Raw genomic sequence first — 60,210 nt, 5'->3', positions numbered from 1 at the left:
CAACTATAAGTCACGAGCAATTGAGATGTCGTCTCAACCACATCCCCACAAAGAGCACACAAGGTCCTCTCCAAATGATTAAGACATTCCACTTGAATATATTTTCTTTTGATGAAAATAAATCTCGTAGAAGTTGCAAAGAAAAAATCACCACCTTAGAAGGGGCCTAGCTCTTCCAAATTGAAGGAAGAGTTGGAAACACAATCTCTACATGCTCCTTAGAGATAGGACCAAAGTCTGATTGGACTTGATAAGCATACACCACAGCTTAAAATTGTTAGACTTATTTCATATTTTTCAATTTACATTTATAGTGTAATGTTTTGAGGAAATTTAAAGTGATTTGAAAAATATGCATCGTTTGGATAAAGAAAATACGAAAAATTGTTAAAATAATGAAAATCTATGAAGTATTTTGTCCAAGTTAAATTTAATATTTTTAAAATGACACTTACAATAAAATCAAAGAATGTAGATGTTAAATTAAATATTAAATTTTGCAAGTTGGTCCCATATTTTCTAAACTTTATGAATTGACCCTTAATAATTTTCAAATTCTACAAATTGTTCCTTTTAAATTTTTAAAAAATTGTAATTTAATCCCTTTTTTTAATTTAAAATTTGACTCCAATTTTTTTAATTTTTATAAAATGACCTTAAAAATTAAACAGTAAATAATTTTAATACTCTATCTAAACAAAAGAATTTTAAATTAAATAAATTTCAATTAAATTATTTAAAATATTTAAAGTTTTAACTTCTTTAAAAAAATTAATTACCTCATCCAAACAACAAACAACTCTTAATGTAAAGAAGCAAGATACTAAATTAAATTAACATCAAGTAGGAAAGACAATAAGTAGGATTTGGGCAAGGTACTATGGTACCCGTCCTCATACTTATAGTTTAAAATAAATTTTTGTATTCGAGCTCATATCCGCGTGAGCACCAATGTTCATACTCATATCCTATGGGTACCTCAATACTCGTATCCATATTCATTTATTCACGTTTGTAGTTAAATTAAATTGATTAATTATAAAATATCATACCATTTTATGTTTTTGAACAATATTAAAAAAAATTATAGATGTAATTGTTGCGTTAAGAAATAAATAAACACTTTTTATTAAAATGTGTAATAGTTTAATAGTGATAAAAAAATTTTAAAATTGATAAACGTGCAATTTAATATAATAATATTATGACATTATATAAATATGTAATGTGAGTATGACACGAGGTGGGTAGTAAGACACATGAATCAAGCGTTTGGGCTCGAGTAGCAAACGAGTCTCTATAAAGGATGACATTCGGGAAATACCGAGTTCGATTCCTGGTAGAAACAATGTTTGTTTGGCCAGTGCACGTGCCTCTATAGTATGAGCCGAATTAGTTGATCTACTATGTATGTCAGAATTAGTGCGAAAGCAAAAAAAAACAAAATGTGTCTGCACCCATACCCGCTTATTTTAACGGATAGTTATTCATGTAGATTTTTATCATACTCATTGTGAATATTTTTTTGCATAGGATATGAGACAAATTGCCAAGAGACTAATACAAATTTAAAATATGTTTTTACCAAGTTAAGTTACGTGCATGTTACTTATTTCATTTTGGAATGAATTGGTCCACACTTAACTATGTCTGTATCAATCCATTGCTTGTTAATGCAATCATGTAAATATTCCACTTCTTTTTAACCTTTAGTAATAAAAATTTATTCCTTCCTTCAGTGTTTTGATACAAGAATCTATCACACCATCTTTGTCAAAAGCAAAAGCTGCGGGAAATCATTTAAAGTGCCACTAATACCCTTATTTGCCTCATGATTAATGAACATTCGAGATTTATAAGTACCACACAAATAAAATTGGTCGATATATTGTCTTTGGGCTGAAATACACGCTACTAAAAGAAATTTAATTAAAGAAAAGTTAAAGAAGAAAAATGTTAAATCTTGATTTTCAACTGCGTTGCTAGATTGTGATTTGTGATGAAAAAATTCAATTATTTCATTGCTAATTTCTTTAGTGGTGACAATATAGTAGTAATTTTGAGAGAAAAATGTTAAGTCTTAACCTTTAATGACATCACTAAGAGCATTTTCAATGAGTTACATCATGTTCAAACAAAATTTTAATTCAAATAAGTGTTTTCTTGTAGACAAATAACAAAATAAAATTGTAAATATTTCAAATATTGTGTGATGAAGAAATTAAAGTAAATATTTCAAATTTTGTTGCTAAATTAAAAACTTATTTTATTTCATATAAGACTCTTACCATTATTTTACATGAATATTGGGCATTTAAATATTTAAATTTAATATCAATATTTAAAAATTAATAGGTTTTGGTAGAAGAATTCAGACCTGGAGTATTATGAATATATTTTCATTTTTTATATAAGACTTTGTAAATTGAATTACGCTCATTAAAAAAGTTGGTTAGAGTATTAAATTTATTGACTATTTATACAATTTAACAAGTTTATCATTAGGAGAAAAAAATAATTGTTGTTTATATGTATTTATTACTGATTGTGGAGAAAGATATAATATAATTAAGGATATGTTTAAAAAAATAATAATTAATGCATTTTAAAAGTTAAAAAGGGAAGGAACAAGAAGAAAATTCAACAGAATCTTATAATTAGAGTCGAAGATAGTATCATTCATCATCGGATTTTTTGTTCGTGTAAGATTTGTTGTTTATCGTCTTAAAATACACAAACTATAAAATGAAATTTTTATTGCTCTATTTTAATTTAACTTTATTTTGCTATATTCATTTTTATTTTGCTTCATTCATTTTAAAATATTCAAATATAATTTTAATGAGATTAGATAAAATGACACTTTGGTGTCAAATTTTTGACATCAAATATCAAGTGTTTAAAGAATTAATCTAACGGTCATATTAAATGAAATAAAATAATAACAAAAATATATTTAGATAACTGTTTGATTGAATATTATTAACTATTAAGATTTAATGTCAAATTAAACTGCGGTATTTTAGTGTAAATTCAATTTTAATAATAAACAATTTTGAAATAAAAATAATACAAAATAGCAATGTAATTTTTTAAAATTAATGAATAAACACTAATAAAAATAATTAACTTGAAATTTTTCAAAACGGACGATTTTTTAATTTAATAGTTTAATGGCTGAAAATATCACAAATTCCAATCTACATCTTCACAGTTAGATGTGTTTTGCACAATTATTAACTGGACCGACTTAACAGCAAAAGAAAGGGAAATATATTATCTAAAATGATATATAATTATTTTTCAAATAAGGATATGAACTTTGTCCTTTTACTAACAGTATCAAGCTAGACAAGAACAAAAACAATATTTCAGCTTTCTTATTATAGTAGCATCTCTTTTGAAAACTTGTTATTCAAAGTATAAACTACTGTCCATTCTTAACCTTATAAATACCCCCAACAACCAAACAAATAAACACATCATTCACAACATCACCATCCAAATACAATCACTTTCTTGGCCTAATCATGTCATCTTCAATGCAACCTGCTTCACTTGCAACTGCACTTGCAAGCAATGTCTCAAATTACAAACAACCCAAAACCTCACACCCCTTGACATGGACCGACGACAAGATCCTCGAAGCTGTTTACATTACTCACGTCCACACCGGTGAAAGGTTCGACGTGGAATCGCTTTTCATTCTCACTTCCAACATCCTCAAACGCTCCACCGCTGTTGCTGACAGTGTTGTCTCTAAGGTACAAATTCATAACAACTAATAACTATAATTTTTAAAATTCAGCTTCTAAAAATGTTGTTTTATCTTTGCCAGACTGGGGCTCCGGTCGGTCTTATTGAAGACAAAGTTCCGTTGCCTGGTTACGAGCCTCCTTTCCGTAAACTGAAGCACATTTCTTCTCAGGTTATTAACTAACTATTTTACGCACTTTATCTTTGTTATATAGGATTTTTGCATGGAAATGTGAAATTTATTAATAATCAATCTTGTTATTCGTAGATGATGACCACGCTTCCGGGCGAACACCATGCACACTTGACAACAATGTCGATCCTGGACCAGCTGAAAACACATACATGGGATGGAAAAGCGATCTTCGCTTTAGCTGCATTTTCGTTGGAATACGGAAATTTCTGGCACCTTGTTCAGACACCGAGCGGTGACACGCTTGGAAGATCATTGGCAATAATGAATAAAGTTCAAGGTGTTGAGAAAAATCGACAGGCCATTGCTGATTACAACAGTTTGGTGAAGAATCTGTTGTATGCTGTTGAGTGTATTACTGAGTTGGAGAAGCTTTCAACAAAAGGGTATGATAGTAAAGATGTTCCTGCATTGCCTGAAGCTATGCAAGAGATTCCTGTTGCTGTTTATTGGGCTATCATTACTGCTATTATCTGTGCTAACCACCTCGATCTTCTTGTCGGGGAATCGTAAGTTTTTTTTTTCTTTCATCTTGATCTCATTGACATGCTGATTGATTGAATGGTGAAATCTCTTACTAATAAAAAAATCAACATTGTTTCAGGGATGACAGGTATGAGTTATCGAGTTACGATGTGAAGCTTGCTTCCATTGTAAGCAAATTAAAGGCGCATCTCACAAGAAGCAGAAGGCACATAGGTGAGCTAGAAGATTACTGGAGACGTAAGAGGGTTCTTCAAACTCCAACTGAAATTGTTGAGGTTATAAAAGTTCTGATCTTCCACAATGAAATTCAGGATCCACTTGTCTATGATGGTTTGAACAGACAAATGGTAAGTTACGTTTTTCAGCAGGACCGTCTTTAAGAGTGTGCAACATAGACTATATTACATGGCCTCGAATTTTTCACACAATTTTCCACACAGTTAGGCCTCATAATAGATTTGTCACGGTTAAATCATGACTAAATAGGCTAATAGTTTTTTAGTATGTATCTTATCATTGGTTTCACTTTTGTACCTCAACAGGTTAGCATTGAAGTTTTCAGAAAGAAAAATGTGTTAGTATTCATTTCGGGCTTAGACAGCATTCGAGACGAAATCCGTCTTCTCCAATCAATCTACACTGGACTCCAAGAAGATCCAAGAGAATTAAAAGGATGCAAAAAAGAAGATTTCAAGATTCTGTGGATCCCGGTTGTGGATGAGTGGACACTACTTCACAAAGCCGAATTTGATAATCTGAAACTAGATATGCCATGGTATGTTGCTGAGTACTTTTATCCATTGGCTGGAATAAGGTTGATAAGAGAAGACTTGAACTACAAGAATAAGCCTATTCTACCTGTTCTGAACTCTCAAGGCAGAATTGTCAACTATAATGCTATGCATATGATTTTTGTTTGGGGGATCGATGCTTTCCCTTTTCGTCCCGATGATGATGAGGATCTAACCCAAAAATGGAATTGGTTTTGGGCTGAAATGAAGAAGGTTTATCCAAAGCTTCAAGAAATTGTCAGTACAAAATTTCAATATGATATCACTTTCTATATATAATGCTATGTAGCACTGACACCTCTAGAAAAAGACGCGTCTGTGTCTCTCAATATACACTGACACGACACAAACTATTCATATATATATAGGTATGTTATTCAATGTAAACTGATCAATTTTATATTTTTATGTGTGTCAATGTGGTGAATCAGATTAAAGGGGACACATTCATCTTCATCTATGGAGGAACAGACCCGAAATGGGCAAACGATTTCTCCCTAGCAATCGAGAAAATCAGAAGGCACGAAATCATCCGAAAGGCAGATGCTGTGATAGAACAATACCACTTTGGTAAAGAAGACAAAAGAATCGTTCCACGTTTCTGGATAGGAATCGAAAGCCTATTTGCAAACATGATTCAGAAGAAGCACAAAGACCCAACAATCGACGAAATCAAAAGCTTGCTATGTCTGAAACAAGACCAACCAGGTTGGGTTCTACTAAGCAAAGGACCAAATGTGAAACTGCTCGGTCGAGGTGATCAAATGCTTGCAACTGCTATTGATTTTGAGATATGGAAGGAGAAAGTGCTTGAGAAAGCTGGTTTTGATGTTGCTTTTAAGGAGTATTATGATAGGAAGAGAAGGGATTTTCCTGTGGCGTGTGCTCATATGCAGTTGGCTAATTATCCTGCTGATATTCTTGATCCAATCTACTGTCCTGACAGTGACTGTAGGAGATCAATGGAGATTGCTTCTGTGAGTTATAAGTGCTGCCATGGTCACACTCATCAGAGTGATGCTCCTGCTGAGAGTGGTTTTGTTCAGATTGAGAAAAGGACTTGATGACTTGAGTTTGTTGAATGATTTGTGATTTGATTTGTGTGTCATGTTTCTGTTTTTTGTTTTTGGTTTGTTTTGTTGTTGTTGTTGATGTTGTTTATCTGCCAACAGATGTGGTATAGCCTCTTATGTGCCCTTTCATGGGTTATTTAAAATAATGGCTACAAATGTCTGTTATGTCTTGATGAATTATTAATGAAATTACTTTATCAGTTATGTTATAGTTTTGTTGTATTTTTTATTTCATTCAACTTCAGTAGAAAAATGTTTAAGATGGGCATGAGATGCGAAATGGCAATCAATCTCAATATACTTCATACATTTAAGAAAAGTTAGATTGTGAGAAATTTGAATGACGCTGTTGTTAAACTGAAAATGGAACATCTATATCCATAGTGGTGGATGTTATACACATACTTGGTTGATCTTATGAAGATCTTATGATTTGATGGTAGCTTTCTCTCATTCTATGCTAATAAGATTTGGATGATGCTTATTTTCTTGTCTCATAGATTACAACCTTTTTCTCGTTTTTCATTTGCTGGATAATGAAAATAATGGTTCACTAATTTCATCTTAACTTTGAATTAGTTACATCTCACTTTATATAGTGAGTGATACAAAGACAGTTTGTTCCACGTGAAAACTAACTTGTAACAAATTATTTGTACATTTGTTTATAATGTATTCGATCAATTCAACTTAAATCAATCTGTTATTTTTTCGTTTGATTCGGTTTGGACTATATTGCAAAAATGTGTAAATTCAATCCGCCCTCCCCAATTAAAAATTTTAGTGAATATATTATTTTTAAAACGTTTTTAACTATGGACGGTGGAACGCGCCCATATCAATTCGTGTAATCCAAACCGTTATCAGAAAACTCGGATATGCGTTAAACATCACTAAGACGTGCAATGATAATAAAAAGCAATTGAATCAATATATTTCACAATCAACACAATACGTTTGAATTTAAACACGCTAGTAATCAATTTTCAATGAAATGATTAGACGAAAACTAAATGATGCAATTTATCGAACACTTATTGTGCAGTCAATTTTGATCAGAATTTTCTTATGGTTTTATTCATATGAAATTCAATTACAATAACAAGGATTGTAATCAACACAACAAAATGTTTTGAAATGATAACGAATCTATTTAACCGTATCGATTGCACAATTTTTGAATTCAATAATTTGCTATTGAAAGTAAATGAGAAAGAAATAGAGAGGACGCAGAGATTTGTTTAGGAAGATCATCAATCGTTCTCGCTATGTCTACGTCTTCCCTCAATTCCAAAGAAATTGAGAAAATCAATCTTACTTTGCAAAATTTGTTTACAAGAGAAATGTAGCAATTCAAACCTACAAACTCTTTGTTTCTTGTTGATCCTAACTCTTTCTATTCCCTTGATCCTGAACTCGATCAAGAATCCGATAATACCAATCGATCTTCCGGTTACCACTACTTCTTCGACAGAACCACTTTCTTCGAAGTTTTCAGTCGGCTGAATTCGACTGCGAATTATTGTAATCTAAGACTCCCAAATGATCCTCCGGTTACCACTACTTCTTCGACAGGACCACCTTCTTCGAAGCTTTCACTCGGCTGAATTAGAATTGCAAAGTCTTGTGTAAAACCCCCAAACCAACACTTTGATCTTGGAGGATAAACTCTCGTAGTTTTTCCCAATGAAACCCCAAAGATTCTCAACCCAATTTACAATTCAAAAACCTAAATTGGATGTTATCAACCTAATCTAGATGGCACCCAAACAAAGAATGGTTTTGCATAATTTGTTTGTATGTATGCATAGATGTGAGGTTGAAGATGAAGATAACTCTTTATATGTTTATGGTTTCATTGACTTTGAAATGATGCATGTATGAGGTATTTATATGTGTGAAAGTTGGAGGCAAAATGAAAACAAGGGGTTTAGAGAAAAATTGCAATTTTTACAAAATTTCACAGCATGTGTTGACACATAGGAGTCATATGTCGACTCATATTAATGCATTGGTCGACCTATATCCGGTCATGTGTCGACTCATGATAAATAAAAGCTACAGGTTTTAAAATTGAGCAGCACGTGTCAGCACATAAGTCGTATGTGTCAACTCATAGAAGAAAATTTTCTTCTATGTGTCGACACATGTAAGCAAAAGTTACAGTTGTGTCGACTCATGCAAACAGAGGCTACAGGCTTTAATTTTGACCCACATGTGTCGACTCATTCTTCGTATGTGTCGACACATAGAAGAAAATTTTCTGCTATGTGTCGACCAAAAGGCTGCATGTGTCGACACTTCTGCTATGTGTCGACCAAAAGGCTGCATGTGTCAACACATACATTACAGAAGCCACATGCTTTAAAAATTACTTACATGTGTCGACTCATTGAACGTATGTGTCGACACATGGAACTTTTTTTATTTAAAAACTGATTTTTACTGCATGAAATCTTTTCTTGATGTCCAAAACCTTTTATAAACGCATTCTAAGATGTTTTCATGTTTCCTAATACTAATATGCACATCACAACTCAGATGATATCCTCCAATGTACAAAAACACTAAAGATCCTAGTTTTTAGATCATACAAAACATCTAATTGGAAAAATGTACTCACAAGTGTTTTTTTTTAAACAGCAAAAAAAAACTTTATATAAATAAAGTAAAATAGCATGAGACATGCCATAAGAATAAATAAACACCCTGCTTCAAATACATCGGGCTCTCATATATATTTATGTGACTCAAAGTCATCCCTAAATATGATTCACATACACTTGCCAAGGTCAATCTTAATCTTTTAGTGACTCAAGCGTCATAATTCTAAATTATTTTTCTCTCGTTCACCATCGAATCGTCTCAACTACACTAAAAGTGGTCCACGATGATCTTCATTATTGAATCGATCATCTTGTATTCCATTTCAATACATGACAAAACATGTCTATATATGCTTATATAAAAAATATATATTATCCTACATTTCACTATGGCTACTCCATCCGGCCTTATTGATAAGAAAAATTTTGTAAATTTTTTTCCTTAAATATAAGTAAATGTTTTTATCTCAAAACTGCATTAATTATTTAATAGTATTAAAAAATAATAATTTAATTAGATTTAATTAAAAATAAATTAATAATTATGTTAATTCATTTATATAAAATTAAAAAAATTAAAATCAATTAATTATCATTCTTAATAAGCGTGAACTTTTTTTTCCTATAATTAACGCTGGAGTAGTAGAAAATATAGACCTTTTAAATTCAATAGATCTTCCTAATGTTAATTATTTAAAAATTAATAAATATAATATTTATTAAAATATATTAGAAATAATAATTGTGTCTTTAGACGGGATTCATAATAGTTTGTTTCTTCTTTTATTAAAATTTTCCTATTCATATTTACACGGAGTGTAAGGGTCCGTATGTATTTTATTTTTAAAATGATTTTTATAATATTATATACATTTATTTAAAATAATTAAAATAATTTTTAACAAATTGTTATTTTAGATATTTATAGTTTTGCTATAATTTTTTTGTATGCTAATTACTTAAATTAAAAACTAATTTAAATAAATTGTCATAAAATTTATTTTGAAAATACATCTTTTCAATATGTGATTTTGATTATATGTTAATTTTTAATAATCAATATTTATGTTAATATATGTTAAAATTATTTTTTTTATTTATAAAAATAAATTTGAAACAAATTTAAATTATTTTTAAGAGAATTATAAAAATTAGTTTTAAAAATACAAAACAAAATCACTTTTCTTAAATCTACAATTAAAAGACCTAAATTCGATTTGGAAATATGAAAATCCTAATATGAAAACTATATATTAATTAACTTTTTTTTCAAGATTGAAACTTGTTGAAATATTTTGGAGGCTATGCATGTGATGGTGTTGGATTGTTCAGATTGAGAAGAGGTCTTGAGTTTGGTTGGTTTTTTGGAATAAGTTAATGAAGTTTGGTGCTATGATTTGTGATTTTGTGTAAACTTTATGTTTTTTATGGGTTTGTTATTGATTTTAATGTGTCGGCTGATGTGATATAGCTTCTTTTGTGCCCTTGAATAGGTTGTTGAAAATAATGATTTCAAGAGTCTGTTTTTTTTTGTAATGACTTAATTAAGGAAATAATTTCATTCTATTAATTTTTTTTATCATACTTTATAATCTCCATATATTGTTTTCTAATTGTTGTTTTTGCAGAAAGAATATATTTTTTTTTTTTTTGGAAATCTTGGAATCCGACCTTGCAGAAAGAATATTTAGTTCCTATTTAGTTTTAGTTTCTAAAATTCAATATAACATCACTTATTATTTAATTATTAATACCTTATATATTTGTTATAAAAAGAGGAATATATAGAATAAAATAAATAATTAAAAGTGTTATTTTAAAATACAAATAATTGATAGTAATTCTCCTTTTTTTTATATATTTAGGGTTACTTGATGTTCGCTTCGATTAAACCTTCCCTACAAAATTATGTAAAAAAATAAGACTTGATGCGGTAGATATAATTGGGGTTGCGAAATTAAAATTTTGTTTCGCTGTGAAAAATGAAAGTGGAAGGAAGGGATAAGTGAACTTTACATCTCTAAAAACTCTTAGAGCACCCACATCCATCATCTCCATTTGAGTTCCTTAAATGGAACCCATTCATTTTTTTATATTATTTTATAGTTTTTCATTTTTTAAACAACTCTACTACGTTTTTCAAATATCCATATAATCCATCAAAAACTCTAAATGGGTCCCATCAAATTCTATATATACTCCACATTTATATTATATAAAAACTTGTAATTAATACCAGCGCTTTTAATTAGTCCAGCTGGCAATGAGAAAAGATAAAGAACCTCTCACATATGAGAACGTGGTCATATGTAACCACGACTTGTTTGATCAAATATCCATATGCTCTTACATAATGTCTTTATTATTTGTGTAGGAACGCTGAGCTGTCGTGCGATAATTATGCTCTAAAAATTCTTCTTAATGTCACAATCAATAGAAATAAGATAATTCATTATGAAGGAGAGAGAAAATTTAAAATTTATTTGAATTTTAATTTAATTTTTAATTGAATTCATAAGTGGTTGTGATTATAAAGGAGAAAGAAGATTAAATTTTTATTTTTTAATTCATTAAAATTTTATGATTGATTGTGTGTAAAACTATTTCTTGGGGTCGTGTCCACCTAAGAATTTCTCTTAAAACCTGCAGGTTTAAAATTTTTATCTATTTCAAAATAAAAATATTGAACCACCCTTATATTTTTTTATCTATTTAAAAAATACTCAACTAGGGGAAAATTGACTAGTTTCTCATATATGAATGTTGGGCCCACCTTGCACGAATTCTTGATTGGGGGCATGCATAAAACAAGACACTTTCGTTTAAACTAAGACCTTACTTGCATGTACAAACTTTGACCCACGAATGGTCGAAACAGTATAATTGACCACGTTTTTCAATCTAGCACACCATTTCCTCAACATATAAATTCAACACCAACAACACATTTTTCTCTTACTCTTAAACAAAACAAAAAAACATCATGGATCCTTTTTTTCCTGAGAATCTTCTTCTAGGTGATGTTTTTTGGGATGAACAACCTCTTCTTTCAACAAGTAATTTTGTTCAAACACAACCTTGTCCTATACAAAATCCAAGTGCTTTTGTTCAATATAGAGACCAACAACCCAAGATTAGTTTAGGAAAACAAAGTTCTTTAAAAGGCTCCAATTCACATTCCATGAACAAGAGAATGTTTGCATTTTTGAGAAAAAGTTTGCCGGTAGAGAGAAGTAAAGTAGCTGATTGCGAAAGAGAACGTGGCTTCAAACACATGATTAGTGAAAGAATGAGAAGACAAAGACAGAGACAGTGTTGCCTCAACTTACATTCAGTTTTACCTCATGGAACCAAAGTATATATATATACAAACTTTCTCTGAGACTTTCACATCATAGTTTTAAATTGCAGTTGCAGTTATAGATACACTGCGAACCTGATCAGATTCGCAGTGTAATTTTTCCAAAGTATTTCTAATATGGAATTTTTTTTGTTTCCTATGCGGTAGACAGATAATAATTCAGTAGTTCAAACAGCAGCTAAGGAAATTAGAAGGCTGCAAGGATACAAAGAGGAATTAGAGAGGAAAAACTTTGTGCTCGAAGGAAATATCGAGGAAAGAAAATTGCAGCATTTGAGAGTGACATATTCATCTACATCTGGAATTGATTCTATAGTTGAGACACTAAAATTGTTGAAAGGACATGGTGTGGATACTAGAAGGATCAAGACAGATTTTTCTCATCAGGAATTTTTTGCAGTCTTGGAGATAGAAACTGAGGTATGTTTTTGTTTAAAAAATTCTGATTTTTCTAAGGGAAAATTGTTTAATATTTTTTAGTGCTGGGTTTTGTAGTTGTAAGATTTGGAAAGTTGAAGATATATAAGATTTGTTTATGCTAATAATGTGTTGGTTTGTTGAAAGATTGGAGAAGATGATGTGGCAGATGCTGTTAAGAGAACACTTGATGAACTTGAGTGGAAGTTTCATTCTCATGTCCAAGAAGGTTCTCAAAAGCAAATATTACATCCATTTTAAATTGAATGTTAGTTAATATTTTTGTAAATAGATTAATAAATATAATAAAGTTGTATATAGTAAATTTACTTCTTTAGCTATTGGTGTAATTACATCATCATAAATAATATTTTGACAGTGATGTATATAATTAATATTCTATGCATTTTATATCAAGTGTCTTTTTTATAATATTTTTCTAAAATCTTTTATACTTTTAAAATACAAATGTAGTGTTTATTAATATTTTCTTACTAGTATTTTTACTTGTTATATTTCAATTTCGACTGATCTTAACACCGTTGGTCACAACATTTGTCGAAGTATTTTTGTTGGATAAAGATTCGAACCTCGAACATGTGTCTCCGACCTTATTTTGTAGAATCAACGTTTTGGTCTGGACGACTTGTAGTTTTTACTCTCATATTGAGAGGCAGTTTTCCACGTTAAAAATATCGGTGTTCTTTTATACGTTTATTTGTTTGATTTTCCGTCTAATATTTGTTGTTAATACTCAAGGTTTTTACTAGTGTAGGGAATTTTATATTCGTTACGTATTGGTTTGTTGTTATATCTTAATTTTCCATCAGATTAGTATCAGAGTCGATGGTTCAACTAAGAGACCGGCTCCTTGTATCGAAAGTCTTCATGACAATGTGGTGATTGGACGGCGTGTCCCATTGTAGTGTTCGCAACAGCGGTACAAATGTATGAAATGATGAAAAAACTTATGCTTGAAGGGGAGCTTAGTGGATAGACTCACATTTAAGGGGGAGATTGTTATGTACAAGTGTGAGTTGTTAGTCTCATATTGCTTGAAAAAGTGGAGATTGAGCATTTTATAGGTGAGATGACTCGTACACATATTACCGTAAAATTTTGAGTGAATATGTGACGTCTCTTTACTTGTGTATTGCTCTCTGTCCAATGTAGATGCTCCAGCTCCATGATGCCCAACAAAACTTGAGAGAACCAATTTTAACTTAATTATTTCAAATTAATTGTTTTAATAAACAAAATATAATTTATCTTAATAATCAACATAATTAAATTATCTTTAAAGTGTGCAAAATTCAAACGAACTACGTAAAATAAAACATTAGGATATTTATAATATATAAATAGAAAGGAAAAATAATTTCAGGTTACAAAAGTAGAGCTGTCAAATGGGCCGGCCCGGCCCAGCCCGCTTCGGCCCGGTGGGCCAACGTGTTTTAATGGGCTGGCCCGGCCCAGCCCAATTGTTTAATGGGCCACATAAAATGAGCCCGACCCATATTTCAAAGGCCCGTGCGGCCCGATGGGCCAGCCCGGCCCGTACTTCAATATTATAATTTTAATTTATAAAAAGGATGTAATGGATAAATGCAATACAATTTAAGTAGAGAGTCATCATAAACGTATATAAGTGGTGTTTAAAATATTTATCCATAAATATATATGAATACCACAAAATCATCCATGTAAAACTATAAAGTAACTTAATATTATCACCAATAGTTATCAAATTTTCTCTCCATCTCACAATCATTTCTTTGATCACATCATCTTGAAAATATATCTTGATCCTCTTTAACTTTTCTTTATGACTTGAAAACACATTTATGAAATCATATCTCATATCAATCTTTTTTCTCCAAATTTTACCGAAATCTTTTTCTAATGGGCCAGCCCGAAGCCCTCTTGGCCCGGCCCGGCCCAGCCCATAAAAAACATAGGCCCGGTGGGCTGGCCCAAAAAGACAGGGTCGTGTTTTTTTAAGGTATTTTGCGGCCCGGCCCGGGCTAAATTGGAGGGCTTATGGGCCGGCCCGATGGGCCGAGCCCATTTTGACAGCTCTATACAAAAGTAACAATCACATTAAATTTAAAATAATTTTTATTTATTGTAGTGACATTCTTTACGAAGTAAATGACAATAAAATGTGGAGAGTTTTAATAAATTTAGAGCTAAATATATTTTTGGTCTTTTTAAATGTTTTAAAATTTGTTTTTAGTTCTTTAAAATATTTCTTTTAAAGAATGATCTCTCTAAAAAATTAATTTTAACTTTTGGTCCTCCCGCAAAAACCGTCGCTAAGTAAAAAACCGTCGCTAATTTTATCATTAAATTATAATAATCGTTGTAAAGATGCAGGAAATACTAAAAGTTAAAATTAAAATTAAAATTTTATGAGAAGTATTCTTAAAAAAAATATTTTGAAGAACTAAAAACAAAATTTGAGATATTTAGGTGGACCAAAAACATATTTAACCCATAAATTTATAGTTTAATTAATTTATAGATTAAAAATTGCTTGTTCAATTTATTTTTTTCTTTGTTCTTTTTGTAGATGTCATGGTGTCATGCTACATTACATGTAGTATTTACATAGGTGGTTTGAATTACAAGTCTCTCTAATTCAATTATCAAACTAATTTATTGTTTTTATATGTTTATAAAGAATGATAATTGGGTGAAATGTGTGTTGATCCAAAATTCAGCTATTGACCAATCACATCTTTGTATTTCTCTATAGAATTGTTTAATACACTAAATATTTCACTCAAACATTATGAATTTTAAAATTATTTTTATTGTCTCATTCAAACAGTAAAGTTCGGACGCACACTGTACATGTTAGGGATATTTAAAATTAAATCGGTTCAATATAAAAGATAAAACTGTAAAATCGAACTGAATCAAATCGAAATCGCAAAAAACTACTTTTGATTGGGATGTGTTTGGGCCATTTTTTAACAAAATTGTGCGGTTCGGTTCAATGTGCGGTTTGTGATTTACAAACCAAACCGCATTACATTACAACCAACATTCACTTAACCCATATTCAACCTAAACTCAAATCTATTATGTCTTAGTCTTACGATTACGAATGATTTTCTCTTCCTCACACTTAAGATTTCAGTTTAAGTCTTCTCAAATTTCGCGTAATCGCGTCTTCTTCTCATCTTTTTTTCCAAGTACATATTACTTCTTCTTCTCTAGTCTCTCATCTCTTAAGTTATTTCTTTTTCATCTTATTATTTTTATTCTATTATTCTCTCTTCCAATTACATTTTTAATCCTCCTCTTATTCTCCAATCTCTCATCTCTTTTACTTTTTCTTTTTCATCTTTTCTAATCTTTCACTTCTCTTTTTTTTCTATTTCATTATAATATTTTTATATTGTTTTATACTACTATTTTATATTTTTTATTCCGCTTTTATCTAATCTTATTTATGTATATTAAATGAAAAGTTGTTGTCTAAATATAATGAGTTTTGTTGTTATCTATATACAAAGTTATGTTGTTATGTATAACCGAACTAATCAAATCAACCCAAACCGCATTGATTTAGTTTGGTTTGGTTCGATTTTATTTTTAAAAGCCAACCGAACGGCACACTATTTTTCTTATCGTTCGGATAATTTTTTACGTCAAAATCGCTTAAACCGCATTGTAAACACCCCTAATACATGTATTCGTATAGTATGATAAACCTAGACTATCTTTTGAAAAATTGTAGAAGCTGAAATTGAAATAATATTCACATTTAGATAAATTTATTTGATAAGAGATATTTTCTTTGTTATATTTTGATTAAAATAGAACTTAGTATATTTTTATTAGTACTTAATGGTTTTTCATTATAGTTGTTGTTGACACATCCTTTTTCAAAGAGCCCTTTAGGCTTGAAGCGCATAAGTGCACTGATTTATTTTTAGCATAATCTGAAAATTCAAATATTATTCATAAAAATAATATTGTCAAGCATCAATTTGTTAGTTTAATTAACTAAATATAGATTGACATGATAAATTATTAATTAATTATATTATAGTTAATTATAAATAAACTAATTATTGATAAAATATTTAATTGGATTTTATGTATCATCGTGGGTTGGACCAGTCAAATAAATTTAGTGAAAAGTCACTATCATCCGCCGTTATTAAGCGTTATCCTATTAAACAATTGAGATACTCTCAAATCCTAAACAATAGTTTCTCAAATCTTACAAGGTACGCCGTTCTTATTATTCTCGATTAAGTTATAATTCTTATTCTTGATTAGGTTATAATTCTTATTATTCTTGATTATGTTATAATTTGTGCTATGTGCAAATATTCAAAAACAAATTTATCAATCGGTAGAACTTGATTGGATACATATTTAAAAACTATTGTACTATTTGCGAATAGGAATATGCTTAAGCTTGCAAAATAAATTGGCAAGAAAGTGAAGAATGTTTGGTGTAAGCAAAATAAGTGAACATTCTCTCCCTTATCTTTTTCTTTTCTTCATATATTTTCTCTAAACAAATTATTATTATTAAAGAGTTATAATACCGCTACCCCATGATCCTACCCACCAATCAATGTTAAGATAAATAAACATTCTTGCATTTCTTTAAATTGAACCTTCGTACTATTTAACATTACTCTTGCAAATATTCAAAAATAAATTTATCGAGCTTGATTAGATACATTTTAAAACTACTGTACTATGTGTGAATATTCAAAAACAAATTTATCCTATATTATAGTTTTATTTTGTTACCTCAAATTTTAAATTGAATAATTTGTTCTCAAATTTGGTATTAATTGATATAAACCTTTATAAATTATTAATGATATAATAATCTATCCTAATTTATCCTATAATTATTAGCAGTCATTAGTCTGGTTCTGGCTTGACAATATCAACCGATAAATCAAATTCTTTTATAAAATAAATTTTTTATTTTATTTTTGTTTGTAGAATGAGATTGTTATTTAATTTATGTTTCTATGTTTCAAAATATATTTTGCAAATATTATAACTCGTGACATTTTAATGGAATTAGTTGATGGGATATCCATACGTGCCTCTGTTTTATTCTACATTAATTATGAAGATTCATTTTATTTGTGGCTTGTTAGTCCATTGAATTACTTATTGATCTCATTTGTATTGATTGATAATTCAGGGAATTAGAAAATAACATTTTTATTTTAAAATTATATTTTCAATATTTTGACTAAATTTAGTTGATTCTTAATACATTTTTGAATTTATAATATCACGGTATGCTCACTTGTATAAGATTATAAATTATATTGAACTATTCTAAGACAATTAAAATTATTTTATCCTTAAATTATGTTAATTAATAGGCTTAAATAGTGTTATGGTCTCTATAAGTTGGCGATTTTTATTTTTGAGGATAAAGCCCTCAAATGTTAAATTTCATTTGATTTTAGTTCCTAAAGTAAAAATCTGCAGGTTTCTTGCGAATTTTCTTTTAGGACTAAAACTAAAAGAATTTTAACATTTATGGACCATTTCCAAAAAAAAAAAAAAGATACAGAGACCAAAAAATAAAAATACACCAACTTACAGGGACCAAAAGACTACTTAAGCGTAATTAATAAATTGAGTCTTATATTTTTGATATAATCATTTATCGTTAATTAATAAATTGAGTCTTATATTTTGATGCCATCATATAATTAACTTTTCCAAAATCTTAATCTTTTATTTGAAGGATGTGATAATGAATAATTTTATATATCCAACATATTTCCTCAATGACTTTGCCTTGTCTAGCAGTTTAACCAAACTATGATACCATAATGTTTAATTTATTTTAAGAAAATTAAAACATCTATGTTTCTTGTTAATGTATTTAGGCTGAATATCTTTAAATTTATAGAATTTTCCATATTCTTATCATATTCTAATTTAGCATTTTGATTAATTTTTATGTTATTCAAAATGCTCATTCAATCTTTTCAAAGTGCTTGGTTAATAATAATGTTGGCTCTCTGCAATGATCAATTATTGCTAGACAAAACTATAGATTTTGTGATGAAATATTTCTCCATAAATTTTTTTTTTTTTTATGAAGACAATCTATAGATTCTATACTAAAGAAGAAAAAGAAGTTCAAGTATCTAAGAATTTGATCAATGCACGTGGTATGAAGATGATCAAGAGAAGTTATAAGAGATAAGCAAATCAAGGTACTCATTTTAAAAAACATTTTATGGTATCTCTAAAATGCTAAAACAAAACCTCTTCTACTACATCTCATTGTTTTTCTTGCTAAGACTACGTGATAATCGATTATCAGCTTTCAACACGCACATGTATATTGTTTGTCTACCCTTTTACTAGGAGTTCTAGCTTTTATTATTTAGTTAAATGAGCTATTATGTAAAGTTCTTAACATTGAACATTTTCAAAAAGATTATTGTCAACTACCTTTATCCTATCAAGACCAAAATATGAGCAGCATGAGGATCCAAACTCAACCACTGGGAAAGCAATCACACATAATAGAATAAACAGGAATGAATGAATAAACAAGTTATCTCATTTTCCAAATTTAACAATGGTCATCACATTAACTTATAAATATGAATGGTTGACAGTCCATGAACAAAGGGGACAGGGACAACTCACCCCGAATTAGATTAGATCAAGAATTCGCAACATAAATTTCCGTTGAACTTAATAAAACAGAAACAAAAAATTATTTCATTTCATGTAGAAGAAATAAGTAAAAAAAAAATGTTTTTCCCCTGCATAATTGTATTTGTATTCCTCCTCCATCTTATAGGTCTCAGAATCTGAAGTCAGGATCCACATCCATTGCCCAAGCAAATTTTTCCAGCAGAGTTTTACTGAAAATCTGCGCATTTCAGGGTATGTTAGTCATAAGCCAATCAAAATCAAACATCAGAGTTATATCAGTTCACCATTAAATATCGTACGTTTCAAAATTTGATTAAGTGTAATCATGATAAGTGAAGAAGTCCAGACCTTTTCAATGGGAACCTCGTGCCGCTTGCACCAAGCAACTGTTATCCTGGGATCTAAGTAGTTTATCTTGGACGTGCCAAGTGCCACAGTTTTTAGATCTTCTTTAGTCATCATATCACGTTGCATTTTATCAATTTTTGCACTGGTTTGATCCATCTTTTTCTCTATCCTGTATGTTATTTAACGTAAATCACAATAACAAATTATACTTAATGATTATAACTTGTAAAGATGCTGAGAAAGATGTATATTACGCTTCAGGAGTCAAGTTCCTTTTGTTCTTTCCATCTGAACTTTTTAGAGGCGGCTTTCCTTTTCTTGCCCTGTCCAAATCGGTTTTCAGCTCCTTCATAAGAGCCTACAATCAAAAAATATGTCAGCCCCAAGAATGTGTACTCGCTTTGCCCTCTATTTTCAAGCAACGAGAAATTCATCCACACCCAAGTTTTGAAATTCTAAATAGTATTGTCACCTGAAGTTCATCAATCTTTTCATTTAACTTTGAAATTTGTGCACTGTGAGATTTTGAAACACTACGTTGATGATTACAAATGATCGCAACCTGTTATGGAAAAGACACATCAATGCGACTTAGAAAACCAGTAAAATACACAACAATCTGTGCGCATTGACAAAGGAAACAAAAAAGGAATTTTCTGAAGTCACCTGTTTATTTGCATGCTGATAGACAACAATTTTTTCGGCAAGATCTCCATCTTTAGTTTCCTTATTCAACTGCCGTCACATAATTCAAGAAAAATTTAACATACAAGTTCTAAAATTACCTGGCAGAATAAACTCAACAAAACCTCTAATTTGATCTTTTAAAGATTGATATTATTTCAATATAGCTATTTAAAAAGGTATCAACACCGCACAAACACAATGATAGAGTAATTAATTGACAGTACACAAAGTATAGAAGAGATCATAATAATCTCTTTTTGAAGGCAATGTGAATTTCTGGGTATTAATTTCAAAGCATGTTTACCATATCATCCAAAGTGAATGATGCATTGAATGTACGGAAGACTTTTGCTGTCAGGTTGGGCATGAGTTCCTTCAGATGAGCATTTAAGATACTTGTATCCAATTTGTCGAAAAGATCACGACCGGGAAGTTTATCTGATAATTGAAAAAAGTAGATACTTAATGACCTCATCTTATAGGAAGTATATCAAAAAGTGTAACCATTTTCTCACTTTTTTGGAACTCCAAAATGGCATCGTAAACAGGAGGCTCCACCTCAACTGTATTTTCATACTTGATTGAATCTTTACCAAGGAAGTCAAACTGCATTAGTCCAGCAAGGAAACATGATTATACCCCAAACTTAAGAAAAAATCACATGTACTGTAGTGCTGTTCATGCTCCTCAACGTAAAAAAAACAGACAAAGGTAGTTAGATATTGAAGCTCAAATACCTTCAACTTGTTGTGGCCTTCTGCAGTCACATTTTCTACTTTTAATGTACAACAACCAACTGTATCAGCTTCTTGTTCATCATCCTGAGGAAATGTAAATGATAAGCAACTATATTTGATTTGCAAATGCCGAGGTAATTTTCAGATGATAAAGGAAGTGAAAAGAAATAGGAAAGAGGTATTTCTTTTACCTTCTCATTGCCAGCCCTCAAAGCTAGTTTGTCAATAAAATAAGTAGCAACAGCTATTTGCTTCTTCGTAATATCTGTACTTGTGAAATTTTTCGTATATGCAGCCCTGATGTTCCCTATATAACTCTGCATCCAGATGTCAAGGTATTGCATGATTAAATAGGTTCTTTTAAATATTATACAAAATATCTTGTGAAAGGTATATTTAGTAAAAGCTAATAAACAAAGCATGAAAGCACCTTCAACATCTTTGCTTTCTCATACTTTTCCTTGTCGCTTTGACCCTTCCAAGAACTACTAGCTGCCAGAAACACATATTTGAATAACTTTGGATTGATTGGGTCATTCCAGTAGGCTAACCAAGTAACTGTATTATCATGCCTTATCTCCCCCCAGCTGCCAAGGGAACACAAATCAATGATTTTAGAACATAACATGACTATCAATTTGCAGTATTCATTAGCTCTTAAGACTTGTTCGCCAAGAAGTTTTGAACAATAATACCTTTCACCAGGAATAGGACATTCAGGAATTGGTGCATCCTTTCCTATATTGATTACGACATCATTTGGAGTGATGCGTCTTTTCACTTTGCCCATCTAATAACATAAAGTATAAGTAGTTAAGTGCCAAAATTTGTCGGATACTTCTAAAAAATCTCAAGATGCACCTAAAATTCATGAAAACCATTACATCTGAAGTTTGTTTACATGTTTTTATTTCCAATAACAATAGCAATTATCATAACAACCTTGGGATGCTCTCCACGTCCACGGAACAATCCTGGAGGTTCAACTCTAAAATTGCCAACCTAAAAGAATTAACAAAAATTAGTCATAACAAGCCTTCCTAAGAAAAAAAATTGAAACTAAGTTTCATTAGAACATTTCAAAAGTAAAAGTTTAGATAGAGAAAGGTCAACAGGAGAAAAGTTAAAAAGTTAAACATTATGAACGGATAACCCCTTCAAGTTAAATAATATACTTTTGCTATTCCCAAAGCTGTACAAATTCTAAGGCAAAAACCAGACAACATTTTTTCAAGAGATACAGGGAAGGAGATTTTTTCAAGAGAAAGAAAGAGAGAAGATTAAACCTTCTCTTTAACACCATCAACAATAGCCCACATGTATTTCTCCTCTTGTTTCATTTTCTCTTCTCTTATGGCCTTTTTCTCCTGATAAAAAGAAGACAAAAGAAGGTCAACACTCAGCATAATAAATAAATACAAAAATAAATAAATGACACTAATGATCACATCTCAAGCTAACTAAGAAAAAGCTTCACAAAAGACACATACATGCATAAAGATGTATCTGACTGTATTATCCAGATAAAACCACATCAATTCAAATCAAAAAGCTTCAAAGGGAGTATGAGATTTACCAAATAAATTTTATAAAGTAGCCGAGATTCATCTCAAACTTTTTTCCAAAAGATTGTTAAAATATCAATAAATTGAAGCAATGTATGCTATACTTTATTATTTGGACAATAGTTGCCAGAACTCAAAAGTGTAAGTCAGATTGTTGAAACACATAACTCAGAAAACGTTTTGTTGGGACAGTGGAAAAGTTGCAAGCTTGGACATTAAACTCACTGATACTGTGTGAGATACAAACACCTGCTGATACACCAAATTCAATAATATTCCAGCCCACTCCCAGCGGAAAAAACCACCAAAATTTAACCCTTTGTCTATTCTGCAGGGTTATGGAAAGAAAAGAAAACAATTTCAAGGTTCTTTCTGTGATTCATACTGTTTCTGGGTTATCATTCCATGTCCTTCCAAGAAAGGTTGTTTTCCAGAAGAGGGAAATGATTAAGTGTAAGGGTATACAAGACAGGTTCTTTCTGTGATTTATATTTTGCCTATCAAATGTTTTACATGCCTAAATATCCTGTTCAATCTAACATAGGATCTACAAACTTGACGACCATGATTTGGAGAATACAGAGCCAAACCAGCTAAACGCGAAATTAAATCTCAAAACAACTAATCTCTGTATGTGATATTGGAAAGCACAAATAATATCTACTTAAAAAACAAATGACGCTTGGTTCGAGATATTCACTTTTATCATTTTCCAACGAGAATAAACGAAACAACTTACCTCTGTACTCAGTTGTTTCTTCTTCTCCTTTTCAATTTGGTACCAATCATAAATCGGTGTAAAGTCACAATCTTGCAAATTCTGAATCACGTGATTCTTTCCCAGCAACGTTCGCCAGTCAGTCCAAAAATTTTCCTTGAATTTTTCTTTTTGCATGTAATCTGTATCCCGCATGACCGCAAACAATGTGGCAACCTGCATACATATAACATTCCAAGTTCATATTAACTCTGAGAAAAAGACTTACTAATGTGAGAATTCTCGCATTGAAATACTTGACTCGCCTAAATTTAACAAAGACTAAAATACAGGAACAAAACTATTGGAGTTTAGACAAGGTCCAACTCAACCCCACAAACTGACATGTAAGATAAGAAATGTTGATCCCTTGTAAAAACTTTTTTTCGAGCTAAAACACGTCTAATGTGAGACACTCAGCACACATGGCTGGATATCTTTAGTGTGACCAGGTAGCCCGATAACAGGTTACCAATGGGATCTACAATAGAATCTGATATCATCTTAAGATTTGGCAGAGCCTAATTCAAGTTGTAAACTGAGAAATGTCCCACAATTATATACACTTTTTGCAAGTCATATCACATCCAATGTGAAATTCTCAACAAAAACAAAACAAAAAAAGCAAGATCAAACAGTCGTCAAAACCGTGAAAGCATTATTCACATACAAACTCATACCTCCTCTTGTTCAGGGGTCAGAGTCACTGGCTTCCCCTTATAGAGAATCTTTATCCCATGGGGCTTGTAAAGAGGTGGGAAGATGATACCATTGTGAACCAAAGTAGTCCATTTTTTCTGCCCATCACCAGAGCTCGGAGTAAGTTTAGTAGATTTGAATTGTTCTGATTTGTTGCCTGATTTTTTGAAAATGGGCTTTTTCTTAAAAGATGGAGCAGCACCTTTATTGACTTTATTGACACTTGTCACCTTCTTCAAGGAAGTTGGTTTATCCACTGATGGGGCCAACTTATTCAATCTTTGGGAAAGAGGAATATCATCATCATCATCATCATCATCCTCAACCTTTGGCTCAGATTTCAACGATGTTTGTTTAGTATTAATTGATGGAGTTGGATCTGAGAGTTTTGACTTCTTACCAGAAAAGTGCAAGGAATCATTCTTATCAAGTGGTCTCTTAACTGACAGTGGAATATCATCGTCATCATCATCTTCAACCTTCGGCTCAGATTTCACCGATGTTTGTTTAGCATTAATTGATGGAGTAGGATCTGAGAGTTTAGACTTCTTTACAGAAGAGTGCAAGGAATCAGTCTTATCTAGTGGTCTCTTAACAGACAGTGTAGATGGTCTTTCCGGTTTAATACTAGCACTGGAACCATATTGATGTCCTTTCAGAACTTTTGGAAATGGTTTCTTCTGATCAGCGCCATTATAATTAGAACTAGATTTTCCCAAACTAGTATCATGTGACATCCTTGCTGACAAGGGAATATCATCATCATCAGAGTCTTCATTAGATTTCTTTACTTCATTAGATTTCTTTACAACAACAGGAGTTGCTTTCTTAGCATTGTCATTGTTCACCTTCATCCTAGCACTCAATGGCATATTATCCTCCTCGTCCTCAGAATCTTCACATTTATCTTCTTTAAGATGTTTGGTAGAATTCTTTTCCTCTTTAGCTTGAACGGGAATTTTCTTTTCTAAAAGAGACTCTTTTTTATTTCCAAAGGATGGAATTTTATTTGCTGAAGGGGACCTCACATAGGTTTTGAGAATTGATGGCGATGCTTTTGTTACACTCACAGAAGATTCAGCGGCGATTGCCTTAGAGGATGGGACAACCTTACCATTTTGTGAGCTAGAACTTTGGCCATTCGAAGAAGGCACATCAGAGGTCTTTTTATACGGCCGTCCATCATGACTATGAGAAGTTGATTTCCTCACTTCTGAATGCAATTGACTACTCTTCGACACTGAACTCCTCTTAAAAACTACCGGCCCATCATCATCATCATCAAATTCATGCGACATCTTTAACTTACCAGAAGCCTCCACAGTCATTTGTCAACTACGGAATGTCATAGCACGTACATCACAACTTGTTCTGCGAAAAAAAGCAAGAAATTATAAGTTCCAGGCCAATTACTAGTTACTAGGCTAAAATCACATAGCAAACATTAACAACAACAATGAGAAGTTATCAATTCTATATATCAAAGACAACAAATGCATGTGTATATTGAATTCTAAAGTCATCTGAACTTCTGAAACATTCAGAGTTGTCAACTTAAAACTTCAATGTATAATATGAGTTTAAGAATTCATTATAATCTTTATACTGACGATGCAGCCCTGCGAACCAAAACGAACACCCAAATACCAATTATTGCCTCAAACTTAAGAGTATATGAACCATAACATATCAAATTCTAGGGTTTCTAAATAGCGGCGAAAGAGCTATAGCATATCAAAATTCGAACAAACCACTATTTTTCGTTATCCCCAATTGATAATACTGCCGAACGCTTAAATGCTAGGGTTAAACAAATAGCGTACTACCTACTACCGGTCGCAATAAATTAAATAACATAAATGTGCAACATAAAATAATAATCAGCCAGGAACACAAAGCTTTACCATGCTATTTAATCTAAAATCAAAATTAATCTATATAAGTAAACTAAAGAAAAACCGAAAACACAAACCCGGACACAAAAGGAAGAAAGAAAATTCAAATCACCGAAATCAATACACAATAACTTCATTGAAACAAAACCAAGTCAATAAGAAGCTTAAGATTAAATTTCCACAAACAACTAAACATAAAATAAAAATACGAACTTTTCAACCATAATACCAATTAAAACCTAATGTGAATCATTGGAATAAGATAAATTGCATGTAAAAAAGCAAAGAAAATGCAGAAACAGATAAGATCGAAAACATATATATTCTCACAAACAAGATAACAAGTGCAATGAATAGAAATTCGATAACAGCTACAATATGAACAAGTAACGGAGAAAAAAGGGGATAAATTGTAAAATTAGATGGAAAAAAAAAAAGAGGGAAAAGAGGGGTAACTGAAAATTGATGAAAATGGAGGGCGAATCCTTGGGTTTTTGGGTTAGCTATGGTTGATAAAGGAGATGAAGTTTAGTGAGGTTGAGATTTTATGGTCGGAGGAAGAAGGGGAAAGGGGTTGGAAAGTAGCTGAAGAAGAGTTGTGGCAGGAAAGGTTGATTCGGAGCTCGGGTTTCCGGTGACCTGATTATCTAACATCTATTGTGTATATTTTTCATTTCTTACGAGTTACAACGTTTTTTGTTCTTGTTCGAAACATTAACTTTTTTTTTGTCTTTTTTTAACTTTACCCAATGGGCCTATTGTTGATTATTTGAGCCCATGTATACTAATGGGCCTATTATTGATTGTTCAAGCATGTATATACCAAATATTTTTAGGCGGCCAAAAATTTATAATCTGACATGGCGGAAAGTCATTGATTGATAGTGTAAAATATTTTTATACACCAATCATTTTCTCTTTTATAACTATATTAGAATTAATAAAAAATTATTTAAAATTTTCAATATATTAAAGTAGATTAAGAGAATAAATAATAAAATAAAAATTATATATTTTCAATGTAAGGAGAAAGGAAAGGATAATAAATAACTTAGAGAGTAAATGAATATAGATAGTATTAGTAAGGAGAGGTGAGCATTTATAAAAATCTCAGTTTATATTAGCATGGATTGTTTATTACCGCAAAGGAAAAAATATGTATTTTAATACCGTATATATTTGCGGTAGTTTTTTTACGGTCACTGTCATTTTTTAATGTTTTGCTTTCATTAGTGACATTAAATGTTTTAATGTTGCTTTCATTAGTGACATTAAATGTAAAAACGATATAATAAAAGTTGTCATTAGTGACATTAGAGACATTTTATAACGAAGTGCGATTAATTTTATTAACACGCTTAATTATTGATCCACTTGTCTATTTAGGTACATAAGTGTTGTTTTGGTCATTTAAGTAAGATATAATTTAATAGTTATTTTAGAAGAGATGTTCTTGATGAGTTTTGCCAGATAGATGAAGCAAGGAAGTGCTTGAGGTGAGATTGTCCATTGATTGCAAATAACAATTATACATCATTTGAACTTGCATCGGGTGATTTTGCCTGCATTAATTCAGATTGCAAATGACAATTATACATCATTTGGACTTGCATTGGGTGATTTTGCCTGCATTAATTCAAATCAAAGATCAACAAGTAATCATGTTATTACCAAGTTTTAGTTCCTAATTAAAACAATGATTGTGGTCAAGGAATTCGTATTAATGAACCTTATAAGTGTCAAGATATGGTGCTCTAGTCCTCATTCATGACCACTTATCAAATTCTCTCCAACTTGAACTCTTGTTTGCCCTCAATCAAGAGCATGAAGCTTTCAAAACAAATGACTCTTATCAAGTATAAGATTGATGTTCTTGCATCAGACTTGGTGAAACATGAATGGTTCAAATGACTAATTATCATGCTAAAGCCGTGTTCAACTACCTTCTAGAATCAAAGCATGATTGAGAAAAAGTTTTTTCCTACAAAGATCACATCATGTCCTCAAAAAGCAATAACACTAATTCACTTGAATCAATCTATCACTCTTTTTCATAAAAAGGGATGAAGATTCTGAATTTTTCAATTGTGTGGTAAATGGACTCTCATCCAATAACATTGTCAACATCCTAATCAATTCATGCATTCATCTGAGAAATTCATGTTTTGAAAAATTCTTGACCAAGGTTGTATCTTGGTCAAGGTTCAAATGGTAGGTGATTTTCCTAAGGCTATTGAGTTCAAATTTGTCTAAGCTATTGAAGAGCATCACTCATTTATTCATACCTTGATCTTTTCCATTTTTCTTTTTCACCCCTTAATTCTTACGTGATGCAATAGTTTGATTTTGCACTTCTTTTTCTCTTTTTTTATCTTCTTATCTTTCTTTCTCTTTCGTTGCTTTGGATCTTTTTCTATTTTGTGCAATGAGCAATTTCTCCCCAACTTACTTCTTTTCATTAGTGCAGCTCTTTTAATCATGATTTTATCTCATAAATTTTGTGCTTGTTGTGTTTTCAAATAAGATGGAATGGATCAGTGATGCATTCTTCTTTTTATTTTGAGTAGACATCACAAGTTCACTAAGTGGTTTTCTTAGTGATTTGTGTAATATTCAAAACTGATTCATTTCCTGATTTTACAAGTTTAAAGGGTTCACAAATGCTCACTCACTCACAAGGTAAGATGGGGCTATTTGGCTGAGTAGTTTTGCTTAATACAAAAAATTGCATTGATCCTCTTTATGCTCCACAAGAATTTTAAGGAAAATTGCCAGATTAAACATTAATCGAACGAGTTTCATTCAAGGATTATTGATAAGTGCCAAAATGTCGATGTTTTTAGTATGTAAATAGTGGCACTTATCGATACTTTTGTTAATACCGTTTGAATAATTCCCCGTTTTATGTATAAATACGTATACTTTGTGAATAGTTGTATTTTCATATACTTTTATACCATTTGATAGTTTTTACTTTGTTTTTATAGGTATTCATGCTTATTGGAGCCTTGAGGAATAAAGTGTCAAAGGCACGGCTTCGATTTCGCAGTTTTGGTGCAAGCCCGCTTAGCCATCGTCAAGCGGACTTCCAAAGACTCAAAACAAGGATGACCAAAATCATCATTTTGGTTTCCATTCATTCATTATTGGATAGAGCATTGAATAAGCTTTCCAACGCTTCGAACCGGGCGCAATTCGGAGTTACGGTTCTCGAGTTATGGCGAAAACAAAATCTGATTTTTAGCAGACTCCGCTAAGCGGAGGGGGTCCGCTGAGCGGAGAAAATCAGCGTCTGGATGCAATTTTGAGTCCGCTGAGCGGAGGGGGTCCGCTAAGCGGACCTGCTAAGACTGCAGCTCGTTAAAAGGGGCCAAAATCACAATTTTAGGTCATGGGTTGGGTATTTTTGAGTCCCAACACCATCAACTTCATTCTTAGATCAAAATTAGCTTAGAAAACAACTTCGGAGGTTGCATAAGGATGATCGGGGGTGGATTGAGCGTCGAACGGAGCTGACAAACCGGGAGATTTTCGGTTCATTTCTCTTCTTCTTTGTGTATTTCTCTTTGGTTGGGTTTTGTTTGTATATTTACTTGAATCTTATGTATATTTACCGATTATAATGTTATATTTAACTTGCTTTACAAATCTGTGTTGATGTTATCTTGGATTTTTGCTCTATGCTGGGGATTTGGGGTGCTTTAGAGATAAACTTCTTGAATCCTTATCTAGGATGATTATCTGTTAGTTTCTGAACTCTAGAGATAGATTTAGAGCTAACATTCACTGTGAGTATCTGTTCTTTGTAACACCCCATTTCTACCCGGCAATTATAATGTGGAAAATATCAGAGTATCTAAAATTTCTCGACAAGCAATTGAGGCGTCACATATTCATTTAACAAGAAATCACATCATCGCATTTAGCAGATACATAGCACATTCTTTAATCAATCAAACAAATACTCAACATAATATACTTTTCAAAACAGAATAACTTCTTTCATTAGAACACGGCGGGATCAAAATTCTCAATCTTTAATCAATAACATCTTATTCAGCTAAGATAAAACAATAAACAACAACATCATAACATCATAAATCGTTCCCCGAGTGCTACGTATCAGAGCGACAACCGACTCGATTAACGGAAGCTAAATCTTCACACTCGAACACCTGCACGTTACCAATATAAAGGCAACGGCGAACAAGAGAAAAGGGGTGAGATATCAAATCATATAAGTGAGCGCATGATAAATTGTATATTAGGATCCAGGCATATATAGTTATCACATCGCAAGTATTAACATTGTTATACACCTCATGCATTCACTAACTCATAAATCTCACATACTATACATCTCACAACAAGTCATAACAAATCATATTCTCATCAATTATATATAAATCTCATTCATTTAATTTGCAAGCTAATTCACGATACATCACAAGTATAAGTCACAGTTATAGTCCCAAAACATCACCGCATATAAGTCATACATTTAGTCACGAAACATCACATATAAGTCACACAGACATACTTAGTTAATCGCATTCACAAATATTGACATCATCATACTATTCATAAAATCATCAATTCACATTCTCACATTTATTCATCATTTAACAAGTCACGAAAATACAGTCACGATATAGTCACAAAACGTCACAAATATGAATCACATAAGACACATGGGACATGACTCATGTATATGCATGTGGTACCAATCGGAGCTTCAGCCCCCGTCACCAATTGCCCGAATCTGAGGCATAAGGCATAAGCCTTCGTCACTAATTTGCCAATCCAGGCCGTCACAGAGTATGCATATGCAATGTGACTCAACAAACAAGACATACACAACATACTCATCACAATCACACGTCACTGCGAGGCATACGCCTACATCACTGGTAATTACCAATTATTAGAGGTAATTCAACGTCACAAATAATCTTTCATCTTCACATAGAAATAAAATCGTCACGATATCATCATGCTTCGGTACAAACACATAACTTCACATATCGATAAACTCATCACAACATCATCATGTTTCGGTATATCACAACAAATCAACACATTGAGTCAATTCACATTAGTCTCATAATTCTCTATAAATTAGTCGTTTAATTAACTCACTAACCCACTATCAACTAACCAAAATCATTCACCTAATATTCTCTAATTAATCAGATATATCCCACGTCACTACCAGTTATCTAATTTCCGGTTAAATTCTTAATACTCACGACAAATCACAATTACGGTCAAATTCTCAAGATATCATAATTTACCGATAAACCAAATAGTTAATCTAAGTTCAAGTTTATTCTAATTAAATAGACTAATTGAAATTAATTCACTATTAATTTAATCGACCGACTAATATCACAATTTCGACAAAATGACACCACCATGTTAATATACTAATTAAACTTAGCTACCGCGTAAATTTTCATCAAATTCCGGATAACTAATTATACCGTTTAATTCGTCTATTTCGATCAAACGGGACTGTTTTTGCATTCGGTAAACAATTCTATTAATTATTTCTCATTCTGCTAAGTTAACAAACCTATCATTATATAACTAAACAATATTATATTTTATATTTTATGTTATACTTTATGTTATTCAAATAATATTATTATTATACTAGTAATTAACCATATACTAGTAATTAACCAAAGCCATGAAACAAGTTGAAACGTAAACGAAATAAAAAAAGAACTTGTGTCGCTTGTCATCATTGGCTTGCGCTTCCGTCATATAATATATACATAAATCAATGCTCACGAATAACACAAACAGCAGCAATATTAATGCAACAACAAGCAGAAATAGCAGTTAAACATAGAATTCCAAGTTTTCAATTTCCAGAAGTAACTTAACACGACAACATCAAACAACAGCATCAACAATTAATAGAAACAATATCTCATAGGTTCTTAACTTCCAGCAACAATTTAACATAGCAATTGCAATAATATAAATCCCTAATCCCCAATATACAAAGTTTCATAAGCCCAATTATAGGAAGAGAACCCCACCCTTACCTTATCAATTGAAGCAACTCAATGGATCTCCAATTTGACACCATGGATAGAAGTTTCTAAGCTCATTCCTCTTCCCCAAGGTTTGCCTCTTTCTCTCCAAAATGACAAACTACATTTCTCATTCTCTAAAACCCTAACTTTATTCTTTTGCAATTGGGCTTAGCCTCCACACTATTTTTCACAAACCAACTTAGGCCCAATAAGATAATTAATCTGAAATAACCAATATATCACTTTTAATAATATTCTATCAATTTAATAATTCCGACTTATAAATAATATTATTCTTAATATTATTTTCCGACTTCAATTTAATAATTCCAAATATGCCCTTATATAACACCGACAATCCAAATTCGACCAATATACCATATTTCCGGTCTAATCTTAATTACTCAGAAAATTTCCAAAACTTCAAATATAATTCCAATAATATTTCTAATACTGAAAATATCAAAACTCTTGATTAAATATCGATCTGCTATCCCGAACTAATACAGACTAAATCGTCTCATAATACGAAAACTTCACTAAACACTCCGAACGTCTAGATTAAGCGAATAATCGAATTTCCGGGTGTTACAACTCTCCCCCACTTAGAATATTTTCGTCCTCGAAAATCTACTTGACAACACCATCGTAACCAAATCTCGTATCCAATTCTCAAATATCCAAATCGCGTTTGGTAACACTTCAATCACTACTTCTTCGACACAACAACGATTCCACAAGAACACAAACACATTACTATTCTTACGAGATTCACAATAATCCATGACCCAATGCAGCATCCTGGCTCATCACACTTATTCCAACTGTCTATCAATCCAAACATCAAGATAACTCCACTTCACAGTCTTCTGACATACCGTCCTTCACTTCTTACAAGTCGTATAACAAGAGTGCAACATAATGCTTCCGCTGCGCAACTCTGATAATTCTTCTTTAAGTCACTGCCTTGTTAAAACTCCGTCAACTGTATGGTTCACAAATTTTCAATCCAACGCAGACTTTCCTTAATACTCATTTTCACATCGTTGTTTCACTTGTTATCTCTAAATCTTTCCCTTGCGACATTTGCTTGTACAATATTCACTACTCCGAATTATTCATTTCATCAAACTCTTACTCAACCACTCCTCTTATCAAGTTACACAAACTGGTGAGCGACTAACTTCACGATGTAACATCAATATTCTTTCTCTACTATTAAGATAGCAAGACAGATCTATAACATTCAGTACGATTGTCATCTACCATTGACAATGGATTGAGGGTGATCAGTTCCTCAATTTGTCAATTAGTATTCGACAACCATAGCGGAGTATAAACCGTCGTTACTTCGTAATAGCGTCATTTCCGAATTTTCACCCAAATCCATTAACACGTCATAATACAATGATTCACCTTGGATTTTTTTACAATACCCACAACTTCCTACTCGTTATATCTTGTCGATGATACACCAACTTCCAAGCATATTACAAAATATGCTTCGTGGTCACTTAGCATCACACAATCGTCAAACGTCTTTCCATCTCCAAAATTACCTATATACTCGTACTTCACAATTCATCTCATCTCAACCAAATCCCTCCTCACGTCAAATTTGTGATAAAAAATTCTCTACAATCCTTCTTATGATACAATTCATCTTGTTATCTTTCCGACACTTCAAACGGAGCTCAAATCGGATATCCGGAACTCAAGTTACGAATTCTTAAAGTTTCACAGTGATTCTGAATTTTCTGTGACTTGCTTATGGAGATCCTACTCCGAAACTCACTTTTCTTTGACTCAAACACATCCCAAACAGCCTCCAGAATAACTCCTGATAACTCGAGAGATGCATGCTTTCATCGAAATTCCAGTCTTGATATCACGGAGACAACAATTCTTTTTACAAGCTATGCGCGCCCTCGAGTTTCCAACTCGAACTCGCGATTCACAACTCCAAGCATCGACCACATCTGACAGTTACTTATGCAAGTCCAACATAAATCCCACTGCAACTTCATTACTCTATCACTTTTCAAACATTCGCATTTCACACAAAGGTTACTCGCATCGACAACTTCACATTCCTCCATCATGCTGAACATCGCAGCTCTCTAAATTTTGTCTCTTAAAATCATTCTTAACTTCATGTCGTCTTCAAATCTACGTAACAAAAAAAAACTCTTAACAACACTTGAATCGTCGCTTATCGACAGCATACCAGACTATCTTTTACAACAAAACTTTTTCAAGAAGAAAGGCTTCTCCCCCACTAATCATCAAAATACTTCCTGCAACAAAACGAACAAATACCAACAGTGCTTCACACACATGTCGCGTACTACAGGATAAAACACTGACAACATTCAATTGTCGTGCAAACTCAACAGACTCAACAACTTGGCCGGACAGACCGACTTGCTCTGATACCACTAATGTAACACCCCATTTCTACCCGGCAATTATAATGTGGAAAATATCAGAGTATCTAAAATTTCTCGACAAGCAATTGAGGCGTCACATATTCATTTAACAAGAAATCACATCATCGCATTTAGCAGATACATAGCACATTCTTTAATCAATCAAACAAATACTCAACATAATATACTTTTCAAAACAGAATAACTTCTTTCATTAGAACGCGGCGGGATCAAAATTCTCAATCTTTAATCAATAACATCTTATTCAGCTAAGATAAAACAATAAACAACAACATCATAACATCATAAATCGTTCCCCGAGTGCTACGTATCAGAGCGACAACCGACTCAATTAACGGAAGCTAAATCTTCACACTCGAACACCTGCACGTTACCAATATAAAGGCAACGGCGAACAAGAGAAAAGGGGTGAGATATCAAATCATATAAGTGAGCGCATGATAAATTGTATATTAGGATCCAGGCATATATAGTTATCACATCGCAAGTATTAACATTGTTATACACCTCATGCATTCACTAACTCATAAATCTCACATACTATACATCTCACAACAAGTCATAACAAATCATATTCTCATCAATTATATATAAATCTCATTCATTTAATTTGCAAGCTAATTCACGATACATCACAAGTATAAGTCACAGTTATAGTCCCAAAACATCACCGCATATAAGTCATACATTTAGTCACGAAACATCACATATAAGTCACACAGACATACTTAGTTAATCGCATTCACAAATATTGACATCATCATACTATTCATAAAATCATCAATTCACATTCTCACATTTATTCATCATTTAACAAGTCACGAAAATACAGTCACGATATAGTCACAAAACGTCACAAATATGAATCACATAAGACACATGGGACATGACTCATGTATATGCATGTGGTACCAATCGGAGCTTCAGCCCCCGTCACCAATTGCCCGAATCTGAGGCATAAGGCATAAGCCTTCGTCACTAATTTACCAATCCAGGCCGTCACAGAGTATGCATATGCAATGTGACTCAACAAACAAGACATACACAACATACTCATCACAATCACACGTCACTGCGAGGCATACGCCTACATCACTGGTAATTACCAATTATTAGAGGTAATTCAACGTCACAAATAATCTTTCATCTTCACATAGAAATAAAATCGTCACGATATCATCATGCTTCGGTACAAACACATAACTTCACATATCGATAAACTCATCACAACATCATCATGTTTCGGTATATCACAACAAATCAACACATTGAGTCAATTCACATTAGTCTCATAATTCTCTATAAATTAGTCGTTTAATTAACTCACTAACCCACTATCAACTTGTTAGAACAAGATTTGTTCTGATCAATTATCTTAGTTTTGATGATAACAATAATATGAATTTTGCTTAAGATAATATGGTACTCTAATCCAATGCAATTTCCCTTTCAGGAAATATATAAAGAGTACGCATAATTCAGCGCTCAGAAGCTTTGTCTCAAATGGTTCAGCATGCAACATCAGAACATGGTCTGGCAAGACATCAGAAGATGGTCGAAGCAGAATCAGAACATGGGTTTATGGAAGCATCAGAAGAACAAGAGAACAGAAGCACTGAAGTTCTGATGGTATCACGCTCAGAAGCACTTCAAGGTCAGAAGATCAGAAGATGCTTTGCACCAAGCTGTTTGACTCTGATGATATTCAAACGTTATATTCACAAACATCAGATCAGAAGAAAGTACAAGTGGCAAGCTACGCTGACTGACAAAAGGAACGTTAAAAGCTATTAAAGGCTACGTCAGTAGACACAGCGTGAACAAGGCTCGAGGTAGTTGACAAAAGCGTATAACATTAAATGCGATGCTGTACGGAACACGCAAAGCATTAAATGCACTCAACGGTCATCTTCTCCAACGCCTATAAATATGAAGTTCTGATGAGAAGCAAGGTTAACGATTCTGCACCAAAACAACTCATATTAAACTTGCTGAAACGCTGTTCAAATTCAAAGCTCAGAATCTTCATCTTCATCAAAGCTCACTACATTGCTGTTGTAATACATTAGTGAGATTAAGCTTAAACGTTAAGAGAAATATCACAGTTGTGATTAACGCTTTTAAGAAGCAATTGTAATACTCTTAGAATTGATTACATTAAGTTGTAAGGAACTAGAGTGATCGTGTGGATCAGAATACTCTAGGAAGTCTTAGAGGTTATCTAAGCAGGTTGTAACTAGAGTGATCGTGTGGATCAGTAGACTCTAGAAAAGTCTTAGAGGGTGTCTAAGCAGTTGTTCCTGGAGTGATCAGTGTGTGATCAGAAGACTCTGGAAGACTTAGTTGCTGACTAAGTGGAAAACCATTGTAATCCGTGCGATTAGTGGATTAAATCCTCAGTTGAGGTAAATCATCTCTGCGGGGGTGGACTGGAGTAGTTTAGTTAACAACGAACCAGGATAAAAATAACTGTGCAATTTATTTTTATCTGTCAAGTTTTTTAAAGCTACACTTATTCAAACCCCCCCCTTTCTAAGTGTTTTTCTATCCTTCACAACTAACCAAAATCATTCACCTAATATTCTCTAATTAATCAGATATATCCCACGTCACTACCAGTTATCTAATTTCCGGTTAAATTCTTAATACTCACGACAAATCACAATTACGATCAAATTCTCAAGATATCATAATTTACCGATAAACCAAATAGTTAATCTAAGTTCAAGTTTATTCTAATTAAATAGACTAATTGAAATTAATTCACTATTAATTTAATCGACCGACTAATATCACAATTTCGACAAAATGACACCACCATGTTAATATACTAATTAAACTTAGCTACCGCGTAAATTTTCATCAAATTCCGGATAACTAATTATACCGTTTAATTCGTCTATTTCGATCAAACGAGACTGTTTTTGCATTCGGTAAACAATTCTATTAATTATTTCTCATTCTGCTAAGTTAACAAACCTATCATTATATAACTAAACAATATTATATTTTATATTTTATGTTATACTTTATGTTATTCAAATAATATTATTATTATACTAGTAATTAACCATATACTAGTAATTAACCAAAGCCATGAAACAAGTTGAAACGTAAACGAAATAAAAAAAGAACTTGTGTCGCTTGTCATCATTGGCTTGCGCTTCCGTCATATAATATATACATAAATCAATGCTCACGAATAACACAAACAGCAGCAATATTAATGCAACAACAAGCAGAAATAGCAGTTAAACATAGAATTCCAAGTTTTCAATTTCCAGAAGTAACTTAACACGACAACATCAAACAACAGCATCAACAATTAATAGAAACAATATCTCATAGGTTCTTAACTTCCAGCAACAATTTAACATAGCAATTGCAATAATATAAATCCCTAATCCCCAATATACAAAGTTTCATAAGCCCAATTATAGGAAGAGAACCCCACCCTTACCTTATCAATTGAAGCAACTCAATGGATCTCCAATTTGACACCATGGATAGAAGTTTCTAAGCTCATTCCTCTTCCCCAAGGTTTGCCTCTTTCTCTCCAAAATGACAAACTACATTTCTCATTCTCTAAAACCCTAACTTTATTCTTTTGCAATTGGGCTTAGCCTCCACACTATTTTTCACAAACCAACTTAGGCCCAATAAGATAATTAATCTGAAATAACCAATATATCACTTTTAATAATATTCTATCAATTTAATAATTCCGACTTATAAATAATATTATTCTTAATATTATTTTCCGACTTCAATTTAATAATTCCAAATATGCCCTTATATAACACCGACAATCCAAATTCGACCAATATACCATATTTCTGGTCTAATCTTAATTACTCAGAAAATTTCCAAAACTTCAAATATAATTCCAATAATATTTCTAATACTGAAAATATCAAAACTCTTGATTAAATATCGATCTGCTATCCCGAACTAATACAGACTAAATCGTCTCATAATACGAAAACTTCACTAAACACTCCGAACGTCTAGATTAAGCGAATAATCGAATTTCCGGGTGTTACATTCTTAATGCTTTTGTGTTAAAGCGGCGCGCGAGAGATCGCCGACGCGAGAATACGGATGTTCTCGTGACTTCGCGTTAGAGATAACCTTTGTTGTGAGATGATCTCGTTTGTGCTCCAGAGATGGACGCTTATGTGAGAGATACGTGATGACATAGATGAGTATCGTAGGTTGAGTATAACGGGTTGGTAAGTGTATGTTTGTGAAGAGTGAATATATTTACATTCCTGATAAGTTATTTCTCTTCTAAGAATGTGTTTATTCTTTTCATGTCTATATCTTTGTTTACTTTTTGCTCATTTAATCCAAAGCTCAAAACTGTAGAAACTGTTGAATGGCATCTCTCCATCTCTGAGGATGATAATTCCCGGATCAATATTTCCAAATCTTTTTTTGTTGCTTGCCCTATACTGCATTCAACAAAATGGCGCCGTTGCCGGGGATGGTTGTGATTGCATCGCAATAGTTTATATGGTCTTTAGCTTTGTATATATCGTATATATTGTATAGTTTCACTTGTATATTTTCACTTGTATATGTTTACTTGTTTACATTTACAAATTATTCCTTTTTGTATGATAATAGTTGTTTGTGTTCCATACTTGTGCATATGTGTTGGTTTGTGTACATAATTGTATACTTGCGTTTTCTTTTATGTTTGTATAATTGTTGTATATATTTGTACCCATAACATTTGTTTAGTGCTTTGGTTAGGACACTTTCTTTAGGCTTGTGCGGTGAGACATCACCATGGCATGACGAGAGGAAGCTACTTTCCGAACACCGAAACAATAAAGGCGTCGAGCTAACGACGTAAAACAAGCGCTTGTTGGGAGGCACCCCAACGGTTGTAAAATTTTGTTTATTTTTATGTTTAAGAGGAATTTAGGTGAAGTGGTGAGTGATTGGAACAACAGATCCTATTCTGATTTTTCTAGTTTCTGCTATGTCCGCTAAGCGGAGCAGAGCTCGCTAAGGGAGCATAGCAGAATTTTGTTTTTCTGCTCTGTACCAGTGGGGTTCCCATCCCACTTGTTTCACTCTTTTTTTCCCACTTTCACCAAGGCTATTTAGTAGTAGATACTAGTTTTATTTTTCTAATTCTTTTATTAGTTGTTTGTACTCAAATTTTGTTCGGTGATTCGAAGATTTTTGAGGTGATTTTCCAAAGCTTGAGTGTTTCAACTTGCGGATGTATGGTAGAATATTGTTTTTGAAGTTGTATCATTCAAGGTACTCATTTATCGCTTTCTATAGCATAACATGTTTAGGGAACTTTTCATTTGTACAATTACCATACGATTCATTCTTTTGCCTTACTTGCTTGTTGATTGAATCACTTTAGTTCCCAAACCATAAATGTGAGGAAGCTTTCCATTGTTTACATATGCTGGAGGCCACAATCTTTGTTTTAACTGGATTTTATTATGCTTAATCTTTTGTTTATGTTGATTTTATGAAAGCATGAAAAGGATCAAGGCATTTTGATTCATTTTGAGCACAACCACCATAACCAAATAGTCAATTCACCTTGTGAGTGTGTGATCATTTGTTAACCCTTTTGAGCCTTTTTGTCAATGTCCATGTTGTATTTGCTAAATGCTTATCTTTGAGTGTTTAGTTCTCATTTTTGCATGGATGATTGATTCTTTTTTTCTTGAACCCTCAACCATGATTTTTTGTATGAATTTTTACCTTGCTTAGAAAGTAGGGAGTATTCATATGATGGTGTGGTTGAATTCAAGTTGGGGAGAAAAATGATTGTGCACTTATTTGGTTGTTGCTATGAGGTTGAAAAAGAAAAGAAAAAGAAAGAAAAAAAAATGTGAAAAGAAAAGAAAAGAAAAAAAAAGGAGAAAAAGTTTTGAAAAAGAAAAAGAAAAGAGAAGTGAATAATTGTGCTAATAAGTATTGTGATTGGTTTGAGAAACTTGTGGTTAAGGAAGAAGTTTAATCGAGATTTTGTTGTTTGAATCTTTGGTGGATTGATCACTCCCTTAGGTTTAGGCAAGTTTTTGTTTCGATTAGCCTTAGGATATATCCCTTGTTTGTTAACCAAGCCACATTACAACCTTGAAAAGCCCTTGTGATTCTTGCTTTTATATCTTCAATGTGATTTTTGGATGAATGCATAATTTAATCTTTTGTTTGCAAGATTGTTGGATGAGTGTTAAAAGTCCTTCACCTTTGTGTGTTCTTCATCCATTGATGAATTTTTGCTAGGTGTGATTCATGATGTTAGCTTGTATTGTTTTAGAATGTTTTGTATGCTTTTTGTACTTAGGATTTGTTTCGTTTACATGTTGTCGTTGTAGGATAGTGGTAAGTACTTACTTTGTTTATACGTTTTTGTGTTGAACCATACATTTGTTTTTGTTTTTCAAAACTTGTTGATTCACAATTCTTTGGTTTATTACTTTTGATTATTTGATTTATTTGACATTGTTTGAGGACAAACAAAGTTTCAAGTTGGGGAGAGTTTGATAAGTGCCAAAATGTCGATGTTTTGAGTATGTAAATAGTGGCACTTATCGATACTTTTGTTAATACCGTTTGAATAATTCCCCGTTTTATGTATAAATACGTATACTTTGTGAATAGTTGTATTTTCATATACTTTTATACCATTTGATAGTTTTTACTTTGTTTTTATAGGTATTCATGCTTATTGGAGCCTTGAGGAATAAAGTGTCAAAGGCACGGCTTCGATTTCGCAGTTTTGGTGCAAGCCCGCTTAGCCATCGTCAAGCGGACTTCCAAAGACTCAAAATAAGGATGACCAAAATCATCATTTTGGTTTCCATTCATTCATTATTGGATAGAGCATTGAATAAGCTTTCCAACGCTTCGAATCGGGCGCAATTCGGAGTTACGGTTCTTGAGTTATGGCGAAAACAAAATCTGATTTTTAGCAGACTCCGCTAAGCGGAGGGGGTCCGCTGAGCGGATCTCCAGCGGAGCAAATCAGCGTCTGGATGCAATTTTGAGTCCGCTGAGCGGAGGGGGTCCGCTAAGCGGACCTGCTAAGACTGCAGCTCGTTAAAAGGGGCCAAAATCACAATTTTAGGTCATGGGTTGGGTATTTTTGAGTCCCAACACCATCAACTTCATTCTTAGATCAAAATTAGCTTAGAAAACAACTTCGGAGGTTGCATAAGGATGATCGGGGATGGATTGAGCGTCGAACGGAGCTGACAAACCGGAAGATTTTCGGTTCATTTCTCTTCTTCTTTGTGTATTTCTCTTTGGTTGGGTTTTGTTTGTATATTTACTTGAATCTTATGTATATTTACCGATTATAATGTTATATTTAACTTGCTTTACAAATCTGTGTTGATGTTATCTTGGATTTTTGCTCTATGCTGGGGATTTGGGGTGCTTTAGAGATAAACTTCTTGAATCCTTATCTAGGATGATTATCTGTTAGTTTCTGAACTCTAGAGATAGATTTAGAGCTAACATTCACTGTGAGTATCTGTTCTTAATGCTTTTGTGTTAAAGCGGCGCGCGAGAGATCGCCGACGCAAGAATACGGATGTTCTCGTGACTTCGCGTTAGAGATAACCTTAGTTGTGAGATGATCTCGTTTGTGCTCCAGAGATGGACGCTTATGTGAGAGATACGTGATGACATAGATGAGTATCGTAGGTTGAGTATAACGGGTTGGTAAGTGTATGTTTGTGAAGAGTGAATATATTTACATTCCTGATAAGTTATTTCTCTTCTAAGAATGTGTTTATTCTTTTCATGTCTATATCTTTGTTTACTTTTTGCTCATTTAATCCAAAGCTCAAAACTGTAGAAACTGTTGAATGGCATCTCTCCATCTCTGAGGACGATAATTCCCGGATCAATATTTCCAAATCTTTTTTTGTTGCTTGCCCTATACTGCATTCAACAATTATCAACCATTTAAATCATTTAACTGCACAATGGAAGTTCTCTTCACATTTCTAGTTTTGGCTACATGATTTAAGCAAGAAATTATGTTTTTGCAAAATGAGGCATTACATGATTTTGTAAGAAACACAAGATTCAAAATCATGCTAACATTCTATAAAGCATGTAAACATGTAACTTGCTTGAATTTTGTCTGATTTTTATCATCACCATCTAATTTCAATTATTAAGTTTCACCATGACTTGACTCAGGCCTTTCTTGCTTCTTCAAGCAACTCTTGCAAATGATGAAGAAAAACACAAAAGAATTTGTTGACAGAAACAAAAATCGTTGAAACAACATAATAATTAAACAAAGTCATTACTAAACAAACTAACTTTGAGGTTGAAAATTGACAAAGTGGTTTAATGTACATGGGGAGTGCTTCAAGTCATTAGCTAAGGCATTGAATGTTGGTTGGTGACTTTCTGGTTTTTGCGCATGGCCCAGGAATCTTGTGCATGGCACACTTGTGCCATGGTGTAACACCCTTCTAACCCACAATGAATATTCGCAATATAATACAAATTAACATCAAATATTAATAATCATCGACAAGAGTGTCACATCGTCATAACAGCTTAAAAAATAATAGTCCTGCTTCGTAACACGGGTTCTCATAATTTATTTAAAACAATATCTCATTCATCATCATAAAGAAAAACATATTATCTCGCAGCGGAATCCACAACTTTAAACATCTTTAAAATAATCTTCACAAGACATCAATTAAACCTCATGGTTCATGAATTATAACTCAAAGTATCAACGTCATAATGCAATTCAAACTCAAATAATCAAAATGAACATAATAGTTCTAAAACATAACGACCTCATCCCCGATGTTCCATATCAGAGCAAGACTCCCTCCAATCTAAACAACGGTAAAAGGACGTCATGAAGTTATCCTCAACTTATACGGACTACTCCTCATTACCTGCGTGTTACCCACATGGAGGCAACATTCAAATAGAAAGGGTGAATATTTCATAATCATTATGTAAGACATAAGGAATAGATATAGTAGTGTCATACGAATAATCAATCACACACACACATATATATATATATATATATATATATATATATATATATATATATATATATATATATATATATATATACCGATACAACATATCCATGATGTATTCATACTTACTCACACCTGCACATTATCACCTATTCACAACATCATCACTTGAAATCATCAATCATGTCAGAAATAATCAATCATCATTAGTTCACACAATATCGCAACAATGCAATGCAACAAAAATGGACTCATGCATGTGGTGCCAGTACTTCACTGATGACTCAGTCATGGTTCTCCAAAGAAACCACACCATATGATCGATTCTCGCTTGGAACCAGAGCATATCAACAAATTAAACTCAATCTGCACAATGGGATTAAGGGCCATCACTAGACCAATGGTCCTACAACATCACTGGACTTTTGTCCTACAATTATGCTATGAATGCATGATGCTCAACTTCACAAAATCAACGACCACAACTAGTTAAAATGGCATCATCATTCATGTGTTCATCAAAGTCATGTCATTACCCAAACATACAACATCACAAGCATCTTGGTCAACTTAACACACAATCATCAACTAATCTTGTTATCAATCAACACACAACATTCATCAAAATCAAGTATAGGAGCACAATAATTCACAAAACTAAGTTACATACGAAACGCCTTCCAAACCTACCCAAACGTGCACAGTAAATTCTAGAAAATTCTCATAAATTATATTAAAATATAAGCTACCATGTTCAGAGATTATTTTTCAAAAATAATAATTTTCGTTCCAGACTACCGCACTAAAATTCTATGGAAGGATCAACTTTATTATGTGGTGAATGTCTATTCGTCTTGCATTTTGAGAAAGAAGAAAGAATTATCAGCTAATTTGTTGGAGTTAAAGGAGAGGTATAGGGATGAGGAGTGGATTATTAGGAGGAGACTTCAATGCTATTAAACATCGTAGTGAAAGGAAAGAGAGAAGTTTGTATGATAATGATAACAAATTGAATCTCTTTGCGAACTTTAAAGGGGATAGTGGTTTGGTGGATATCCCTTGCAAAGGAAAGAAATTCTCTTGGTATAGTGGTGACGGGAAGCCTATGAGTCGCATTGATCGGTTCATCGTGTCGGATACACTAGTGAATAGGTGGAGTGTCATCGGTCAAATGGTAGGAACTAGAGATATTTTGGATCATTGCCCGATTTGGCTCGTTTTGAATGATAAAAATTGGGGTCCCAAAAATTTCAAGTTCAACAATGAACGGTTCTCTTTCAAATTGTTTATTCCGTTTGTGGAGAATGAATGGAGAGAGTTTAAAGTGGAAGGAAGAAGAGATTTTGTTTTGAAAGAAAAACTTAGATTTCTTAAAGAAAGACTAAAGTGGTTGAACAAGTTAGTGTTTGGAAGGATAGAGTTGGAAGTGGAGGAAAATGTGAGGGCTATCAATTTTGGCGATGAGTGTTTGGAAGAAGAGATTGTTGCTTCTCATTCCGATAGCTTATTTAATCGGAAGGAGACGACTAGGAATTTTTGGTTGAAGTTGAGAATTAAAGAAAATATGCTCGCTCAAAAATCGAAAGTTAATTGACTTAACGAGGGTGATTGTTGTAACACCCTTTTTCTAACCCCAAATTATAACATAACATTCACAGAGTAATCATGCATAAAGGAAAAATGGTGTCATATGTTAATTTCCACCGCAATGAAAATCCAAAACCAACATACAACATTCATAATATGCACTAATCATATTGTAACACAAATTTAAAATCTGATGCTTTAATACATTATGCATAAATGCTTGAGGAAAATTAATATGATTGCTATCAAAAGTTTCAATGAATATATCTCATACTATATTCATCTACCAAATTCAATTAACATCTCCAAACATGCTATTTGAAATTCACAATCTAGGCTACATAGCCTTTAAACAACGTATCCAAAATATCAAACAAAACATGGAAAATAGCAATCTCCAAATATAAGCATAAGTCTAAAGAAACCCCTCAAGTGTTACATGATTAGAGCATATGACTCGCTACCTAATCTCAAATAAAAAACTTGGAAGCTCTTCGGCTAATCGTCGAACAAGCTACTACTCGCCTGAACCTGTACGTTACCAACAAAGGGTAACATTCAAACAGAAGGGTAAGAATTCAAATTATTATAGAAAACATAATAATGGGAAATGCAAAACATAAACAAGCATACATTTCACAATTCATCACTCTTCTTTAAACATGCTTTCATATCCATGTATCAAGGTTAACATGTTTAGCATCAACCAACCAAATTCCATCATACAAGTAATCATATTCAATTACCCCCTAAACAATTGTAATTCAATAATGAAATATCATCAAGTATACAATTATCAATTCACAAATTTCCACATATATGCATCAATCAACAAATAATCATTCCACACAAATTATACCACATAATCACACAATTCACACCGACACGTGCGACTCAAGTATGACTCTATGCAATATGCATGTGGATCCCTCCGTTATCATTTCCGGCAAGCCGATTGTCGTTCTCTACAGACTAGATAACCACCTCAAAGCTCCATTTGGCGTTTAGCTTTCAAATCCCATTCGGCGTTAGATTTGGGACAAGTAAATAACCTTCGCGAGATTACCCTACATTGCCACTTTCAAAGACTCATGCTTGTGTACGTGTGCAACAAAACAAGACTCGTGCATTTAAGACGATCTCTCTATCTCTTAAACTACACAATCACATCTTTCCAACTTTGCACAACATTACACAACATTATTTCGATTCCAAACATTGCATCCAATAGCACACACAATCAATCACATGTATTTAAGCATAGCACAACATATATTTCGCCAGCCTTCCCCAATTCACATCATAATGCACATATATTCAAGTATTAAGATTCTCTTGGAAATTTATCCATACACTACTCATAATCATGCCAAACAATTAATTAAAACTCATATTAATTAATCATAAATCAATAGCATGCAATTTCAGAAAGCCAAAATAAGAAATAAAAAATATTCATTTCCAAGCTACAGGCCGCGCTACGCGCCTTCCACCTTGCTACGCGCGCTGGCTCAGAATGTCCGGCGCTACGCGCCCTCATACCCGCGCGAGTCCGCAACATTCTGCCAGACAGTTCTAGGATTTTTAGGTAGCGCGCTACGCGCCGACTACTGCGCTAAGCGCCCTCTGCGAATTTTGTAAAAAATCTGTTGCGATGACAGCAACCCTTTTTCCCCCATTTTCACCCAAAACTCATTTCCAGTCCAAAATTAAACACGAATTTCATACTTATATCATGTATATATCTCATATAACTCAATAGAATCACCAATGGCATGTGAGTTATGCATTTTCAGGGATTATATTCATAAACTAGGGTTTCACGAAAAATCAACATATAATCTCAAATTCATATGATATAATCAGACCCATTCATAGAATCATGTATATAAACATAAATACAAGCTAGAACATTCATATTTCATGGATTATCATACAATTTCATTTCAAAATTCAAAGTCTAGTCAACTCAATAATCCTCATATATACATGTTATAGAAATCAAAACATTACCCAATCATATAAACCTATAGTAACTTGGATTTTAACCCTTACCTCTTGATTTCAATCCACCCTCTTCAAGAATCTACAATCCTCTTCTCTTCTCTCTTCTATTCTCTTCTCTTTCTATTTTGCCTCTTTCTCAAAATGAACGTTATGAGAACTAACATAATTTCTCTCTTACTATCTTTCTCACATAATTGGGCTTAGTCACTCACACCCCTATATTACTTCTAATTCAATTAATTAGACCCGATAACAATTATATCATAATATTACTAATAGTCCAATTAATCAATTATCACAAAACTCAATTAATCAATTATCACACCAAATAATTAAATTGAATAAATAATTAATAAAAACACCAAATAAGATAATCAAATAAAATAGCTAATAAAATCGGGATGTTACAATTGTAATAGTAGATATTTTCATAAGGCGATGAAGGAGAGAAGAAGATTTAATCACATTGGCCCTATCTCTTCTTCGGGTGCTATTCTCTAGTCGGTTGTTGATGTTAAGGAAGAGGTGTGGAGACATTTTTCTAACAAATTTGTTGAATCCGAGAGAGAGAGAGAGAGAGAGAGAGAGAGAGAGAGAGAGGTTGGTTTTGGAGGGGAACACTTTCGATAATATTAGTGTGGAGAAGAGTTTGGCTCTTAAGGATCCCTTTCAAGAGGAGGAGATTAAAAATGTGGGGTTGCGGTAGTTCCAAGAGTTTGGGACCCGACGAATTCAATTTCTTTTTCATCAAAAAATGTTTGTTTTTCCTTAAAGAGGACTTTATCCGTTTCTTCGATTGCTTTCATTCTAGTGACATTTTATCCAAGGCGGGGACTTCATCTTTTTTTTACTTTGGTTCCTAAATCTCCAAACTCGATTTCTTTGGATGACTATAGACCAATTTGCTTAGTGGGTTGCATGTATAAAATTGTTGCTAAACTTTTGGCGGGGAGATTAAAAAGGGTTTTATCTTATATTGTATCTCCGTTTCAAAGTGCTTTTGTACCAGGGAGACAATTACTCGACAGTGTTTTGGTGGATAACGAAGTGGTGGGTTATGCTAAGAAGGAGGGGAGGAATTATTTTTTATTTAAAGTTGACTTTGAAAAAGCTTACGACAACGTGAATTGGGATTTCTTAAGATTCATTTTGGAGAAAATGGGGTTTGGAACGGTTTGGAGGAAATGGATGGATATTTTGATTTTTCAAAGCAAAATGTTCGTGTTAGTCAATGGTAGCCCAACAAATGAGTTTGGTATGGAGAAAGGATTGAGACAAGGAGATCCATTATCTCCTTTCCTTTTTGGCTTGGTAGCGGAGGGGTTGACGAGATTAGTGAGAACGTCAATTGATATTGGGGAATATAGTGGTTTTGTCATTAACAGGAGATGCCAAGTTGACATTCTTTAATTTGCGGATGATACTCTTTGGTTGGGGAAGGCTCTTGGAAGCATGTGTGGGCTATTAAGTCGGTGTTGAAAGCCTTTGTGCTTGTATCGGGTCTTGGTATTAACTATCATAAAAGTAAGTTAATTGGCATAAACACTAGTACCAATTTTGTGGATGTCACGACTTATGTGCTCTCTTGTAAGGTGGAAGCTTGTAACTTTACTTTTCTTGGAATTCCGATTGGTGATAATCCAAGGAAACATTCTACATGGGGTCCTCTTTTGAATAAGATGAAGAAATGACTTTCGGGTTGAAAAAATCATTTTATTAAACTTGGAAGTAGGATTACTCTATTGAAGTCCATCCTTTGTGCTCTTTCTATTTTCACTATGTCTTTCTACAAGGTGCCATCGAGGGTTATCAAAGAGCTTACGAGTATTCAAGGTAACTTCTTATAGGGGGTTCAGATGGAAAGATAAAGATTCATTGGATGAGTTGGAAGAATGTGTGTCTTCCCCGTGAGAAATGGGGGCTAGGTATAAAAAACATTTCAGACTTCAACTTAGCTCTTCTTAATAAATGGATATGGAGGATTTTGCAAGGCTTCGATTGTCTTTGGTATGATTTGTTGAAAGCTCGTTATGGGGATATTTCTATGAAGATCTATTATGATGGGCCTAGTGGTAAAATTCTTTTTTCTTATTCCTCTTGGTGGAAGGACACTCTCAAGATTGGATCCCTTCCCCTTAGGGATCCCATTGAGGCTTGTTGTAAGTTTGAATTTGGGAACAATTTTAATATTCCTTTTTGGCAATCTAGGTGGGTGGATGAATACTCTTTGAGGGAGAAATTCCTAGATTTATTTTTACTCTATAGATTGAGACTAGTTTCGGTGGGTGGAATGGGGAGGTGGAGGAATGGCGAATGGTGTTTGGGAGATTTCGGTGTTAAAGCTTCATCGTTGTCTTTGGCGAACCGATCGAGACTTGCTTCCCTCAAAGTGTTATTACGAGGGGTAGTGGGGGGTTTCGACCACGTCAAAGTGACTTGGTCAGTGGATCTGAGAGGAGTGTTTTCAGTTTCATCTTGCTTCATTTTGTACTCCTTTTGGCCCAAGTAATAGGTACGATGTCGTGTTGGATAAGGTTTGGAAGATGGAGGTCCCTTTCAAGATCAAGGCCTTCGGTTGGAGACTTTTTGTTAATAGACTTCCTACGAAGGATCTTTTGAAGATTATAAATATTGCTTTTCCTTTAAATTCTTTAAAGTGTGTCTTTTACGATATAAATTTTGAGGATAGGGATCATTCTTTTTTCAAATGCAAAGTAGTGAAGATTATTTGGAAAGATATAGCTTTTTGGGTTGGTAAACCGGTTGGTATAGAGGAGGAGTGTCTTTCGAATTTTATGGATTGATACTTATTTTGCAAAGGAAAGAAAGTTAGGGAGGGCAAATTGAGAGTTATTTGGCTTGCAACTTCTTGATCTATTTGGATTTTGCATAACGGGATTTGCTTTTGGAACGATGATTGGAATGTTGATAATACGGTGTGGAATATTAAAATTTTGATTTGAAAGTGGTCGTTAATAGGAGATATTACTTATCCCAATTCTAGTTTGAAGGTGTTTTCATGTTGGCTGCATTAATGGTAAAACATACATGGTTGATATTGTATTATGCAAGTTGCATATGTGTGGAGCTAATACAGGTTTTGTAGTGAATGTCATGATCGATGTCATGACATTCATGTGTGACAGCAGGAGCTGTTATTGTTTTTTAAATGTGTTTCCTGGTTTATCCCTTTTATCAGTTTAGGAAACTTTTTATTGAGAGCTGCATATTTCGTCCAAAAGATCCTATTGATAACACATTGTGTAACAGACAGATGGCATGTGAATTAGGTTAACTTGGTTAACCCTAATGTGTTTCTTAAAAATCCCAAGGCCCAAGACTGCATATAAAAGGACTGCAATCCTATTTTGGAACGCAGACATAAGATTTTGTATTGTGAAGAACTGTTGTTCTGTAACTGTCTCGTGTGATCCAAACAATTGTCCTTGATGATTGCGTTGGAATTAGTTTGTGTTTGTGTAATGTCACTCTAAGCTTTTAAGCACGAGTGTGTGTCTCTTGATTGAAGCTTTTAAGCAAATCAAGGTGTGTTTTTGAAGAGTGTCTTCTATCTGTAATTGTTTATTTGTTTATGTGTAATCATTGCTGTGATTGAGGGGGAGTGGAATGGAGATATTCCATATCTAGGTAGAACCTAGGTAGAAAGGTCATTGGGTAGTGATTAAGTGAGAAGTTGTAAACGGGGGAGTTTAGCTTTGAATTGATACTACTGACAGTGGACTTCATCCCTAGCTTGGTAGCCCCCAGAGTAGGTTGTTTGAACCGAATTGGGTAAACAATTCTGTGTGTTCTTTATTGTTTTTATACTGTTTTGTTATTACTGTCTGTGCTGCGTAATTGTGGATGTCATAACATCCAGTTTGAAATCGAGCGCGTGTTACTAGAATTTTCAATTGCCATCAGAGAAGGCACCCTGCCTGTTTACATCTGGGTGAAATCTAGGGATAACAAAATTCTGGTACTATGGAGAAGGAACTGTTAGTGTTTGGAAACAAACCACCTATCCTGGATGGCTCTAACTATGACTACTGGAAACCTTGTATGGTAGCAGTCATTAAGTCAGTGGACAGCAAGGCCTGGAGAGCTGTTGAAAGCGGATGGAAACATCCTGAGAAAATTCTGGAAGATGGAACCACTGTTCTAATTCCTGAAACTCAATGGAGCAAATATGAAGAAGAGTTAGCTTTGGGCAATTCCAAGGCCCTAAGTGCATTGTTCAATGGTATTGACAAGAACATATTCAGACTTGTGCAAAACTGTGAGCTTGCTAAAGAAGCTTGGGATATTCTCAAAACAGCACATGAAGGCACGTCCAAGGTAAAGATGTCGAGACTTCAAATTCTTACCACTAAGTTTGAAAATCTCAAGATGAAAGAGGATGAAACCATTTATGAATTTTACATGAATGTCCTTGAGATATCAAACAACTCAGGTGCCTTAGGAGAAAAAATGACTAAAGAAAAATTGGTAAGGAAGGTCCTCAGATCACTGCCTAAGCGATTTGATATGAAGGTAACTGCCATAGATGAAGCCCAAGACATTAGCAACATGAAGCTGGACGAACTCATTGGGTCTCTACAAACCTTTGAGTTGAGCATTTGTAAGCCTGTTGAAGAGAAGAACAAAAGCGTAGTGTTTATCACCAACACAGATGATAATGATGGAAATAATGACAATATATCAGAAGCCATAGCCATGCTTGGAAAATAATTCAACAGATTTATTAAAAGGGCTGGTCAGAAGTCCAGATTCAATGTCAAGAACACTTCCAATAACATCAACAAAACATATGCTCCTAACAAAAGAGTCACAACTGAAGAAAAGGCAGATCAGGAAAGAGAGGTTCTATGTCACGCTTGTGAAGGATATGGATACATTCGAGCTGAATGTCCCACCTACCTCAAAGAGCAAAGAAAAGGCATGTCTGCCACTCGATCTAATGAAAACTCAGATAGTGATACTGAAGAGGAATGTGCTGCTCTAACAAGTGTGTGTACACTCAATCCCAAAAACAACAAAAAGGCTCCTACCTTTGAAGAACTGGTCATCTCATCCAATGATCTAAGGATCAAGAGTGCTGAAATGTGGAGGATAAAGGAGAAACAAAAGAAAGTTATAGAAGAACTGGAAGTCGAGAAAAGAGAATTTCTAGCAACCATAGCACATCTCAATGGTGAAATCAGGATTTTCAACTACAAACTAGATCAGATGTCAAGATCAATTAGAATGCTGAACAATGGATCTGACTCCCTTGAAAAGATTCTTGAAATCGGTCAGAAAGAAGGAAATCGGTCTGGATTAGGATTTGTAAATGAACCTAATCTAGGGTTAAAAGAGTCAGAACCAGAAACTCTCCATGTCAAGCAGATGTCAGTGTCGACGTCACGACATCATGAAATGAGGAATTGGAACCAAACAAAAGGGAAATTTCAGAAATGGAGATGCCACTACTGTGGGAGATTTGGCCACCTGAAACGATTCTGCTATGAACTGATTGGATACCCTTGGCAAAAATGTACGAACAATCTCAACCAGCACAACCTTATCACGAAACAACAATGGATTGCCAAATGCTCTGCTTTAATTGCTCACACCTCCTTGAGGGTGTCAACCAAAGGAGACTGGTATTTTGATAGTGGATGTTCAAACACATGACAGGTGTAGCAACCTGCCCTAAAAATTAAGATATTTAGAGTCGCCACCTATTCTGAAGGGCGAATAGGAAACCCTACGCAGTTTAGAGATCGGGGTAAGTTATTATAATCAGGTCGAGGGAAGGTGTTAGGCACCCTCAACCCTTTCCTATTGGCTTTAAATCTAAGGGTCAAGTTTTATGGCTAAAATTTAAGGTTAATAGCTAAGGAATTGAATAGGGGAAAAATTGAGATTTTAAGGAGGGGGACTCGCCTTGGTTATCCAAGTGCCTACGTATCTCCTTATGGAGAATCAGAGTCAACGTAGTTCGGGCACAGGGTTGTACGCCTTTGAATTAGAATTTGCGGTTTGAAATTTGTTTGAAGGCTTTTTGAATGGCCTATCGTAGTTTTGAGTTGTAATTTGAAAGGCATTTTGAGTTGCCAGATTGGAAAGGATGAAAATCCGTAGTTTGTGGTTTGATGTGTTTTAAGTGTTTGGGCGTACAACCCTGATTTGATATGGCACCGTTAGATGCGGTGACCAATAGATTTGGTCAGTATAGCTAACGGATTATGGGGCATTATTGGTTACTCAGATCGATAGATTGATCGTCGCGGACAACAAATTAAATATATTTTGATTTTGTGTATTTTTTATCTCTCGTCTAAAGCGACTAATAGATTTAGTCGGGTCGAGGAGGGAATTAAATAAAGGGTTAATGTTTTATTGTTTTTATCTCTCGTCTAATGCGACTAATAGATTTAGTCGGGTCGAGGAGAGAATTAATCGAAGGTTAATGTTCCGCCAAATGGGCAATGGGATTGGGCAAACCCTAATAGTCCTAAACCTTTCTAGGTTTTTGATGATTTTTAATATAAAAAAATTGATTAAAATCAATTAAGTCGAACAATCGAAATAATCGAATAATCGGGAGTAATATTATAATCCTAAACCTAATCCTAATTTTAATTTCCTAACCCTAATTTATAAATTAATTCATTTACCTAATTATTTAATATTTGTTCTAAATGAATAAATAAAGAAATAAAAATATTAATATAAAAAAACCTGGCAGTTATCCTGTGTTGTGGCCTCTTGAAACTCCATGGTGGACTGCTATATCCAGGTGCGTAGGATCTGATCTTAGGGAGATCTAACGGTGCATGGACGAGGGTACACCGCGCGCGTGATGAGGAGGCGCGCGCTGGATCATCTTGCTCACTTCTCATGGAAATTTGAATAAAAAACTTACCTCCCATGGGGATCAAACCCATGCCTTACTGTCATACCCCAATTTTTGACCTAAGATACCACCTCATATCATCTGCATATGCATCATTTGCATCTCTAACAAATTGCATAGCTTGTGTTTGCTACTTGTGCTCAGCAGGGTTTAATCAAGAAATCACTCATCAGTACAAGTAACAACCAATTAGGGTTTTGTTCTCCCTTCATCTCAAATGAATCATCTTCATCAATAATCAACATTTGGTCCTCAGAGATTCATTTCAACAAGCTCAAAAGCTATGAACCAACCAGATTAGGGTTTTGACTGAAGATAGCATACTCTTGACTTTTGCTCAGGATTTGACCCAATGACTTGGGACAAGACCTCAAGACCCCAAGTACATCATTTTGACCTAATCTATTGGCTCAAGACATCTCCTACACAAAGATTGATCAGACAAATCCTCAGATCAGGGTTTTGAATTATCAGGGACCGAAATCAGGGATCACATTTGGGAAACCCTAAAAATCTCCAGGAAGTCAATCAAAGGTTTCAATCATCCTCAAATAATCCCTATGACAACATACAATGGAAATTACACCTCAATTCAAGACCTACAGTCATCAATTTCATCAGGTCGACAATTAGGGTTTTTTGACCTAATTCATCTGAACAACTGACTTTTTAATCAGGACATGGTGTCACAACTCAAACTATGGTTCAATATCCTCTAATGCCTCAATGTGATTCATTCATACCATTCATTTGATAAGGATAGCTTGGTTCATTTGAAATCTCCAGAAACGCGATTCGTCTGAAAAAGTCAACTGTACAAGATCACCATTGACTTTTGGGGAATTTTGGTCAACCATGACTTTTGAAGTTTTAAATCATCAATATATGATATATGAAGTCATTTGATCAAGAAAAATCAAGAAAATCAATCAAGAATCAAAAAGTCAAAGTTTGACTTTCCATACTTAGAAAATTTTCTAAGTGTTTTTCAATGGTTTTTTCCAAACTTTGGAAGGGAATTTCTCAAAATTTCACCTACAAACTGAAAAAAACTTCCAACATGAAAGTTGTAGATTTTGATCCAATAAACAACTTTGACACATATAAATTTTTTCCATAAGATCAATCATTTAAGAGATATGGTGCTTCAAAGTTGGTACTTTTTGAAAACTTCACTTAAAACTTCATTTTTCTCAAAGTTCATGGATCTTTTTCACCCATTTCCTTAAAGGTCTTGAAGAAACTTTCAACTAGGGTTTTGAAGTGTGTAATATGAGCTTTCCAAAATGTCCAAGAGCATGAAAAAATATGGAGTGTAGCCATGGTTTTGAATTTTGACATTAGTGAACTTTTTCACTTGAATTTTCACCATTTTTCACTAAGTTTCAAGACTACATGACCTATAATCCAAGCAATGATGCATAGAAGCAATGATTGAATGATATTTTCTGATTTGAAGATCAGAATGGAAGAGGATAGGAAGCTTGGAAATTAACCATGGTTTAGTTACTTTTAACCATATGCATTAAATGCAAAAGATGCCATTTTATCTCTTAAGCCAAGTCATCATTCTTGATCAACTTGCAAGAGCTTTGTATTCAGAAACTTTGGCCTATAAATAGAGGTTCAAATCACTCTTCAATTCACACCAAAACATCACAATTATAGGTTTTCTCTCTTCTTTCTTAGAATGCAAGTTTCTTAAGTTTCAAAGAGGTGAAATTCTCAACCTCTAAACCTTTGAAGTTCTGACCAAAGTGAGGGTTCTAACATCTCATAAACATCAAATATGATGTGTTTGATCCATCCACACACCCCAAAAACACCTAAATCTCAGAATCACTCTTCAACCACCATGTTTGCATAAAGAGAGCCTTATCATGCCAAAATTCACACCAGCCCATATCTGTCCAAGTTAATCATCCAAACACATTCCATATATCATATATGAGCTATACCAATCATCATCCATGACCTGAAACACCTCCATCATCAAATTCGATCCTCACTTCAAAGCAACTGCAGATCGGGTTCCATGGATATACTCAGGTGAATTCAATCCATTCCAAGCATTCAAACATGTTCCATAAGGTCCACTGAAGCTGTTCAGATCATCAAACAACAACTGGAACTTCTCTTTTGCAGAAATCAATTTCCAGATTGGCCGTTTTTGAAGGTAAGTAACATGAACTTCAAACTCTAACATACATGCATCATAAATGAAAAACTGGTTTACCATCTTGTTTCTGCACTATCACTGATCATTAACCCTCAATCAATTGCATCATATCATGATCATACACGATTTCACATTGAATTTCAGTTTTAGGGTTCTTCGTGTTCATCACAAAATTGACCCCCTTAGAGTGAAAATAAATGAATTCTGAGATCACCATCACGTTCCTTGTGAAAAACCGAGTGAGATAGACCCTTTGATCGATCCAAACAACACAGTTTTGAAGATTTTTGAATTTCAGTTATGGTATGTTCTTGGCGCCAGATTTTCGTTCAAAGAATTCAAATATTTGTTTTTAAATATAATGAGTTGAAAGCGTATCATAAACAAGCTGCACACGCAGCTCAGCTGGTTAGTGTTTTGGTTGGTAAGCACTAGGGCGTGGGTTCAAACCCTTTGGGAGACAAAACCAATTTTTTATCACCTTTTTTCTTCAATTTTTTAACAAACTTTATCTAATTATTTAACCAATCAAATTAACTCATTTTTTATTCATTTTTTACACACTTCTTATTTAATATACCTATTTTGACAACATTAAAAAAAAATCACAAAAAAAGATTTATTTAATATGTTTTAATTAGGTTTAAAATGACATGTTTTTAAGTATTTTTAAATACTTTAAATATTGTTTTTTTTCATTATTTGTTAACCTAATCACTTGTAAATATTTTTGTGATCAAACCCTAATCACTTAGGTCTTAATTAAGTATTAAAACTTGTTTTAACTTAATTAAGTTGACTTTTGTCAAATTCAAATCATTTTAAAACGAGCGATCGCGATTCTTTTTCAAACGATAAACCGCTTCTTTTTGATTAAATTCTTTTGACTAATCAATTAATTTTCAAAACAGTGGGGCCTCTCGAATATTAGAGAGTATAAGACCCACTCCTTTTTCTTTTTACACAGTCTTTTTATTCAAAATAAATAAACTTTCTTTCAAAACAAACTTTCAAACCGTTTTTCAAACGACGCGTCTGCTTTTAAAATATACCATGGGCCTCCATGTAGGTGTAAGTCCCGAGCCCTTTCGTACATACCCATTCCAGTACATGAAATTAGGTATTTCATTGTACGCCTTTTTGTACATACCTCGATCAGTTTGACTTTTTAACTTTGAATAACAAACCAAAAATGAAGGTTTTTCTTTAAATCTTCCCAAAAATATACCATGGGCCTCCATGTAGGTATAAGTCCCAAGCCCCTTTTTTAAATACCTGTTTACATAGCTTTGAATAAACTCAAGTGGACTTCTCCCCGAGTGTGAGTCCCGAGCCCTGTGTATACAAATGGATCATGCTTACAGGTATATTTCCTTCATAAACTCCATTATACACACACACTTTGTCATATATGTATAACTGTTCATATTTGTTCATACTTGTGCATATTTGTTCGTACTTGTTCATATGTGTGTCTGTGTTATATATGCTTATCCAACTTAGTATAACACTAGGTTCCCCATAGCCTCCTATTGGGCTTCGTGCAAAGAATCTCCCCTAGTTTAGGTTAGGACATAGAGTATGGTTTCCCGGTGAAATCGCTCTAAGAGCTCAAACCAACTATACCATGCCTCCCCTTGGGCTTTGTACAAACGAGTGACCCTCCCATAGCCTCCTCTTGGGCTTACAATGCAAGGACCCTGGATTGTCCCTCCCATAGCCTCCTCTTGGGCTTACAATGCAAGGACCCTCGGATAGCCTCCTCTTGGGCTTCGTACAAGGACCCACGGGCTTCTTATAAGCATCCCAAATATCCAAAACAAATACCCTAGGAGATTAGACATTTTTCATCTCTATGTTAGGAGTATCTCTTCTATATCATCACAAACAATCAATCAATCAATCAAACTTTTTGCCACAAGGCTGGCTAATCAATCAAACTGTTTTACCACCGTACTGGATGATTAATCAAAGTTTTTGTCACAAGGCTGACTTCATTGAAACTTTTGCCACAAGGCTGGCTGATTAATCAAAGTTTTTGTCACAAGGCTGACTTCATTGAAACTTTTGCCACAAGGCTGGTTAAACAAAAACATCTTTATCATTCTAAGCGCCATAAGTGGCACAGCCCAGGGCTTATAATGAAAAGATTTTCAAACAAAAATCAAACAGATGTATGTGATGATATAGATTAGATACATCTAGCATTTAGACGACATTTGTCTATTTTCCTTTGCTTCCACTAGCATAAGTGGGAACTACGATTGCTCTGACTTTCTCAACATCCCTTTGAGAATACGTAGGCACAAGGTCGATCCTTGGCGAGCAAAACACAACAAAACAAAAAAACCATTCAAACCTTAGCACCCGTAGACCCCGAGCTACAGATGCTCTGATTCCCTCTAGGGGATATGTATGCAGAGGATCGCGATGATCTTTGCGAGCATAATCAAACAAACACCTTAGGTCCCACCTATTTCACAACAGAACCTTCACCGTAGCATAGAATAAAAAACAATAAAGAACCCTGTAGAGTACTACTGATACGTTGGGTGCTAATACCTTCCCTTCGTATAACCAACCCTCTTACCCAAGATCTCCCCCCACTTTTAGGTTATTGCAGCTTTTTTCCTTTTCCTCCTTTGGAAATAATAAAAAGTTTGGTCGAAATAAAGAAAAATCATTTTTATGAGCACTCGAGCCTAAAGAAGGCATCAGGTGTCCCATCCCACAAAAAAGAGGAACAAAACGATTTTTCGCCCGCGACAGAAAAATGGCGACTCTGCTGGGGACCATCTTTTTATTGTTTCCAAAGGAAGGGTTATTTCTAATTATTGTTTTTATTTTAATTTTTGTTACATGTGTGATTCTTTGGTTCTGTTACTTGTGTGGTTCTGTTACAAGTGATACATTATGGACAAATCCTAACCCGGATTAAGTACACATAAGAAATTAGGTGGAGGGTATAGTCATGTGCAGGCGCACTTGAGAATACTTCCGCTCAGTGGAGGTTCCTTGTTGGTAATATATGTTTAGCATGCTTTCGTAGCGAAGACATTATTGCCGCATTGAACTGTAGAAGCTGAGTTGGCCGTAGAACCCCAACCCATCCTGGCCTTATTAGGACGTGGTGCAGAAACGATCCAGGTGAAGACTTGGATAGTTGTCATGCGGAGAACCACACTCAGACGAGTTTTTCTTGAGAATATTTCTGGCTCATCAGTTTAGTCGTGAAAGCCGGTAATATCCGAAAGAAAAATGTAGACTCTGACGTATCAGTAGAACATGTTGTACAGGTGATTAACTAGATCTATCCCTATTTGGTTCTCTGACCTCATGCTCGTGACGCTGGACCTTTGAACCTGTGTGTACTATGTTTGAATTACCATGTTTGTGTACCATGTTTGCGTTACCATTACCATGTCTGTTTTACCATGTTTGAATATGTGGCATTCATGCATCCACGCATTCATACATTCAAAAAACCCATCTTTTTTTTCCATAAAAACATGATTTTTCCAAAGATTTAGAGAAATTTTCTTTGCAAACATTTTAGGATTTAGTCATGGAAGAAGTAAAAAGGCATACCAAGAAATACGGTTTCAAAGCGCCTGATGTGGGAAAACTGATAGAGTTAGCATCTTCTGTACAAAATCCTTCCAATTTTAGGAAAAGTTATGGAAAACTTTTGCCTATCCTGAACACTCATGTTGATGAAGGACTTCTCAAAACTTTGGTTCAGTTCTATGATCCCGTCTACCGTTGTTTCACCTTTCCAGACTACCAGTTGGTACCGACCTTGGAAGAATATGCCAATCTTTTGGGTATCCCTGTGTCTGACAAAATACCCTTCAATGGTTTGGAAGCCATTCCTAAGTCACATGTCATTGCAACAAGTATCCACTTGAAGAAATCTGAAGTAGAGAGTAATTGGACTACCAAAGGAAACCTCCCGGGTTTAACCTCACACTTC

The 60,210-nt window shown here is 33.5% G+C and overlaps 4 protein-coding genes across 4 annotated transcripts; 3 read left to right on the top strand and 1 right to left on the bottom strand.

Annotated features, from left to right (window-relative positions):
• The first annotated feature begins 3,471 nt into the window (after nt 1-3,471).
• Nucleotides 3,472-6,503, top strand: LOC131600178 (protein SIEVE ELEMENT OCCLUSION B-like). Its single transcript, XM_058872378.1, has 6 exons — nt 3,472-3,764; nt 3,839-3,928; nt 4,025-4,458; nt 4,554-4,782; nt 4,978-5,463; nt 5,658-6,503. The coding sequence occupies exons 1-6, from the start codon at nt 3,531-3,533 to the stop codon at nt 6,288-6,290; spliced, it is 2,106 nt and encodes a 701-aa protein (XP_058728361.1). The 5' UTR covers nt 3,472-3,530; the 3' UTR covers nt 6,291-6,503.
• Nucleotides 6,504-11,883: 5,380 nt separating this feature from the next.
• LOC131600177 (transcription factor bHLH92-like) lies at nt 11,884-13,080 on the top strand. The gene is made up of 3 exons (XM_058872377.1): nt 11,884-12,260; nt 12,414-12,686; nt 12,831-13,080. The coding sequence occupies exons 1-3, from the start codon at nt 11,889-11,891 to the stop codon at nt 12,942-12,944; spliced, it is 759 nt and encodes a 252-aa protein (XP_058728360.1). The 5' UTR covers nt 11,884-11,888; the 3' UTR covers nt 12,945-13,080.
• A 6,161-nt stretch (nt 13,081-19,241) lies between these two features.
• On the bottom strand, nt 19,242-26,738 carry LOC131595774 (DNA topoisomerase 1 alpha-like). The gene is made up of 16 exons (XM_058868242.1): nt 26,509-26,738; nt 24,139-25,528; nt 23,441-23,635; nt 22,423-22,503; nt 22,079-22,138; nt 21,832-21,926; nt 21,567-21,723; nt 21,328-21,453; nt 21,137-21,220; nt 20,915-21,005; nt 20,704-20,837; nt 20,379-20,447; nt 20,185-20,274; nt 19,967-20,070; nt 19,713-19,881; nt 19,242-19,581 (listed from the first exon to the last, which is right to left on the bottom strand). Exons 2-16 carry the CDS (start codon nt 25,483-25,485, stop codon nt 19,513-19,515), a joined length of 2,871 nt encoding a protein of 956 aa, XP_058724225.1. The 5' UTR covers nt 25,486-25,528; nt 26,509-26,738; the 3' UTR covers nt 19,242-19,512.
• A 17,744-nt stretch (nt 26,739-44,482) lies between these two features.
• Nucleotides 44,483-45,157, top strand: LOC131598261 (uncharacterized). The gene has a single exon (XM_058870877.1). The coding sequence runs from the start codon at nt 44,483-44,485 to the stop codon at nt 45,155-45,157; it is 675 nt and encodes a 224-aa protein (XP_058726860.1).
• The last annotated feature ends 15,053 nt before the right edge of the window (nt 45,158-60,210 follow it).

The sequence above is a fragment of the Vicia villosa genome, linkage group LG4, assembly GCF_029867415.1.
Source record: "Vicia villosa cultivar HV-30 ecotype Madison, WI linkage group LG4, Vvil1.0, whole genome shotgun sequence".
NCBI classification, from domain to species: Eukaryota; Viridiplantae; Streptophyta; class Magnoliopsida; order Fabales; family Fabaceae; genus Vicia; species Vicia villosa.
The sequence above is the reverse complement of the archived record's forward strand: the minus strand, read 5'-3'. Positions and strand labels throughout refer to the sequence as shown.

Excerpts from the sequence above, each read along its gene's own strand:
- LOC131600178 (XM_058872378.1), top strand. The coding sequence starts at position 3,531 with ATGTCATCTTCAATGCAACCTGCTTCACTTGCAACTGCACTTGCAAGC. Across the intron at positions 3,765-3,838 it reads CTGACAGTGTTGTCTCTAAG|ACTGGGGCTCCGGTCGGTCT; the intron begins GTACAAATTCAT and ends TATCTTTGCCAG. Across the intron at positions 5,464-5,657 it reads ATCCAAAGCTTCAAGAAATT|ATTAAAGGGGACACATTCAT; the intron begins GTCAGTACAAAA and ends GTGGTGAATCAG.
- LOC131600177 (XM_058872377.1), top strand. The coding sequence starts at position 11,889 with ATGGATCCTTTTTTTCCTGAGAATCTTCTTCTAGGTGATGTTTTTTGG. Across the intron at positions 12,261-12,413 it reads TTTTACCTCATGGAACCAAA|ACAGATAATAATTCAGTAGT; the intron begins GTATATATATAT and ends CCTATGCGGTAG. Across the intron at positions 12,687-12,830 it reads TCTTGGAGATAGAAACTGAG|ATTGGAGAAGATGATGTGGC; the intron begins GTATGTTTTTGT and ends GTTTGTTGAAAG.
- LOC131595774 (XM_058868242.1), bottom strand. The coding sequence starts at position 25,485 with ATGACTGTGGAGGCTTCTGGTAAGTTAAAGATGTCGCATGAATTTGAT. Across the intron at positions 22,139-22,422 it reads TTGATGGTGTTAAAGAGAAG|GTTGGCAATTTTAGAGTTGA; the intron begins GTTTAATCTTCT and ends TAATTCTTTTAG. Across the intron at positions 20,071-20,184 it reads AAAAGATTGATGAACTTCAG|GCTCTTATGAAGGAGCTGAA; the intron begins GTGACAATACTA and ends TTTTGATTGTAG.
- LOC131598261 (XM_058870877.1), top strand. The coding sequence starts at position 44,483 with ATGAGGAGTGGATTATTAGGAGGAGACTTCAATGCTATTAAACATCGT.